General features: G+C 43.8%; 2 protein-coding genes and 1 long non-coding RNA gene across 3 annotated transcripts; 2 read left to right on the forward strand and 1 right to left on the reverse strand.

Moving 5' to 3' along the window:
- Window positions 1–28,449: 28,449 nt before the first annotated feature.
- On the forward strand, window positions 28,450–43,883 carry LOC129382376 (uncharacterized). The gene is made up of 5 exons (XM_055066262.1): window positions 28,450–28,484; window positions 29,632–29,796; window positions 31,690–31,770; window positions 40,679–40,887; window positions 43,166–43,883. Exons 2-5 carry the CDS (start codon window positions 29,763–29,765, stop codon window positions 43,373–43,375), a joined length of 534 nt encoding a protein of 177 aa, XP_054922237.1. The 5' UTR covers window positions 28,450–28,484; window positions 29,632–29,762; the 3' UTR covers window positions 43,376–43,883.
- On the reverse strand, window positions 41,075–60,584 carry LOC140218760 (uncharacterized). Its single transcript, XR_011894938.1, has 3 exons — window positions 60,353–60,584; window positions 59,445–59,573; window positions 41,075–41,320 (listed from the first exon to the last, which is right to left on the reverse strand). It is a non-coding gene; the product is annotated as an uncharacterized lncRNA (long non-coding RNA).
- Window positions 47,018–56,418, forward strand: LOC129382526 (neprilysin-like). Its single transcript, XM_072288586.1, has 5 exons — window positions 47,018–47,240; window positions 49,516–49,646; window positions 50,699–50,915; window positions 54,381–54,479; window positions 56,368–56,418. Exons 2-5 carry the CDS (start codon window positions 49,552–49,554, stop codon window positions 56,416–56,418), a joined length of 462 nt encoding a protein of 153 aa, XP_072144687.1. The 5' UTR covers window positions 47,018–47,240; window positions 49,516–49,551.
- Window positions 60,585–60,948: the final 364 nt, after the last annotated feature.

The following is a 60,948-nucleotide window of genomic DNA, read 5'->3' on the forward strand; positions in this document are numbered from 1 at the left end:
ATTTTGAGAGCGATCTGCGCTGGAGGCAGTGTCTAGGTGCGTCGGTGGCTCCTAGCTTTGTGCGTGCTGTGTTCTCGGCGCTCACTTTGCGTTTAAGCGATAGACAGCATGAATTTCACTTCGCTCACTGCTGCTGCCGCGTTTCTTTACGCCAGGGTTTTGACAGCCAGTTACCGCGGTGATATAGTGAGATGTGTTTATGTTCGCTTGTGCCCGCGGCACACCATCCTTCTTAATTTAGTTAGTATGCCTATGTTTACAACTTGATACGGCCGATAAAGCTACTATCCTTACTTCTTATAACTGTCTACTAATTTGCTATCGCTATTAATAGATGCTTCGTCGTCCAGGCTAAACTACTACCTTTATTTTTCGTCCTGCCCTTGACGAGTTTGAAGACCAAAACCCCTTAGATGACAATTTTAGCACATCGCTGTATCTTGTTCAAGGTGAAAACACCATTTTTATTTGTTTCATTTCCACTTGCACTGTCAACTAACCGGAGTAAGCAGTTTTGAAGAGACTTGTACCGCAAGTTCAACTCCCTTGGGAACACATCGCTGATAGGAGCGTGAGCTTGAAACTTTTTCTGCGTGGCTTGTACGTGTAGTTTCGCGGAACCCGTGATGTCGGTTACTTCGCAGAAAACACGTTGCTTACTGTATCGTAATGAGCAACGTCTGTTAAGATAACCAACGGACGCACGAATGTGGCATAAATCAGGCGCAGCTACTAGAGCTCATCTTTGGCTCAAATTAGCTCAGAATTAGGTCGAATGTAATCTGTACACATGGCGAGCAATACCCTTGAAGCTGGCACTGGCCATTTTCAACAATTTGCCTTAGCAATTTCATCTGAGCGAGAAGATCTAACTTCTCTTTTTCGGCTGAGTTTACCTGCCAATGAATTACTTTACTGTTATTTTGTTCAAACTCCCATTGGGAAGAAAAAGCGGCATAATTTCGCCAAACTGAAGATGATTCCTATGAAACACAAAGCTCACAATTTGCGCATCAAGGATTTCTTTCACTCGCAATATACAGCCTGAGACGCTTCTGCAGAATATTCGCGATGGATAGCCCACAGGCCGGCCACTAGAGCAACTTCTTCATGTGACATCAGTAAAACGACAAAGTTTGCATTATCATTGCCCAATTTGCGTAGCATCTTTCCTAAGGGCAGAAACCTTTCTTGATATTTGGTAATACCGATTTAGAAATACTCGTTTTAATAGAAACGTAGTCATCTTCAGATATAGACAACAATGAGGTAGTAGGCGCCTACAATGAATGTTATATCTTTCGAGAAGACTGGGATGCTAGAAGAGAAAGTGGTCTTTTTTTTTTGGCCGATAAAAAACACACTTCATCATTCATAATTACTACCGCTCACCTGTGTCGAAGTACGATATATGTACGTCTTCACGGCCACAAGACATGAGTCATTCTTTTTCTGATCTTAGCTACATTTGCCAGGGCTGTATTGCACCTACTCGGTGACTTGAATTACTCTGGCATCGACTGGAACAATTCAATTTCCTTTTTTTGTGACTCCAATTATTTCATCAAGCAACCATCGACTTTTTCCTTCTGCAGCCACTTTTACCTGTAGGTGGTCCGACAATTCACATCTTATACTGAACTAGATTCCCAGAAAGGTCGACCTTTTATTCTATTTAGCCAGCACTCATCACATTGTAGACATATATATGTGAGTCATGTGTGCTGCACATGTATATCCAGGCAGTGCACAGTAACATAAGGCTTCGTGGTGGGCGCTGATATGGTAGACTTCCTGAATGATCGTTCTTGTAATTACCATAATCATTACAATGGATAAGTTTTTTATATCAATGTAACGATAGGAATATAATCCACTACACGCATAATGTTTTATAACAAGTACACAGAATCGCGTTAATTAAGACAAGAGCAAATTCTTGCGCAAGGGCCGTTACACCGCTGTGGTAATGTTCAGAAGTACAGGCTAGGGAAACGCGCGTTGCATTTGTTGACAAATAATTTATTTACCCACCGAGTAGGGTAAATAAATTTGTCGCGGCTATGATGTTCGGCTTCGAAGTGCGAGGTCACCGACCATGGCCTCCCAGATTGCACCAAAACACCTTGGCGGTGTGAACTCAGAGGCCACGGGCCGAATGCTAAAACACTTGTGTATTTTCCTTTGTGCCGCCGTCAAGGTTCACCACATCGTGAAAAGTAATTTAGAAAACACCCCTATGGCGTCTCAATGTTACAAGGATTGCTTTTGAGAGTATGCCCAATCGATCGATCGATCGATCGATTGATCACTCACTCAGTCAATCAACCAATCAATCAAAATTTATTTATTCATTGTAGCTACACAGTTGAATTTGAAAGAGACGTAGGGCATCACAATGGCTGTGTGCTGGCAGAGTTATATTTGCTCTAATTCGACGTACAATAACAAAGAATCCCAAAATTCTGTTAATTACAACTGGGAGATTCTTGTAGGGAACCTAACAGTATATCATTTTGAGCTCTCTAGCGTATCACAAAGAACCTTGGCAAAACTATGCTGTGCGTAGAAGGAAACGTCTTGTAGAAATGTAATGATGGGGGTCCTCTGACGCTGTTGCAGGAGTACAAATAAGGTACGTTTTGAAGTGTAACGGTGAAACTAATTAAATGTATCAGACATATCAACGAGAACTTTCAGAGTGAAGTTCAAAGTGTCGCAAATCTGTTGTCAAATTTTCAAAGTTGTAGGTGCGCTGGATGCTCCATAGTTTAATTTCGAATTGGCGTTGGAATCTTTAAAACGAGTCTTCGGGTACGATATAAGTCCTGAAGTTGTTGCTGCAAGTGAACGACTAAACATTTTCCTTCAGTTAATATTGTTATTGCTATTATTATATTTTGTAATAATCACGAAAACCCTGGAGGCACTACAGATCAGGGCAACGTTCGAAACCTAATGGCAGTTCCTGGCCCGAAGATGGCCTAAGGTTAGCAGCGTTGTGCGAATATCGGCTGCGCCATTCTGATAGCGATCCAACGTTGGCCCGGATTACACATGCAGTAAACAATATTGACACGTGTACTTATCTTTATCGGGCGACCACGTTTGGCCGCCTAACAAATGTTATCGCGCAGCGCAGGACGCGCCTGCACGTAAAAGAAGTTTCTGGAATGTTATCGATGGTTCTGTCCACTGTCTTTCACCGCAACTTGTGTAATCTGATTGCATGGATGCGCTACGCGAATAGTGCAGAACTTTGTGGAAGACGCGCGGGTCCCATCGGTTAATCTGGAACATTCGACGACTGATCTATAAAAGCCGACGTGCTTGACCCGCTGATCAGATTTTCGACGATCGCCGACCGTGTTCGCAGCTATCGTTGTGCTATAAGTGTAGCCTGTTTTTGTGGGCACAGGTTCGCCCAATAAAAGTTAGTTTTGTCTTTCACAGTATTACTACTGTGTTCTTCAACGTCACCACCACGTGACATCTGGTGGAGGTGCTTGTGCGTTCATGTACCGAACGCCCCCGCAAAGCCGCGATCCAAGCCCGAAGCCCGAGGACAAAACCAACGTCGCCCAAGACCAGCGTGCTAGCCGCCGACTGCAAGGACTGCCCCCAGAGCACGGACTTCTACCTGAGACGAGCAGGAAGATTGCCACCAAGTCCACCCCAATGGCAGCCCCAGCATCCCCCGTCGTGCTGCAGCAGCCCAGGGAGCCCCCCACGTTCCGCGGTTCAACATTCGAGGACCCGGAAACCTGGCTCGAGACGTACGAGAGGGTCGCTGCATTTAACAGCTGGAACAGCGACGACAAACTGCGACATGTCTTCTTCGCATTGGAAGACGCTGCCAGGACGTGGTTCGAGAACAGAGAAGCCACCTTAACGACCTGGGACCTTTTCCGAAGCGGCTTCCTGCAGACATTCACAAGCGTCGTACGCCGAGAACGAGCCCAAGCACTACTAGAAACCCGAGTGCAGCTGCCTAACGAGACCACCGCGATTTTTACAGAAGAAATGAGCCGCCTATTCCGCCACGCCGACCCGGAAATGTCCGAGGAAAAGAAAGTCCGGCTACTAATGCGTGGTGTAAAGGAGGAACTTTTCGCCGGTATTGTACGAAACCCACCGAAGACCGTCGACGAGTTTCTTCGCGAGGCCACTAGCATCGAGAAGGCACTCGTGATGCGAAACCGGCAATTCGACCGCCACACCAACTCTACAAACTATGCCGGAGTTCAATCACTGGCCTCCTTCACAGCATCGGGTCGATGCTCTTTAAGAGGGGGGTAATGACACGTGTACTTATCTTTATCGGGCGGCCACGTTTCGCCGCCTAACAAATGTTATCGCGCAGCGCAGGACGCGCCTGCATGTAAAAGAAGTTTCTGGAATGTTATCGATGGTTCTGTCTACTGTCTTTCACCGCAACTTGTGTAATCTGATTGCATGTATGCGCTACGCGAATAGTGTAGAACTTTGTGGAAGACGCGCAGGTCCCATCGGTTAATCTGGAACATTCGACGACTGATCTATAAAAGCCGACGTGCTTGACCCGCTGATCAGATTTTCGACGATCGCCGACCGTGTTCGCCGCTATCGTTGTGCTATAAGTGTAGCCTGTTTTTGTGGGCACAGGTTGGCCCAATAAAAGTTAGTTTTGTCTTTCACAGTATTACTACTGTGTTCTTCAACGTCACCACCACGTGACAATATTAGCAGTGCTGTGCAACAAGGCGGGAATTAGTGGTCCGGCATTTCTGTGGACTTGCGAACATTGGCTCTCTTGTGTCAACACTCGCCCATCATAAAGAAATTTTTCTCCTCATTATTTTTACAGATTTTTCGCTACGACTTGTTAAGCTTCAAGAATGTTTTGAACAAAGCCAACACAACCTAAATTCTAGGGTTTCACGTACGAAAACCACGATCTGATTATGAGGCGCGCCTCCGGTATTATTTTTGGCCTCCCAATGCACGGTACATGGGAGTTTTCGCATTCCGACCCCACCGAAATGCGGAAACCATGGCCGGTACTTGATCCCGTGATGCCGTGCTTAGCAGTGCGACTCCACAGCCACTGAGTCACCACGACGGGTGGCGATTGGGGCTGTCTTGCGGATGCGTGCAATATTTCGCGCCACTCGTAAAAAAAACAATCGTACATGCTCTGCATCACTGGATTACGCAATTTACTGCAAAGCACGTGATTAACCAAAGCAATTTCAGTTTTTTTCTACACAGAACCCATAACCTACCCCTTAAGATCGCCAAATGTAAAGTTTCTATGACGTAAAGCTCCTTCAGAACACTGCAATATTTAGCGTGTTCACATAGTGGTTTTGATCACCAAACAAATATTTTTTTTACAAAAGCTGTGTTTAATCGTACCCTAATTTGCCATAGTTTTCTCCTCACGTTTGCTAAACTTGATCTCGGTGGCGTTTTTAGTTAGGTAAGCGCAGCGGGCTAAATTTTGGGCTGCCACCATTTCACCCTTACACTTTCCACTTCTCCTACGCATCACCCATTACCTAGCTCGCCCTAGCTGTCAGCAAATATAAACATACCTACTTTAATTCACCCACGAGCCCGGCCCAATGCTGTATACCACCTGGAAATGGCAAAAGGAGAGAGCAATAATTATCAGCAGTGCTCCTAATCAAAGCACAAGCGTTAAAACTTTGCAGCACAATTTGCCAAAGAAGCCGCGATTTCTACTAAATTAATTTTTTTCTGAGGTATAGTTATCTCGGAACATTAGGAAACGTGGCTAATAATAGCCGCGTAGCGATTGCGAGCACCTCGCTGAGAAAGCTGTATTTCACCCACAGGCATTTCACTTCACGAACAGATTTGCCATTGAGGTGTTCCCATTTTTTTCGGAGTTTGATCTTGGCAGATTATATAGTTATGTTATGGCGGCGGCCACATATTGTATCGATCGTAAAACACCCTCGTAAATCTCCGGAGCACTTGCATACGTAACTCCTTGCAAATGCTGCAATTAACCCATATATATTGAACTTTGCATACACATTAGCCATACCACGCCCCTTATTTTAAGGAAATATAAAACAAGGTGCATGGTACAGTTCACCGAGGACACTGTAGAAACCAACTACAAACGTGTTCTGACATAGGAAAATAAAATAAAACGAGGGTTTACTTATGCTTTGCAACGCTTCGATTTAAAAATTTCGCCATACAATACACCTAACCTTTCGATTCGCTAAATTTAAAGTTGGTGTCTGTGCAGTTACATTAGGACATTGTAAATATAGCCAATAACGGCAGTATGACACTCTGGAAGGCTTAAATAAGTAACTTTCTTCAGTGGTTTTAATAAAGCCATAGAGATAAAACATTTATGGCTGGTCCTGCACGAAGTTCAACGGACTATAAACGCTGGTTTCGCATTGTTCTCCACCAACTACTACATGCCATGTATAATGCATAAAAATTAGGAAAAGACTATTTAGTAATTGCTTTCAAAGCACGCAGTTACCCCAGACGCTTCAAACTTTTAATACACATCCTTCACAAAGTGACCCCTATTTCTTCAATAAGCGAAATGTGTGTCGTTTGTGGTCCTTCCACGAAAAAGAAAAAACATTTTCAAGCGTTTCATATAACGCTACTAATGTGGTCAACAGCAAAGGTTCAGGCATTTTCGCCAATATTTGACGCAGGTATTGCGAAATTTTCCTGCACATTTCTTCTAACGATCCCAAGACTTCCAGAAAATATCGATTTCGTTGGTGATTTGGAAATATTACAAACCGTGAAGACATGGATGTGACGTTTTTGAGTGGCTTCTGGTCGGATTAACCGCTTTGCTGTAAAAATAAATTCCCCTGCGTGTAGCATGTGTGTGTGATTTGTTGCCGCAGCTTGCTGCCGTGTAGCACTGGACATTGAAACACTTTCTGTAATGGCTCAGATTCGGATGTTTTGCTTACTTACTATTTTGTGCCAGAAGCAGTGCGTTTGATTAAGCAAGTGTCCTACAATAGCAACTATTTTGTCGTTTCCGGACGGGATAAAGACGGTGGAAACATCCTCACATAAAGAAAGTCCAGGGAAGGAAGCATCGCTTGCAACGAAAAGAAAAAAAAATGTATCTAAATCTCTATGGTTGAACTCGTCTTATTAAATTGTGAAGAAAGGCTTTCCTTTCGCCCCTGATGGTGTCAATTGACAACGCTACAGAAAACGCCCCGCATATTTAATGAAACCAACAAACTAGAGAAAGGTCAGCTATTGACGTGAAGTCAACAGTCTTGAGGCCACTGCCGGACGTTTAGATCGAATGGTGCAAGACAACGATTGTACAACGAAAAAGACAAACTAAGAAAATCAATACTATCACTAACACCTTTCGTTTCATTTTAAGACATCGGCAGTGCCAAATAACTTGGGAATTAGGCTTCACAATATTATTGTACAATAAATATATGTTGAATAGCAGCTGAAGAAAGAAAGTTGACAGTCGCTTTAGCATACGCAAAAGAGGATGAAGGCGAAAGCCTGCGTGCTCACTAGACATTCATTACACTACTTGACATTTTCATTCGAATGCATTGCTTCCTGCCACTTCTGTTCCCCAAGAAAGGTCATGGGTTCGATTGCCTTAATTAACTGTATCTTAATTATCAGCGAAGGCACCGTTAATTAAAATATATATGAACTTCCCCTCAATTAACGCCAAAGGTCGTGGCTTCTGCTCTTGACCTTCACAATGTTCACCGGAATCCAACTTGGAGATATGGCCGGTTCGTCCATATCTCCAAGTTGGGTCAGGGGTTTGAGTGCCTTAACTTCGCCTTAATTACCACTAAAGGTCATGGGTTTGCATCTCACCAAAGGTCGAGGGATCGACTCCCCCGCAGAGGTAGTGGGTTTCACTCTCGACCTTCACGATGTCAACTGGAATCCAACATGGGGATATGACCAGTTCGACCATATCTCCAAGTGTGTTCGACTCCCACCAAAGTTCTTGGGTTCGACTCCCTATAGATTTTGGTGCCATGAATTTTGGTGCGATAATATGAGCGAAGTAATTTTTGCGACTCACATAATAGCTCATTTTGCAACGTGTGAATTTGACACCGCCAGGGCTCGATGGCTGCTAAATTGAGATTGTGAGTAGTCATTTCTTTCTCTTTCAGATGTTTCCAGAAGCGGTATCTATGAACACAATGGGCATTTTTGTTCTTTTTTGGCATATTAACTCGTTCGGGACTGTTATTTAGCTGAAAAAATGATAAAACTCGAGATGACATTCAGGTGCACGTAGGTTATTCTATAACAAAAAGGTGCGCGTAGACTCTTGTGCCCGATCGGTTGGCTAGATGAAAAAGAAACCAAAGACTACATCAAGTAGCTTGGCCTAAGGATATCAAAAACTCAGCGCGAACTGCGACTCTGAACTGTGATAAGCGTAATATTATTTCGTAGACTTTTATTTCCGTGTTTCAACAATAAAAGAGCCAGCATAACGTTGGACGCTAATAAAATGCTACTTTTCAAGAGCCTGCATTATGAAATATAACAAAGCTGTACGTTTTTCAAAGAATACGTCACGTGTTAATTCTCAATTTTTGAGCCCTGGTAGCGTCATTTGACATCATACCCATAACCTGTATAATTGCAAAATTAAAATTTTGTTTTTTATCACACTTGTGAGAGTTTTTTTCAGGCTAAATCTTCCAGGCTTGGAGTGGCGCCTGACACCGGCAAAAAGGCCGAGAGTCAGTGGGGCCATACTAATCCAGGTACAACCAAATTAGGAAGACCCTCTAGAGAGAGAGAGAGAAATAGAATACAGGAAAGGCAGGGAAGTTAAGACACACGTCCGGTTTACTACCGTGCACTGGCCTCCTTGGTAAAGTATTAGGCCACTCCCTCCCCAATGACTCATTCAACATTTCAGACAGGGGGTAATTGGAGATCGCGCGGAGAGGCATTCGTCCTGCAGTGGACATAAAATAGGCTGATGATGATTATGTCAAGGAAAGATATCTCTGCCTAATGGAAAAGATATTCAGGGCCGGAAGGGATAATTAATGCCGAATAAGAGTTCATGTTGAGTTTGGCGTTTCACCGTCCTCACGCAGTATAGGCTACGTGGCCCTTTTCTTATTGAAAATGGTGCCTTGGAAGCAATTTCTCCTGATAAGGTCAGTTCTTCTTCCCTGCGGAAATCAACAAAATTTGAACCCCGCATATCCTGAAACAACGGCAGAAAAAAATTTCCCGATACCCAAGACGATTGTGATAGTCTGCATATTCGAGCGAAGGACTGCGCGTTGACAGCGGCCACTGCAGCTTCCCCTACAATAAGCTACATTGGCCCTCTTACGCTCCCGATTACATTACACGCAAACACAGCCTGGGATGAATAGTGCGGCAGACAATGTTATCTTAACTGAGTACATCTCTTGCATATTTTCCATCAAGTCCATCCGATCTGGAGAGAGTTCATCGTACGATACTAGCTTACTTTCTGGTTGCTAAAAAACATTTCCAATGCAATAATTATAAAGAAAGCGCCGTATGTGGAAAACATTGCCGCCCCTGCATTCTGTACAGATGGTAAACCAGCAAAGCTGAAATATGCAGCCCCGGTGTTTATCGCTGGGTTAATTCTGATGGCCTATTAAAGTATTTCTCAATTATTGGTTGCGTCTTTGTATTTCTTATTGAGGTTATACGCAAACGTTTGGCTTGGGTTTATCACAGTGTTTATTTGAAATGTCACGCATTGCGCTTCGCATAATCCCGATCATGGAGAGGTGCAATGAGAGGTTCATTGCGTTAATCCAGCGGGCTTATCAAGGTCTTTCTTAAATATCTTACGCATTTGTGTTGCGCAATGTGTTAATCTTAGTGTTTATGACTCTGTTACGCACTGTAATTACCAAGTGACAAACTGGGCCGCACATTTCATTTAATTAAAGGCATCGATGCATTTCTGAACCTCTTGCGAAGTTGGAGAGAGACTGCTGCGCGCGCGCTCTGCTGCGAGACAGAAACGACGTCACTATCAGCGTAGCCAATGGTGCGCCACACCTTTGCTGCAAGATAATTATGTCACCAAGATATTGTCTTAACCCTGTCCCCCTCTGTGTCCCTTCTCCGCAATAATACGTTGGTAAACGTATATATTTGAAACACGTAAGCATTTCTACGCCTACTTAACGAGAAATTTGTCCGTACGTCACGTAAGACGAATGCAATGGCTCGTCGTACCCCCGCAATAGGGTTTCTGTGGTCGGACCATGAGTGTTTCACCTTGGCACATACAGCTTCACTGTGAAATATATATTAAAATGAGTTGTTAACTGGTTTCTAAAATGACTGCATTTCTTTAACTACCTCGCCATAAACTGAGCTACCCTATTCTGATTATACACTCGTAGCTGTGCTCGCCTACATTTTACGTCAACCACACACACTGTGGAACATGAGCACTGATGTCTTCACCTCTTCGTATATTTTGTACATATTTTATTTTGTCTGATCTGCGGGATCGTCTAAAGAAAAATCAAAGAAAAAGCACAACCTTCTGAAACCATCACAGGCACCCCAAAGACTTGCCGTGAATATTACACGCTTCACCATTTCTTGAACGTCGCGAGTGTCGACACCACCTGCTTCGAAAACTCGGATGTGAATGCAAACTAAATAAATCAATAAATAAAGTAAGATCGGGAAAGTTGATTCCAAGATATTTCCGCCCATCAAAACATGTTTATTACAAGTGTATGTACACGGAAAAATGTCGCGGTAAAAACACAGCTGCACGGTCGGGACATCACAAAAGATAATTGACGCTTGAACTTATAGTAGAGCATGATATTTCTTCCTGAAATGGCAGCTAAGCATAGAACGTCATTTGTGAATATCTGCACCAGAAACATCTAGGTTATTTCCAGGCATCAAAAACAGACGCGCAATTATTCGACCTCAGTATGTCTTGTAAGTTTAAGAGCGTATTCTACTGCTCGCTGTTACAAAGAATTTCGTCCTCGTGAACATGCAGAAATTTCAGCAGAAATCAGCAGACGACAGCAATTTCTCTAGCGATGAGTACGTTCACTGCAACAGCAGCAGGCTCTCAAAGCGGGCACCACCCCATCTTCAGAAGCAATGTCTTTGCGAGAAACACAACGATGTGTCCTCGTCAAAAGTATTGTTTGCTGTGGCCACATTAAAAGCTGCATACACGCTATCACCTTCAGGATCTGTGCCCGGCGCGTACCCAGGATTTTTTTTTTTTCGAGGGGGTGATGGGTGGCAACGCCCAAGGTAACGTTTCTATGCAAACGAGGGGCGGGAGTACCTTTACTAGTACAAAGGTTAATAATTCCTGCCACTCGCTATAAAGGCGCGTAAATACGCAAAACAGAAATTAAATAAGGTGTATCACACAAGTACGCCTTTGATATACACCGCTGCTTCACTTGGCAAACCAAGAACCACGTCAAATTGACTCGCGCAGGAAAGAAACGCAGGAAGGACACAGCCAAGAACAAGTAAACAAGCAAAAGCGTAAAATAAAAATTTCTAGCGGTGTTTCTTTTTAATGAACTCGGGGGAATTATAGTGAAATATATACTTCCGGAACAATTACAGTTCCTTTGGGTTCCTCATTTGCTGCTCGACCAAGTGACATGCCAATGCCCATAAGGTTTCATACAACAATTATCTGGGGGAAATTTGGCGGTATTGTCTAAGGGAGCTGCAATGGGAGTGGTTGAGTCAGCATGGGAATTATAGGAAGTGCGTGGATTAGCCTAAACTTCCTTGTTCCGGCTTCATACATCTTCGTGACTTTGTAAATTCGTCATTTTCAACAATGTACCGCGCAGTAAATAATTAAATAAACATTATTAAAACTTTCCGACCGCAGGATTCCAAAACAGTACCTCTATAGCACAGGCGCCCGATATTGAGACCATTACGCCACGGTCCCATGCATCGACAAGGGACATATAACGCCCTTATGAATTTATCGCGGGCACGCCAGTGCCTTGAGACGCTCGGCACGTTTCGAGTTGGCCACTTCGACTAGCTGAACCGCTCCAATTAGTAGCGATCGCTTGTGTTCGCAGCGTTTTCTGCACTTAGAAAAGTATACATTGCTCTGAAATTTAGGATAATGAACTCATACAAAGCGTACTAAACGACTCCGCAAGCCCGAAGATCAGACAAATCTATGTACTTCCCATCATTCCCATGGTGACTCAACAACCGAAGCACCAGAGTTTCCTTTAGTACATTGTACGAAACTCTATGCCATAAGTGACTCGTATTGTTATTTGGGAAGTCGCGTAATGATACGTGGCCGCCAGTCCCGAACAACCGCGTAGAGTGTTGTACGTGGTTCTAGACGTACTGCACCAAGCTGCAGCCTCGGGAGTCTACGACGCTGAGAGCGTACGCGTTTTGATGCGGATACTTGCCGCGTCGGTGTAGCGGGCATTCGGGTCGTGCTTCAAAGTTCGTTTGATGGCGTTGGCTCTAGCCTGTCTTCGACTTTTGTGGTATATGGGATGCATGTTGGGCGGGGCACGTCCAATGCAAATGCACTCTCGAATGTCCGGTGGGATTCGCTCTTGTCCGTGTCTGCGACGTACGCCTCGCTGTAGTTCAGGTGTCGGAGTAATGATCTCCCGATGGGCGTGAGCTTGAGTCTTTCGAGTTAGCTATTCTTGTGCGCTTCGGTGAGCTCTTGCCACGTGTTATGGACACCCATCTTAAGAAGATGTGAAGTAGAGGCCACGGCGGGGAGTCCCAGGGCGACTTTGATTGCCTTTCTTATCATGATGTTCAGCTATTCTATTTCAGCGTTCTTCAAAGCCAGGTAAGGCGTGCCTGATGTGATGTGGCTGGTGGGCAGTGCTTGTATTATTCTTAGCGTGTCTTGCTCTTTGAGCCCGCTTTTTTTACTTGAGATCCTCTTGACGAGGTGTGTGAGTTGCGAAAGGGTGCGTTGTAGTCTCGGTAGGCTGGCAGCTGCCGATCCGTCCTTGTGGATGTGGAGTTCAAGTATTCGCATGGTGTCGACTTTCGGGACTGTTATCCCGTTGAGGGTGACACTGGGGTTGGGCTCTTCGTAGTTGAGTGGCCGGCCTCTCGTTCATGCTTTCAGGACAAGGTGCTCAGACTTCTGTGGGGCGCAGCGGAGGCCGCAGTTTCGGAGATAGCTTTCGATGGTGTCTACGGCTTCTTCTAAGCTACTTTCTTGCCTTCCAGCGTTCGTAGCTCTGGTCCAGAGCGCGATGTCATCAGCATACATCGCGTGACGCAGATCTGGTATGGTCTCGAGGAGGGGGGGTAGCTTGATCACAGCTACATTAAAGAGTAGCGGTGAAATGACCGACCCATGCGGGTTGCCTCTGTTTAGAAGTAGGAAGCTTTCACTGCGAATGTTACAGATTCCGATGTTGCCCTGCGGTCCATCAGAAAGTTTCTGACGTATGCGTAGGTCCTAGTGCCGCAGCCGGTGCCTTCGAGATTGTTGAGGATCGCGTCGTGGCTAACGTTATCAAATGCTGCCTTGACGTCTACTGCCACTATGGAGTATTTGCTTCGATTGTTTATGTGATCTAGAAGGCCTTCTTTTAGCTGTAAGAGTACGTCCTGCGATTAGAGGTGCTGCCAAAACCTGAACATGGTGTCTGGTTGGTGGCCGTTGTCTTCGAGGTACTGGGTAATGCGGTCTTGCACCATACGTTCGAAAAGCTTTCGCGCGCACGAGGTGAGGGAAATCGGGCGTAGGTTCTCCAAGCTAGAGATTTGTGGAGCTTGGGGATCATGTTGATGTCGGGGTGCTTCCATACAGCAGGCAGTTCTCCTTTCTCCCAGCACTCGTTGTAGTAAGGCAGATGAGCCTCGGTGGCCTGCTGCGGTAGGTTGCGTAGGTGTTTGTTAACGATCTGGTCTTTACCAGGGCTAGTATTTCTAGTCAGCTTGGATAGGGGCTACGTGGATTTCGGCCTGCGTAAAGGGTCGGTCGAGTTCTGGATTCGGTTTACCAGAGTATTCTTTGCTGCGTGTTAACGCGGGAGAGGGTGCGTCTCCGCATATTTCATTTGTATTTCTCGCAGGAGGTGTTCTTTTGATGGGGCGTGGTTGTGGATACGACTGTAGAGATGCTGCTTCTGTTTCGTTTTGGTGGGTTATGCGGCCAGGAGGGCGCATAGGAGGTGCCAGGTCCTCTTCATGCTCAGAGTCCCGTGTAGCTTGTCACAGAAAGCGTGCCACTTCTGCCTGACAAGGTGGTCCGCATAGTCTTGAGCCTGCTTGGTAAGGAGAGCGATGCGTGTCTTTAGCTTTCCGTTAAGCGTTTGTCGCTTCCATCTCTTCAGGAGGCCACTTCTGGCCTCCCAGAGATGGAGGAGGTGCGCGTTGACCGCGGGTGTATCGGCATCGAGTTGTATGATCTTGGCGTGACGTTCTTCAGTGTCTAATACATTATGAGCCACTCGTCAATATCAGTTATGCCAGCTCCGGAAGCTAGCTTGTCCCTAAAGGATTTCCATTCGGTTAGCGTACAATTCCGGTGTTGGTCTGTCTACGGGTGTGTGCTACATCTAATTGGAGAATATGGTGATAACTGCCTAAGGTTTCCTGGAGTCGACTTCACTCTGCCCAGGGGACGTCTGCAGTAAAGGTAAAATCGGGATTTGTGTCCCTTGAGACGCTGTTTCCAATTCTCGTGGTCTGGAGAGGATCATTCCAGAGGGCGAGTCTGTGTTGCTGGGCGGCATCGTGCACTCTAGCACCCTTCTTTGTGGTGGTATGATAGCCCCATGCAGTATGCGAGGCGTTGAAGTCTCCCACAATGATGACTTAGTGTCCATTCATGGATTTCCTGATTTCTTATACAAAGTGATCGAAGTCCGGTAGCTGGTCGCGAGGCGGGCAATACACGCTAGCCACGAATAGGATTTTCTGCGTCTTTCGTTCCGGTAAAACCTCGATTAAGGTGTGTTCTGTCTCGGTATTCTCTACGTCGTGTTTTTGTGCCGTGAGAGTTTTCTTCACCAGTATGGCAGTTCGTCGGGTTTGTGCATATGTGGCGTATCCTTGCAGTCGGACCTTCTGCGTGTTGGTTCCCTGCAGTGCTATGACGTCGGGTTGATTCAGCTTGACGAATTCTTCTAGGGTTGGCGTGTCGAGAGCGGTATGATCAACAGTTCCGTTGCCATATGCGTATAGCTGAATGATGGTTCTTTTCCTTGTGGTTAGGGGTCGCCATCGTCGGTGGCTTCGTATTCGCGTCGGCGATCGCGAGTGCGTGATACCGAGCGGGAGTCGCTGTGGCTGTTCGCCCGTGCTTTCTGCCAAGCCGTGGGGCGCGAATTGTCGAGCTGTGCCTTGGTGAAGTAGTTGTTCTTTACATGCGCGATAAAATTGTTGAGTTGTGGCGCGATCCCATCGATTTCGGCGTTCACGTGGCGATCTTCTTTTTGGAGGTAGCGGCTGTTTTTTCGACTGCTGATTGGACAATTTTTTCCATTGTGGCATGAATGTTCTTCATAAAGGCTTCTTGAAATATCAGGCACATTGCGTCTACTGTGGCTTCAACGTCGGCCTTAGTCAACGTCGTTCCCGACTGTCCGTTTATGATTTCGAGCTCCTGGCATTTTTTATGCAGCTTGCCTGTGAATTGGCTTGGAATTGGCTGTGCTGATTCTGCAGTTTGCTCTGCTGGTTCTGCTGTTTGCTTTCTAGGACCCGTATGACTGCGGCTTCCGCCGATGCATCCAAGCTGCTCGTACCACCCGAGTAGCTCGAGCAGCTTACCGCGTCGGCGTAGGTCGTGCGCTTGACTGAGCGGGAGTGAGAGCGGGAACGTGAGCGCGAAGCACTTCGCAGTGTTGGCTTGGAGCTGCTGCGTCTGGGGGAGCTGCTCGCACTGACACTGCTCCAGCTGGCGGCCAAGGTGCCCAGCTCTGGGAACTCTTCGCTGCTGGAGCTCCAGCGGTTGTCCCTTTCTTGTAGTCTGTTAAGGCGCTGTTGCCGTATATTGTAGGGTGGAGGGCTTGGCTTCAGTCTCTTCTTGCACTCTCTACTTTCAGTTTCGCGTGCTTCTCTGCAGAGCTTGCAGGTCGGTTTGCAGTCATGGTCTTGTGGTTGTCCAGTCTTGCCGCATTAGTAGCAAAAATCTGGGATCGGTCTCGGACAGACATCTTGGCGGTGTCCCGTGTTGCCGCAGGTGCGGCAGTACTGCGCGGACATGCGATATGGTCTGCAGCGATATAGTCTGATGTAGTAGGGAACGTGCGGTCCTTCGAAAAAGACGACTGTAGTGGTCGACTGACCCATCATTCGGGCGTGAAGAACGGTGTATCGGGCCGGTGCTCGGATTCCTGCCATAAGCTTCGCGGTTCTTGTTCCTGGTATGAGGCCATTCATGACGCCTCGGGAGACGTCGTCCGGGGTTCGTATGTTGCCTTTGATGGTGTGGTAAGCGCCTTCGAGCTGTATTCTGTTGATGCCGACTGGCATCCTGGCGTCTTCCTTGTCGGACGTGCTTGCGATGATTAAATTTTCGATTCTCTGTACTTGTACGCGTACTTTGTCATTGAAGTCCTGCTGCGATAGTCCACTCGCTCTACCGATGGCGTGCATGACTGCGACGGTATTCTATTTGGCGAGGTTGAGACCTGCTTGCGGGTGGTAGACGATCTTAAATTCGTGAAGTCGCTGGGGCAGCATACTGGGTCTGCGCTGCAGCTGTGAAGGTGCTGGACTGGACGTGTGCTCATCGGTTGGTTTTTTTTCCGGCGTCTTTGAATTCGAGTAGTCCTTGGCTTTCTTGCCTCTTGTGATCCAGGCGCTTTCCGCTTCCATTGTTCGGCCGCTTTGTGCGTCATAGTTCCAGGTGTCTTCCCCGGTGTTTTCTTACGTCCGATCTGTTTCCATTGCCATTACATCATCTTCTTTCTGGTTCTTTGACATTTCGCTTGCAGCAGCTGCCTCTCGGCTAGGGGCTCTTCGCCGTGGCGTGCGCGAGCCCTCGTCTGCGCGGGCTCACGCGGTGCGCGGCGCCCGGCGCGAGGGTGTTTCTGCCGACGAGATTGCGGGAGCTGGTTCTGGCGTTAGGCTTAACCGGGTGGGCGGGCAGTCGTCGGGAATAACGCTTGATATCTTGAGATAAGGCGCACTCACCTGAAAGTGGCTGGTGTCCGCCGATATCTCTCGTCTTGCCGGTTGCACCGGTGCAAAACTCGGGTTCGTCACTGGCCTTGTTCCTGGGTGAGAAGCAAGAGAAGCAGGAGCCCATGTGAAACACGTCTGTACTCCAACCACCTGTCGAGAAGCCAAATAATATTTTCGCGTGTACACTTCCAGGCTTGACAGCAACGCACCGTCTATACAAATCTTCTGTCACAAGGAAAGCCTGCGATTTCTAACGCCCTTACCATGTTTCTTAAATACAAGGCATTCCTGTCCTCATTCCAAGCAATTTGCTGTAGGTAGGTAGGCAGGTAGGTCTCGCCTCGTTTTGCACCTCTGTAATAGAAACAAACGCCTGACTGACTGTTGAATCGCAGCTGTGCCTCCGAGCATAGCCACCCAATGATCGAACCATTAGGCTACAACCGCCTTTACTTTTCTTTGCTGCACTACGGTAGAATGGCAAGCATACTCATCTGGTACTACTCTCGGGCCAAAGCCAACTAGCTCTCTGAGATATTCGGCGCGTGGGTCACGTGCCAAGATGTCGTGGCACCTCGCACATTCAAACGCAGTGTTAGACTTCAGCCGTCTTTGGAATCCGCCCACATTCTCCAGTTCCTTCCTCGTAGCAGCTAATGCTACGTACAAAATTGCGGAACTTTTCATGTCTTCATGATCTGCTCAGGTTCGTTATGTTTTAACAATCCTTCACGGGAGTACAAATGCAATTGTCGCTTTAACAATGGCCATATGTTACAGACGTTAGTCCCATTGTGTAACACTTAGTCGCAAATCACGTCACAATCATATGCAGAACCCAACAAACCACGTGTCTTATAAATTCACGCTTAACACACGCCGCAGGAATCATGCCGTCATTGTCGTCGTCATCTTGCTGCTGTCGTCATACACACAACTACTCGATTCCCACAAACGCGTTGTTTCATCTGGGAATGCTTTGTGGAATCTCAAAGAACGTTGGGTAGCCAGCTTCTTGCAAAATCCTCTATAATGTTTCGCGCGACATCGATTCCCACAGCTCGCGGGACTTTAAAATTGTGTATCTTGATGAAGTCGAGGTGTAGCAGTTCGAAGGGAATGTTTGAGCACGTTGGCACGGCTATCTGATTTTCTCTGGGTTTGAACTTCGCAACATTCTCGTACCTCGCAACATCCGCCGCTATGTTTTGCACCTACGTCTCAGCAAGTTTTCTGTACGTCCTCCAGACGTCATTCTGACCACCCTATTCTTTGCTGTTGTGGTAAAGTTTGAGTATTAATCGCACACTCCTTTCAGGTCAGTGTAAGTAGAAACTCGTTGATACGATCCCGTTACGTACGATTTCCTTATACGAACGTTCGCGATCGAGAACACGAAGAGTGACCCAACAATACAGTTACGCTTCTTTTTAGCAGTTCTTATGTTTGCTGAAGCTACTATATTTTGGCACCACTTTTCAGTACATCGTCAAACTGCAAACATGAGACACGTGTTCCGGCCGCTGATTCTCTGTAAGCAAGAAGTGCGAGACGCGCGCGATGAAGAAGAGTGGCTGCCCATCGGATCGGCTTTCCCCGCAATATTTCCCCACCCGACTCACGAGAAAATGTCGGCGTGCACTCGCTTTCCTATTGTGGTTCCAGCTAATCGCCTCCCGGGTCGTCGCAGGCCGTATCGACAGCTATCGCTACCAACCCCCTTACAGTAAGCATCTTCACCTATCGGTTACATCACATGTGGCATAGTGCCGTTAGAAGCGTAATGCACGCTTTAAGTGGGCGATACGCCAAATGTATCTCCTTTCCCTGCTGCAGATGGCACGAAGTCATGTTTCACTCTGGCGGCATCGTAGGCACGCCGTTGTCCCCCTCCAGATCGATTTCGTTTCGGTTTCCCGTCGCCATCTTAAAACACAACGCAGCAGGAAAACGACAATGTGCGTCTCAGTTCACTCTGAACCCACCAGCTAAATGCGTGTCGGCGATCGTGCCGCAACAATTCGTGCCGATTGGGCATGTAAAAATTTCCTGCCAGAATGCCCCGTTCGAAGAATCCGCTGATCCAGGCCGAATTCGAAGAGCGCAAACGTAGGCTCGGCGACAACGCGCATCTTCGGCCGTTCAGGTCCTACCAAATCGGGACACGTCGGCTTCTCGTGCTGCGTCAACTTGCGCAACGCTTTTTATTACGTAGATGGCAACTGTAGTTCAATCTGTCAATTTCCTGAGTTGACCAAAATTGAGTCTGGCAGTTGAGTCCGTCAAACTCTGAAACCTACAATATGTCTTCGTAAGACGCATGCTTTCGCATTCAGTATTGAGTTGTGTTTGAGCCTCGAGGATCTTCTTTCGCAAACGTTGAAACATTTCAGGGTTCTTCTAGAAGCGGTGTCGTGGCGATTAGCGCGTACACATTTGCCGCATGCATTCTGTTGAAGCCATGCAAACGTAGATTCTGTTGTTTCCAGGTGTGGGGCCATCACTTCTCTGCGGGTGTCTACCACAACAACGTCTCTTTTCACACGCACAAGGTCAATTACTGAGTGCGATTAGATGAATTGTACCTGTTGCTGACATTGTGTCGTCATTCCGAGAAATACTAGTGGCACAACCGTTAACTCTGGCAGCTTCGTTTCTGTAGCTAAAGTAGGCTATACTTTTTGAAAGGGTAGCCAGAAATGTATTTTCTAACTTCTCATACATGATCGCTATAGCTCACTGCTCAAGCGCATTTGCTTGAAAAGCAGAGCGAATACTTTTTTTTTATGTACACCAGGGCGGTTCTTCATGCTCGACGATACGAAGATCAAACCATGTTCTGGAACTGCCGCTCAGGTATTTTCGCATGTTGAGCTCTCCCGATAATATTTGTGCACCAAAGATTTCTTTCGCAAGCCAAGTCGTATTAGTCAACTCATGCTTCACTTCATTCCATTTTACTACCATAATGATCCCTCTGAATGTGAGGGAGGTACTACATAAAATGTCGGTTACAGCAATTACTTAAAACGTTGAATTTAAACGTTGGGTTCGAATAGAAAAAACGAAGGTGTAACAAACTTTGATGCAATCAACGACAGGAAAGAAAATATTTTCATGTAATAAACAGATGTAAATAAGTAATAAGCCCAAAGATGTAAGTAACAAACTTCGAAGTAATCAAAGACAGGAAAGAAAATATTTTCATGTAATAAACAGATGTAAATAAGTAATTAGCCAATTAAAATGTTAAAGTGGAATTTATTATCAGAGGAACGCGTCAACACGATAACATTACATCAAACAGCCAAATGTGAAATCACGGCCTTTGTAAACGCTTCTCGGCATGTATATATAATAATGGCAGTGATGTGATACAGAAGGTTTCTACACTCTGTGGCTGCATGAAAAAAATAAAGCGGACAAAACTAATGCACGAGCACGGTCGGGCGACCTGTAGGGACTGACCTACACATGGGATAAGCGTGAAGGAGCAATAACATAAAGTTCACATGGCAGCGAAGTATAAAAGGTCTTGTAAAATAAGGACGGGCTTTCAGTGCGACGACGGAATGAGATAAGTGATAAATCTGATTGTGCTTTCAGTGAGGAAACGCTGATAAGGTATGATATGGGGGGGGGGGGGGAATGATCTCATGGCGTGATTTTAAACAGATTAGTATTCGTTCGCAAGGTGAGACCGAGGCGGGCACCATATGTTTGATACAGATTTCAGTTTAGTTCTTACCAGTTACGTTACGCGAGTAGCATTACGCGTGATTGCGCATGGTGTGTGCCATACTTTAACGCACCAATGATTTAATTAGCTGACAAAATCACGTCAGCTGCATGCGTACACCAAAGAAAGGTAATTGGATACGATGGCACCAAGCTAGTTCAAAGAGGACGCGTATTCAATTGGTAGGTTAGTAATTGTCATTGGGAAGATAATTGGATTTGAAGTGCGGATAAAATGCAGTACTTTGCGTTCTGCGGGATTACGCTTTATATTTCATTAATCACACCAGTCTGGCACTTGGTTAAGACCCGATCGGAGGGCACATTTGTCTGACATGTGCTGTAATTGACGCAGTCATCGGCAAATATTCAAATGTAAAAAGACAGGTGCTGCAGTGGATCGTTAATATAAATGAGGAAGAAGAGGGGGCCGAGGACGGACCCTCGCGGAACGCCTTCACTTACTAAAAGAAGGTTCGACGACGCATCATTTACTGTAACAGAATGAGAGTAGTCGGTTAGAAACTGTTTATTCTGGCCGAAAATATGCAGGTGCAGTTTAAGAAGTGATTTTAGTATCAATGGCTGGTGCGACATTCTTCCAAAAGCGTTTGCACAATTCGAAGCGATAGCGTTGGTTTCAAGGTGACAGTCGAGGTTCAAATTCAAGTCTTGGGTGAAGGTGGCTAGTTTTGTCTCACAGGAGCGGCCCCTGTGAATCACACGCTGTGAACGACGGGAAAAGTTGTCCGAGTCAAAAAAATTTGCCATCTGAGAATAGATGACGTGTTTCATGATTTTGCTTGAGACGCTCGTTAAAGAGATGGGACAATAGTTTAATGATCAATCTTTTCTGTCTAACTTAAATCCTGGAACAGCCTTTCTCGATTTCCAGTCATCAGGCATACTGGCTATGGGTAGGGATTGCGCGAACGGCAAGGACAAATACTCTGTGGAGCTATATTTAGTGTTTTTTAGCACCTTCATATTAGTCACCTCAGCTACAGACGATGAAATCAAATTCACGTCACACAACATGTTCTAAGGTTAAAGTCAGCGAGGCACGTTGATTTCACGAGTAAAAACTGAATAAATTAATTAAACATATTAGCGAAGTCAATGCCAGAACGTGCTTAGACTTGATCATTAGCTAGTGTAATGAAGTGTGCTTTCTGATAGCTAATTACTTGCCAAAACTTTCTGTGGTTCTCCTTTAACAGTTTCGGTAAATCCCTGTGCAGAAACAAATCCTCGGCAGTGCCTACGGCAGTTAAATAAGCTGCCTTCGTGGCGCGATACTTCTCCCATGCACAAAGAAGTTTCCTTTGTTTGGCGGTACAATAATAACGTTTCTTTCTTGCTTTCCACGCGTTTCGAGTTTTTGGTACACCATGGATTATCTGTGTTAGTACGAATTGTGACTTTAGAGATTAATGGTTGCGCTAGATCAGCCATACTTTGTCTAGAAATCAACTAGTTTATATTAATGAATTGGTTTTGAAAGTTGTACTTAAAAACGGGACAGAAAACTGCAACTTTCGCTTTATTTGCTTCAGAGTTTTTACGTTCATACAATGTTTTAGTTTTCAGATGGGCTTGGCGCAGTGGGATCAAAGTTTAAGGACGCTTCTAGGGCTTTGTGATCACTTAATTTGCCAGGAATGTAAAAGGTAATAGGTTGTCAAGTGTAGCGGTAATATTAGTTAAATTACCTTAGCGTAGTCTTGCACTATATGTGCTGGTCCAGTGACAAGTTGAGTGATGTTGAGGCTTGTGCATACGCCCAATAAGTTTCTTGTTTCAGGGTTTGAATGTAGCGATAGGGAGCTTGTGTCATTCCAGATATATACCTGAGAAACTAAAGTAACCAAGAACAATACTTGAGCTTTAAAATATGTTGAAGTGAGCTAGCTTACGCTGCTGTTAAGCTCTTATGAAAATTCTGGGCTATTATTGTGAGGTCGGTAACAGAAAATGATTACGACAGACTGAGGCGGGGAAGGACGGAGTGGCCAGAAAACTTCCAGGTTAGACGCAACGTTAAAGGCAGACAATGATAACTGTTGCCCTGCAGCGATAAGGATGCCTCCGCCGCGGCGGTTATCGCAGTCATTATGGGGCAGATTAAAATTGGGCAAGTGGGCTATAATTTCAGAATCAGTAATGTTATCTGTCAGCTATGTTTCTATTAGTATCAAAATGATGTGACTGGACGGACGAACGAAAGAAAACGCGTTTTCTGGTTTTGGCAGAAAGCTGTATACGTTAGTGTTGATTACGAATATGAAAACATTATCATAATGGCAAAGCCTTTATCGAAATTCAAAAAGACAGGGACGTACCAACTAGCCCAAGAATCGGCCTTGATGAAAACATTATTCCATCGTGTTATTCAAGGTGTATTGTTTTTTTTTTACGCTTATTGTTCCAGGATTGCTCTTCTTGTTTCACTGTGTGCTATGCTTCATCAGAAATGTGCTTTCAGCCAATAACGAGCATTTTGTACCAAAAGGTGAATAGAACCATTTGCGCTTTAGCGAAGGCAAGCAGGTGCTTTTGGGCAATGCGGACAAAGTGCGAGGAATCAGCCTTCTCACCGTAATTAGTTCTTTTGAACTTGCGGCCTCGCTACAAAATGGATCGGTTTGTTTACAAAATTTAATCTTGATGATCATGGGACGGAAGCACTCAGCAATGTGACGACCAAGGCAGTGAGCGCGATCTATTTATTTCAGTTGTGGACTTACAGGTAAGTATTCATGGCAGTGGTGAACTGCGGCCGTGATTCGCAAGCGTTACTGTAAGAAAACACATTTAATAAATAAGGTTATTTTGTGGTGAAGGGTTTTCTGCGTCCTCTAGGCGTGCCTCCACATATTGAACCACGCGCTTCACTTCAACATTGTCTTGTAGAATAGTGCCCGTTTGAGACTAAAGGGGAATAAGTTGATAGTAATGGTTTCCGAGATCTGTCATCCGTTTGCTAAAATCCGTTAATGCTTTCCCGCCTACATAAAGATGAAGGGCCTACGCAAGTCGCACATCATCGTTTCTTCACGTATCGACTGGTCAAAGTACAAGTCACTCACACAGAAGCGTTGTCGAGAAAATGAAGAAGGTTCTCGTGAAAACCTAGAAGGCATTATAAAAGCTTGCTACTCAGAACGCTGCCTGTAATTTTACACCTTCATCACAGTTTCGCGAATATGAAGCGCAATTCGAGCGGCTCCGAGCAATCCGTCGTCGTACTGAACGGCGATATAGGTGCACAAAATTGAGGGAGGCAAGACTTCGGCAGGAGAAGATTCAGCGTCGAATCAATGCACCCCAATCCCTAAGATGGAAATCTCTATGCGAGTCGCTTGATCCACACAAGTCTCTATCACAAATATGGAGAATTATCTGTGGCCTACGAACATTGCCACAGCAGCGTTGCCCTTTCAAGTGCCTTGCTCTCGACCAAGGTCGTCGCGAAATTAAAGTAGCAGAACACTTCTGCGCGAGGGTTGCCGGTAAGGGGTCCGTGTTCACCACGCTACCCATTAATAACACCGGTCGAGGTTCAAGTAACCAGCGTCGCAGGAACTGGTTGGCAGCGGTGTGATACGCTACCCTGGGTCCCAACATACACGAACGAGATTTTCCCTTCTTCAGCGGCGCCGATGAAAATGGCGTGAAAGATTGCATACCACCATACGAAAGACTGGGTGCACATAGAAAACGCGATGACGCAGCTCAACTCGCGAACGCCGTCATCTATTTTTCTGGAGTGGCCAATCTCTGGTTACGGAATCACAAATGCGACCTATCTACCTGGACAGAATTTTCGACTAGTTTCAAAGAAGTCTTCGGACGGTATGCTGCGCGAAACAACGGTTACGTGGTCGCGCGAAACAAAGGGGTGAAAGCTTCACCAACTGCATTGAAGATAGACTTGGCGTTTGCCGGTGCATTAATCCGGCTATGCACGAAGCTGGAGTGGTAAAGAATGACATCACAGCCGTAGAGGATGACGCCTTCTAAAGTCTCTAGGTGGAAAGCCCTCAAACGATTGACGAGATCGTTATCCTGAGCCAGAGCTGCAATAAGGTCTGCAATTAGGGTAGAGGAAGATGTAGATTGTATAACCGTACAAAACGTAGTTTCAAAAACGACTTGGGGCCTATGTTCCAATATGGTTTTTTTTTTGCTATTCCAATTATTCATCAAGGTGTAAGGACTGTTGCGATTGTCGCGGAGGGGTTCTGCAACTTCTAACACGGAGCAATTATACAGCATATCTCGAAATGGATGTTGAATGATATGCAAGACCCGAGTAGCGCAAGGAGCACATTTGACTTGTAAGTGCTCAGGTGTTTATGTCTAAAACGAAACTTCTTTTTCTGGAGTTGTTCTAGTGCCAACGCGAAAACGACCTTGCGGAATGGTTGCTGGCAGTCTCTCTGCAATAATCTTTTATCTCAACACAACAAGGAAAAGCCAGACAGGTTACTAATTAAAACGTTGCCCATTTGTCAAGGTGGTCGCGGAAAATATCCCGCTAGGCGTTTAGCCATCATGTCAGGGAGCAGACGTTTGCACAGCCATATCTAGACCCATTCTTGGTTCCTTAGAGCCTAAAGAAAGTTATTGCGTCAACTAAGGAATGTTTGGTTTCAAGCATAGCTCGATGAAACTGCTGACTCACTGCGTCTCAGGCTGCTTTAGTAACCACTCCTAATAGTATATTGCATTCTCTTACGGAGTACAGTGTACTACCGTGCCGAAAAGAACACGTAAGTGCAGGCCACATGCGAAACTTCTCTCTGGATGGTGCACAATAGCCGAGGCTCCTAAGAGATGATTGTTGTTCGTGGCGTGACAGCTTTCTACACACCTGTGCCGTACATTGACATCGACATCGACATCATTTTAGCTAGAGCGCCAACAAAGTGAAAACCACGCATCAGAGTGTTCCCTTCAACAGCATATTGCACTACGCATTTCATCTATTTTGTGCAGCATTAATTACTTCACTCTAGAAAATAATATTCATTGACTACCAGTGACATTACATTGTGATATTCTGACTACCACAGTGCTCTTTCTGTGGTAATAGCTTGCTGTATTTTTCGAAATCTACGCATGGGCTGGACGCCGGCATGAATGATACGCTGTTCCACTCAAGGGAACTGCAGGAGAGCATTCAATCGGATCATTAAGAACCGAACTTTGAAATTAGAATCATCAATTAAGCTTCGCTCACTCGCAAAGGAAAGTGCATAATGAAGTTTCATATCTTCTAACGGGTGTGCTACTGACCTGCTGTTTTGGAATGCACAGGGTCGCTTATTTTGTACTGTGTGTTATTAAAGTCACAATAGGTCGTCAATGATTTTATTGCGTATCACAGGCACTAAGGCACAAGAATACGGCAGAAATTCTGCAAGCTTCGCGCACTCTAACCTTTATGAGACAGCACTGACCACAAGGTATGCAGTTCTATGGTTTTCATTCTCTCGCTCGACAGATAAATTTGAAGTACTCCGAAATGACGCTTCTGTACAGCCAAAGTATATTTAGGGGTAGCTGTTAGCCAATACAATACCCGCAATATTATATAATTACCGTTATAGGGGAATAAAGCTAAAATTAATAACTGAAATTAACACTGTGTCTTCTTTGTTGCTCAGGGTATCGTCAAGTGCATTTATTTAAAACTTTACGAATACCCGTTTCTGTCGTTGAAAACTTCACCTTGAAAAATATGAATCCAAAATTACTACTCATCCTGTGCCAACTTACATGCTTCGCAGACACAATGGAAGAAGATGAGGAAAAAGGCGAGTTTCTGAACGTCATAATCTCATAATACTTGCAAAAATCAATAAGCGCTTTGCCAGTTAATAGGACTGAGCAATGTAGTCAGACCTAAATATAGGAAAGGTGATGTACTTAATGAACATTTGCTGTTTCGAACAACTACCACACCAGCCGTCATATTGCATAATTATTGAATATATATTTTATAAATTTTCTGTGAAATGTGCCGTATAGCCCTTTTTCAAGTTAATTTCTAAAAGAGGCGTAAGTTAACTGCGTGATAAATAGCAATTTTAAAGAGGCGAATTAAATAGATACAATCATTATCTTTCAGTGTATTTCTTTACACGACACGTGTGGAAACAGGGAATTTCAGTCGTAAGAGTAGCTCAGTCCAACCTGCCGATCAGAAACACTGAGAAGAGCAACACCTTTGCGATACCCGTCGCCAAAATTTGCTAAAAAATGCATTGGCACGGAAGCTAAAATTGTACAAGAGTTTCAGTGTAGTGCCTATACGTATTGTTCCACACATATTATGGACGCTACTCTCAATATTGCTACTCGAGATTGGATTTCAGCTTCACGGACAAGACGTGATTACTTCTAGGCTCTAGTTCGGTATTTCCAACATGTGTTACAACGTGAACGACTAAAAGTTAATTAGGGAATATTTTTATTCAACTATTTGCACGCTGCGAGTTCTCGTACAACTAATTTCCATGTCTTCGAGTAATCCACCTGAATACGTTGAATCGCGCTATATACTCCATGCGATTTAAAAAAAGAAAAAAAAGATCTCTACGAAGGGAAAAACGCACGGGCTATGTGAACAAGGCCTCTAGAATAAACGTTCTGGCGTGTAGGAATTAGGAACTCCTAATATGCATAAGTGGAATTTGTAATGTCATATGTGCATGCATGAAATGTGTCCGCACATAACTCTAGCTGTTGCCATAAAATTAGTGTAAACGCACTCTTTAAAACAAATAAAGTTTATTTCGTTCTTACCATCGCAATGCGCTCTTGTGTGTAATTCGAGGTGACAGTAACCAGAAAAAGCTCCCGCCCCCTTCGTCTTTGTTCTTTGCGCTGAAGTGATTGGGAATCAATACCAACTACCCAAAGTTATAGTTCTGAATTTCCAATGAAGTTTCTCGTAGCACTATGGCGCGTCCAAACGCGTCCAAACGCGTCCAAACGGTGGCCGGTTTTCGAATATAAAGCGATGAAATGCTGCATGAAATCATTGCGTTAGTCGAAACATGGCAGCCTCTCTAGCATCACCAAATAGAAGTCGAGCTCAGTTTTCTGTCAGACAAAATAACTGTTGGACAATGTTGGTAGGGGTGAACGTTTCGAAATATGTTTCAGAAATTTTAACATTTTTTAACTCTTCGTGCATTTCACAGCAAAATATAAAACTAATTTGTTTTTGTTTTATTATTCCCGCATGAAAAAAAGAAAACATTTTGTTTTCCGTTGGACTAGATTACTCTGGTATCAAAGCATGACAAAGTCCCTCAATTTTTTCAACGATTAAAACTGCTGGGTAAGCGAAGTTTAATCTCAATGGGAAGCAAAGTATCCCCGTACAATATTTATGTACTATATTTTTTTAACAATTTATTCTTCTATTTCACTCAAAGAATATGGACGTTATAATCCTCGACATACCTGTAAAACATAGCCAACCTGATATACCTCTGTCTTTTCTGCAGAATACAACGTTTGTGACACCGACGTATGTAAAGAGCGGGGTGAGAATTGTGTTTTTCCTTCAGCTCTATGCTTTATTAAGGCGTAACCAGGCTTAAAATTCCTATACCATATGACACTGTCTGATACATATCGGTTCTTCCTCTCCGTATTCTGTTAAAATATGCCTGCCCAGCACTATCATTAGTTCGTGGCAGTAAATACGCAGTATGGGCTCACAATGACTGCTAGCTATGGAAAAGTTGCAATCCTGAAGTTAAGTTATAGCAATGCTCTCTGCATTTCAATATATTTCCAGTCCTTGTGACGGGCAACAATAACTCCACATCTCGGTAACCCAAGTAATAAATTTTTTTCTAACTTTACTAATGCTTCTCAAGCCGGCTATGTTGGCTTGAGAAGCAGTCCAAGTTCTTAGTTCATTCTCGATTCAATCCTGACGTGACTGGGCCACTAAAGTTTCTTATCGTCTTAATTTTGCTTCTCAAGCCAGCAAAACGAGCTTACTTGCAGCAGGAATAGTAGCGTTCGATCGCTGCTGCCGCCTTCGTTGCGGCTTGCCATCAGAGCTATGGTGGCAGAGGCGCATATGCTTAGAAAGTAACGAGACTGTACATACAAAGCAGTAACAGGCAGCTATTTTCCTTGAAACTGAAACCCTAAACCCGGCAGAGCGGAATGTTCAGAGCTCCGCTGCTACGTTGAGAACACTCGCAAAGCATAGGGAGCTCGGTTTCAACACCTTGGTTGCTCTTCCAAAACCACCCTATGACAAATCAGAACACACCTGCGACCTGATTGGCTCAACTAGAACCTTACATGCACATGACCATTTCTTATGGTTCGCACATAATTTTTTCGTTAATTCCGGAACGAAACTGCTGAAGGCCAACTTGTAACGAAATTTTGAATAGTGTAAGAAGCGTAGTAGATCTTCTCAAAGAGGCAGCGCAAAGTAAAAAAAACATTTGATGGTTACTAAGAAAGTATAAGTGAAGTGTTTAGGCAAATCTAGTAAGCTAGATAATTCAGCGATTTGCTTTTTTGGACAAACACAAAGAAAAAAAAGAAAGAAAGGAAGCTACTTTCTACGAATTACGAATCAAGAGCACTTTTACACTTTCATTCAGAAAAATATTTTGTTCACCGCTAGAGGATAATCTATATCCCCTTTCATATATACTCCAGCAAATCAAATTAGGGATTCGATAGACACGTCCACTGAACCCTGCGAAGATTTCTACGCCTACGCCTGTGGAGGTTGGAGGAAAAAAAACATCGACAAACTTAACGGACGATCATCTTTCGGTATTATACAGATGCTCAGTGAGAACCTGAGGCAAAGCCTGAAAAGTAAGCTGTCAGTTCACTTTCTTCCTATTTATTGACTAAAAAAAGCACGTTTCTCTTTCTATGACTATGTTCTTAAGCTTGCATACTCTGCCTATGTTATACTTTAATTCGAAAGCCACCTCCTTGAGGCGTGCGATTGGTCATGCCTAAAAATAATATGCTAAGATGTATTCCTTCCCAGAGAGCCGAGAAACCTTTCACATGGACTGAATAAAAACATAATTTATTGTTACAGTTTCAATCAACTGCTCCATGCCTTTGTGGGGATTCGTGCATATTTGTGTGCATGAGTGTTTTTAACAAACTTTATGACGTCTTTGAAGGATCACAACTCAACTCCAGCGAAGCTAGTAGCTGTTTCTTCGGGCAGTTACAATGAGAATTGTAACTGGAAGAATGGAAGAATGAAAAGGAGAGCCCGAAGTGAACAGGCCGCTGCTGCACAGGTCGGAAGGATATGCTTTCCTTGCTTACAACATTATAATACCCGATCTCTATTAGGAATCACATGTTGATAATTAACACTTGTATGTATGTCTATCTTCTTTTTCACGTGTTTGCATCAAACATTTTGCGCTAAACACCAGTTTTTATGCTGTAAGCTGAGAAGACCGTCCCTCAAGACTTTCTAAGATTACTTGCTGATGGGATCGAATGCGTAATCAACTGACGTAAGAGCCTTGGAGGTCTGGTAAGAAAAGTGTTCAAGAAAAAAGAATATTTTCAACGCCTCCAGGGATTCTTCTTTTTGAAGCTGCGGTTGTGTGATTGAACACAAAATCCTACGGGCAAAATTTTCACACGAACATCATAGTATCTGCCACTGCAGGCAGCCAAGGAAATGAATGAGATTATTTTATTGCAAGACTGTACCGTTTAATACAATGCCATACTTTATATGTCTGAGGAAGCCACAGATAAAGGCTGCTTAGTATGTAAAAGCAGCCAAATGTAGAATATTACGCAAAATGAAGGCACAGGACGATATCTGAAGATTACAGAAGGTTAACCTGGTGATCTGTTAGTGTGAGGAAGAAAGCGATGGTCACGTGCGTTTTCTATTATGACCAGGTGATACAGTGGCGCGTTTCTATCTTATATATCTGTCCGTGTCAGTTTGCCAGTACATGATTTGCTCGACAACATTGCACAGTGTATATTACAGCATACCTGAAATATAACTTTCACAATGTTCAGCAAGAACCTGCAAAGTATATACCTTTCGGCTATTAAGAGCGCCAAACAAGGAACTTGTGGCTACGGCTGTCAAGTTATGGTACAAACCTTATGTATATGCACATAGTTTAACAAATGTTCACACTCTCCGCCGTTCCTCGTCCAAGGCTTACTTCTGTAATTTAACGTCTGTATCAGTATACAGTAATATCACCGACAGCGAATGCAGGCGTTTCATACAACTAGCATTGATATTTATCTAAGATCTTAAAAGATTGCGATCGCGAGTGATAGAACGTAATATTTTCAGCAAATTGAAATTTAATCTGGAAGTAACAACTGGACAAAACAGGAAATCCGCCATCCTATAATTTTCCTAGAAATGCACATTTACAGACTTCAAGCTGGGATCACTGCCTTATTTGACCAATACGGCGAGATAAAAAAGTTGAAGAGAAAGAAGACATATACAGCTTTATACCTTGGCAAAAAATAAGCACTTTTTGTCTATGTCTTTAGCGCAGTCAAGTAGTAGTTTATGCAGAAACAAGCTCTACCGGTTCCTTATAGGCTATATCATTGACATTTTCGTAAAATGAAGCTCCCAACAGCTAGCGTCACTGCAAATCCAACTTTTAATTTTTTTTCTTGCATCCGTTTAGCAGTTCGCATATACTTCTATACCGCGGTAAATTTCCGTATTTTGCTTTTGTGCAGGAATAATAGAAAATGTTCCACTTGTAACAGAAAATCAGAGCATCGTGGAAAAGATCGCCATTGCGTTCAATGCCTGCGTAGGTAAGTGATTTTTGACGATTCGAGCAGTCAACACGGTTAATTGCGGGAACAGCACAACGACCAAAAAACCACAAAGCCAGTCCGGTCCCTTCGTTGTGATCATGACAGTGTGGTCTCGATTAATATCGGAGTGACCGCACTTACTGAAGAGAGTGAGCCAACTCCGCGACGAAACTTTCTTTAAAACAAATAAGCGGAAAAGCACGTTGCCGATATATTTATTACGTCTTGCAAAAACAAAAATCAACGGTGCAACCATTTTAAGAACTACGTAAAGCTTACTATTCCATGAATTTCTCACACAATAGGAGGTTCTCAAATGCATGGCCCCTGAGATTTGTTTCCATTCCTCGGATACCCTGAGAGCGCCCTGACTGGCAGATGCGATTTAAGGAAAAAAATATATTGTTTCGTAGGCCGTAAAATGTGCGCCTTTACAAATAATTCTATTTTCCCTTGTGATATCGCTTTATATAGCAATGTAGCAGTGTGAGACATATCTCCAAAGGTGGAAATTATTGTCATCTCTCGGGAACTATACGTTTTGTAGCGCGGAGGCAAGCAAAAATGAGTAGTGCGGTTTTGTAAGCGGACCCGACAACCACCATGTCACAGAGAATAGCCACAATAGCAGCTACGCTGCAGAACAAAACTACTGCACACCGAATTATATTCCCGAAACGACTCTGGACCATATTCGAGTTCCAGACTTACGGATATTGACATGTGTACTTATTTATTCTTTTCTCGAAGACTGCGTTTCACTCGCTAGCAACTTAAAGTTGTCCCTCAGCTCAAGATGTACCTGCATGATTTGGAACGTACTCAAAGGTTATCGTTGATTCTATCTGTTGTGTCTTGTGTCACCTAACCTTGTGTAATCTGATTTTATTCGCGGCAAGCGGGCACCAGCCATTTTCGATGATTTTCGAAAGGCCTTTGATGTAGTCCCGCATGACTTACTTATGCACAAACTCATTTCTTGTCCTCCCCGATTCATTTTACGGTTGGCTTAAAGATTATTTGTATAAACGGCAGCAAATGTAGCTCTGAAAGGTGCGACGTCGAGAACGGTTAATGTTTTATCAGGTGTGCCTCAAGGGTCGGTCCTTGGGCGGTTGCGGTTCCTCATATTTATGAATTATTTAAGTGAAGGCTGTGTTTCAAATATCAGACTGTATGCAGATGATTGCGTTGTTTACCATCCTGTGTCATGTGCCGAACATACGAGTGTGTTGCAGTTCGATCTCGAAAAAAATTGTTCCGGGTGTGCTAAATGGAAAATGGATTTGAACGCAGCAAAGTGTTTTTGTGTTAAATTTACGAACAAAAAGAGAATGGTGCTTCGTTCATACTCTCTAAATAATGTTTTAATGCAATGGGTTAACGAAGCCAAATACCTGGGCGTCACCTTAACTGCGGCGTTAGACTGGACATCCCACATTGACATAAGAAGCGCTAAAGCGTGCCGCCTTTTGCACCTTCTCCAGGAAAACTTCAAGTATGCGCCCAAACTTTATTCGTTTTTCTTTATTAGGACATAAAACATAAAACATACAGTCAAATATTTTATCAACCCGCCAAAGCAATGATGCTTTTGAGCGGGACTGGCCAGTGCTCTGGCCCAAATCACACAGTCTTGTGCTCTAAGAACAGAGAAAACATAGGAAGAGAGAAAGAAAATGTGTACAATAGCAAAAATAAATTTCTTGTATGCGCCACAAAGAGTAACCTGTAGTCCGCGAAAGCACCGACGCTTTTATGCGGACCACTGTGTATTTGCCTTCAACAAGGCACAACACAAGGACATTTTCGAACCCTCCTCCCTTCCATGCCTTCACCCTGTTCCTCCATCGCTCGTCTAATTTCTTGTATTTTGTTCCTGCACGAGCCATAGTTTAAGCAAAGACATATTGTTACGGGGTTATAGCAGCAAAATAAATGTACAGCACAGCCCTCTATTTCATCATATACAGTTGTCAATGTGTTGGAAAAGTAGCAGTTATCAAATACTATTGGAAAGTAAAAAAAAAGAACAAAATACACATAGAAAGAATACAATACTATAGTCTGCTTTATACAATTGCTAGCGAAAGTTCATCAGAAAATTCCTGCCACATGTTTTGCTTCTGCTATTCCCAGTCACTTGTCAGAACCGTGTGACGCACAAAATCTTATTTTCCTGAATGATGATACTTTGGGAACTTTTGTTTTAGTGAAGTAGAACGGTACATAATATAATCGCGTTCTTTTACCGTAGTTCGTGAATGCTTTAGCCGGAACGAATGTTTCAGTGTTGCGCAGATCGCGGGTTTTGACGTTTTTTTTTTGTTTTAAAGGATTAATCAAAATGATGCTTCGTAAGTATCACGAAGAGAAAAAGTTGTTTAACATCAAATATCCTATGTTCTGCCATCAGCTCACTGTTGCCGATGGAATTGCTGTTTGTTCCGTATGCTATATTATTCGTTATTGTTTGTATTATTCTATTTAGCACGTTAAGCCTATATGGCGAAGTAAGTCCGTAGATTGTAATGCCTTATCGTAATATGCTTTCCCCTAGAGCTTTATATGTGAGTTTTCTTAACCGAACGTCACATACTGATCTGATTTTGTACATGACTGCACATACTGCTCGGAGTCTTTTAGCTACATATTGTATGTGGTGAACAAATGAGAAATATTCATCGAAAATAACACCAAGGTACTTTATTTTTGTGGCATACTGCATACTTTGGCAAGAGCATCCAATGCAGTATTCACTATGCAGGTGTAGATGTGCAGTTAGCTGCACTTTTTTGTGCGGGCTGTGAAAGCAGATTAGCTGTGTTTTTGCTTTATTCACAAATATGCAGTTGTTCTCAAACCACGCCATTATTTTATATATATCTTCCTGTAACAAAGTAACGCATTCATTAACATTATCATGGGGTAATAATAAAGCAGTATCATCCGCAAATTGGCATAACTTTGAGTTTAGCGCTAGATGGGCTAAATCGTTCACATACAAATTAAAAAGTAGTGGGGCTAGTACGGATCCTTGTGGGACTCCATGCTTTATGTGTATTAACTCGCTGTCTATATTTTGAATTCGAACGACCTGACAACGATTTTGAAGTAGTCTTTAAAAGCCTCTATGAAAGGCCCGCGGAATCCTATTTGAGCTAATTTTTCAAGGAGTATTTCGTGATCTAACGTGTCGAAAGCTTTCTTGAAATCTAAAAAAAGCCCAATTACTGTCTTATTTTTATTTATTTCACTGTTGACTACGTCTGCAATGTCCTCTAGTAGTGTGATTGTGCTTTTCTTGCAACGAAACCCATACTGTGAATTAGACAATAGATGAAACTTTTCGCAAAAGGAAACGATGTTCTCGTGCATAAGCTTTTCTAGAACACACGACAATGTCGGCAAGATTGCTATAGGTCTGTAGTTTTCGCACTGTTGCCTTTTGCCGTTTTTGTAAATTGGCCTAATCAAAGCTATTTTCATTGCGTTGGGAATCTGACCAGTCCTAAATACTTCAGAGTAAATATATAGCAGCACACTCTTCAAACAAGCAAAGTTGAAAAATATCTCACGAAATCTAATCCCATCATATCCTGGCATTCTAGAAATGGAAAATGACCTTATTGCAACCCAAACGTCGAGAACAGTTACCTCACTCAAATATGCAGAGTTGACGTTTGATTTGATTGTTATGTCACCTGTACCCCTAGGGGAATTTTCCTTAAGTTTCTGAACAGTGTTAGCAAAGCAGTTATTAAATTCGTTTGCTATTTCATCCACTTGTCTTCTGGGGAAATTATTTCTTATGGTTTCGTCTATGTTGCGTTTCGTTTGTGTGCCTGTTAGGGAAATTGCTATGTTCCACGATTTTCTCAAATTAAATTTACACTCGTTCAGCTTATTACTATAGTATTTATTCCTTGCTAGCCTTAGTGAAGCTGTTAGCTTATTTCTTGTTTCCCTAAATTCTTCTCTTAACTGCACGTCTGATTGATTAGCCCTACTTCGGCGCCACAGCTTTTCTTTGATGTAACTTAACTCTTTAATTTCATTCGTAATCCATGGTTTCTCGATTTTCCTTTTTTTCATAGTAATTATGTTTCGACTTTTATCATAAATTGATTTAAATATGCCGGTTAGCTTCTCGTATGCTTGTAAATGATTTAGTGTTAATAAGGTCTCCCAATTATATTCCTTAATTAATCTATCAATCTTCTGGTTATCGAAGATGTGAAACTCCTGTTTAGTTTCCGCACGTGAATTCGTTAAGTCTTCACTAAATATTGTGAGAGCAATGAAATAATGGTCAGCAACTTTTTCTTTTACAATACTTGTTACAGCTTGCATGCTAGAAACACGCGTTAGTATGTGGTCAATACACGATGTCGTAAGTTTGTTCCCTAAGAATTCTTCTCGTGTAATTCCTGTGATGTTATTTTCTAAGCCATAACTTGAAATGAGAGTCAAATAGTCACTGACATAATTTTTAGTAGTAGAAGCGGTATCTATGTTGAGATCACCCACTAGAAATATGTTAACTTTTTTCTCTAGTGTCATTAAGAGATGCTGCAATTCTCCCAAAAATATGCCTATATTTCTGTCTGGTGGCCTGTAGATAGCGCAAATTATGAATGATGTACGTGCACATTCGACTGACAACAGCAGCATCTCTGCTTCTTTGATAGTTATGGTCAGTCTTTCGCATAGCCAATTGTTTCTAACGTATATTATAACACCTCCTCCTCTTCTCTCGTGACGGCATACCAAAAATTGTTCAAAATCTTTTATTTGATATAACGTAGCATTGGTTTCGTCGACATTCACTTCGGTCAGGATAATCACATCTAAGAAGTCTTTATATGGCTCCAAATAAAGCTCTAATAGATCCCAATTTTTGTGTATGCTTCTGACGTTAATATGAATCAGATCAAGACATGCAGTTTTTCCTTCCTCGCAGGTGTATCTCTGCCGGTAATTTACCCAGCCTTTAATTGTGTTAGATTCTGCTTCCATGTCTACGTCATTTTGGATAAACTCGCTTCATTTTCAATTCTGATAACAACGGCTCCTTCTTGTTTTCTTACGAATACTTTACCATTCTTCACCCACGCGAACTTGTACGACTTTTCTTTAGCTGCATTCTTCGCCATCCACAGCAACTTCCTCGCATATGATCTCAGGTTTTCATTAATGAAGATTTTATCAGACTTTAGCTGAAGTGTTTTGGCTAGCCATCCATCTCTAATTGAACTGTTAGAGAACCTAACCAGTATAGGCGGAGTCGCCCCCGTCCGAACTCTAATTCTGTGAATTGCCTCTAGCTGTCCGTCCATTGGCTTAGTCAGACCCGATTTGGCAGCACAATTGTTCAAGATATCTCTCAGGTTTTCATTGTTTGACTGAGGTATTCCGTGGATTTCCATATTACTTCTCCGAGAGTACTCTTCTAAACTTTCAATCGTTAGTTTCATCTGCGCGACCTCATCTGCCAGACTGTCTGATTTCGCACCTAGGTTCACGGTTGTCGTCTGCAGATTTTTAATCTCTTCCTTTTGTGTTTGAATCGCTTTCAGTAGCGTGTCGTACTGCGAATAAATGTGTTCCAGTGAACCCTCCATTCTTACAATTTGCTTTGTATCTTACAAATATTAGGCCGGTGTTAAAATACGCTTGCGCCGCATGGGACCCCTTCACAAAAGCTCTTGAAGCTATGTTCAGAAAAGGGATGCAATATTCGTCACGGGCATCTACGACTACAAAATTAGAGGTTCGCAAATCAGGGAAAATCTAGGGTGGAAGTTGCTGTCCACACGCAGAAAAAAAGCTTTTACGCAACATTAACAGTGGCAGCACAGGAATCGATACGAACATATATTTAAAACCACCTCATTATCAGTCAAAGAGACGCCACAATTCCAAGAAAATAAGGGCCTACCAAAGTTGTATTAATGTATTTAGGTTTTCATTCTTTACCCGAACAATTGCAGAATAGAATTTGCTCCCGGATGAGGTAGTGTCTGCACCCAATGTTCCATCTACCATAGAAAACTCTACATGAATCTGTTTTAGACGATATGTCCAGTGTGCCGTTTTATGCATTGTGCAACAAATTTTATAATCTGATGTTGTTAGTATTGGATGTGTTGGCTTTCTCTACTAATTACGATGATGGTATTATTTAATACCATAGCTGATATGATGCCGTTTTTCTCGAAGTTTAATCTCTGACCTTTATGTTTGAAAATTAACCTCCCTACGATAATGCCCAACTCTGGCGCTGTAGGTATTTGTAATAAATAAATAAATAAATAAATAAATAAATAAATACGCTGGAATCTTCCACGAGTCATGTATAAAAGCCAACGTGCTGGATCCGCAGATCAGACTTTCGACGATCGCCGACTGTGCTCGCCACTATCGTTGTGCTTCGGCTGTCACTTTCTTTCCTGGGCACAGGTTCGCAGAATAAAATGCTACTTTCGCTATTGAAACTTTTGCTATGCTGTGTTCTTCGCTGTCACTATAATGTGGCAACATATACATCTCTTCGAAGGACATGAATAGAGACAAGGTTACGTTGTTTGTAATTAAAATATCACAATATCGATAAATATAATGCGATTTTTTTAATGCAAGGAAGAAATTGTTCGTGATAGGTATCGAGTTAATTGCGGCACTGGAAGAGTACATTTATCTTGGCGAAGTAGAAAGAGGGGCCTAGATTACGATGACAATATCTCCAGGCGAATAAAATTCATTTATAAAACGCATAGAATTGACTCAAATTTATTGCCACAAGCTTACCATTATCATTCGATAGAGAAGTATGTCACCATTTTGGATCAAATCTTTCATTCACGTTAATAAAGTAACTTTAAGCCCAGCTAGAATGCATGCAGCAAGCAAAATAAAAATAAATTATTAAGATTTAGAAATAAATAGACTACACATAAAATGTGAATAGTTATATCCCAGATTGAATATAGGCATGGTATACTATAGCGGCATATGGGAGCCAATAAACGTGAGACGACCTTAAGCTGGTGGAGAATCGGCTAGAGAGACACGATCGGAAATCCATAGGTAAAGAAACGAGTCAACTGATATAGGTCGGGATTGTTGTCATTGTTGTTGTTGTTGCATTGAACAATGCCTTGGACTAAGTAAGTATCCCGAAGAGCATCTCTAGTGCAAGGCGAGGTCTCTCAGGGCACTTACGATAACCGCGTTATAAAAACGCTTCGCCAAATTATAAGGGTATTGTAATCAGTAAAGCGGTGTTCTGCTAAATTCGGGATGCCTTGGATGCATTCATGGGCTAGAATACCTAGTTCTTATTGCACATGTGATACAAAAAAACATTCAATGATGATAGTCAACCACAAACAGGACCACAGCCATCAAAACACAAACACAGATTATTATCAGCCGCTGAACCACTTCCTTTCTTATGAATGCTTATTAACGTATTTTCATCGTATTGTCATTTGAGAAAATCAGATTTATACAATAAAACGATATCTCGCTAACCAAGTGATAGACCAAACGCTATATTCAATCAACCCGGATTATGAATAAAACAGAAGAGCTACATTGGAGGATGCGCAAAAGTAGGTCGCAAGGTCTGAGAGGAGGTCCCAAGGACGCGCATTTGCCAACCTTCTCCCACTACAGCCGGCGACTGCAGCGGCGCTGCCCGGTAAAGACAGGAAGCGCGCCGCCACCGCCTATCTGTGCCTTGAGGGTCAGGTTTAGTGTAAAGGTACGTCATAGAGCACGATCACTTGGTACAAACAAGGTGTCATTACTTAGTACACTTTGGCGGCATCACCAGGGCATCAAAGGATCAACGGGGACACCAAAGCTGCAACCTTGACGGCTCCGCGTGCTTGGGACTCATCGAGGCCAGAGTGTACAGCCGTGTGCGTTCGTGCACAGCATCAGATGTCCTCTATTAGCCAACAACCGATATTATACATACGTGCATAGTTGCAGCTTTGATCCACCCGTTGGCCTTTGGGTGCCCTGGAGATCCCGCGCCGCCTGCTTTGTCATAACAAGTGCTCTCCTGAGGCCGCCTTTTGTTTCTTCTAGTATATTTGCATTGTACGTACTTGCTATCGAGCATAGCGGAGTGGTGCTGCGAGAGCGTATTTCTACACGAAGCCTTGTCGCCAAGGTACGAATTCGAGGCGGCGCTGTGCCTTCCGTACAGTGCTGCTGCAGTCGCCGGCTTTACTGGGAGCAAGTTGCTATAAGAGCAGGCGAAACCTCCAAAGTTTGTACAATAAACAAGTGTAATATCGAACAAATAAGAAACACTACAACGAAAATGTTTAGTTCATATTGTTAGGTATCGGCAGGATGTGGCGCGGTAAAATAACTGCCAAACATTTATTAAGAATGCAGATTTAGGAGAGAAAATATGTACTGCCGAAACATTTTTTCGGGAAATGCACTTTTACTAGCACTTTGCGGGAATATATTTTCTCTTAGCAGCTCGTGACTTTTTGATGCATGCAGGTGGGAGTAACTACCATGCAAACTCCATGTTCCACTATAGCAGATAACAAATTGCTGGGAAGCTCAGTCAGTGAACACGTGTGTGCGCGCGTGCGTGCGTGTGTGCGTGCGTGCGTGTCGAAAGTGTTTATATACACTTGCACATTTTCACATATTTGAAGCGTGTGAATGATAATCATCGACAAACTTAGCTTTATTGACCTGCTAGGATAATAGAAACAGTATCTATGGAAAATTCCCTTAAAGCCAGCAATGCGGAACTACTTACCCTCGAGAACGTTATTGCCTTATGAATGTACCTTAACAGTGTTGGTTCCTTCATTTTAGCATAGTGTTCAATGCAATTATATATGTGAATAAATCATTCCAAATTCAGCTCTTTCGGATGCCAAAGAGCCGCATGTCGATCTCCTCCAAATATTGAAGTCATCTGGACTTGAAGGCTGGCCGATTGCGTCTCAAACCGATGATACAACCTCAGGCATGAAAAATTCCAAGGAAGTGCTACTGAAAACTGGAATACATTCTGTACTCGGCTTCTACATCGGGAGAGGTGTGACAGATCCCGGTTCCTATTATATACAGGTGAGTGAATGGGCTACAACAGCACACTTATATAGGCGCTGGAAATGATGTGCGATGCCGTTGGGCTTATGACAACTCCATGTCCCTCGCCTCTCTGCCTGGACGGGATTGCAGCGGCTCATGAAACACGTTCACTCAGCTCTCATCCAGCCCACGGAGAGAGGTAGGTCAACGGACTTACCCCATTGGCCGACTTTTCGGTGTGATTCGAGGCTCCTGCTTGCGTGCGTTCTGGGTTCGCGCGCGCAAGGTGGGCCTTGGAGAGACCGCATCCATGCGTCGGGAGGTGCATGCACGCTGCTTGCTCTCTGCCGGCAGCAGCCGCTTTGTTAGTTAGGCTCCTCGGCGTCCCGCGCGGCCTCGGCAGGCGTGCGCTCTTCAATGGTCTCGATGTGCTGAGACAGCGCCTTCCGATTGTGCCCTTGTCTATCCCCTGCGTTAAAGCGAGGCTGTTTATGGCTAATGTTCCGTGTATCTTTCGTGTCCGTCAACAAATCTGTGTGAGCGAAAAACTATCATCATCAGCAATGGCTCGTTCGACTGCTCGCGCGTTCGACGGCATCTCCTTCCACAGCTGGCTCCGTTGCCGCTCATCATGTCAGCGTTCCCTGGTGCCCCTCCCTCTGCGAAGGCGCTCACTGTACTGGCCCACTGCCAGTCGGTGCGGCGATATTGGTATCAAATTATTAGCCTCAGTATACCGCGCAATGAAAACACGAATGCATATAACAAATGCATAGCATGAATGAACGCGGATGTATAACAATAAATGTCTGTGCGTACCTTTCGTCCCGATGACCGCCGATCAAGACAACAAATATGTTCGTACCTGTGTTCAAAATTCTGTGGCACCTCTTTGTCGTGCGCTACACAGCTTCGCATGGTCAACCACATTCACAGAGTGGAATGGCTCACGATTTTGCTTCTCTTTCTGTTTTTCTCTCCTGGCAGGCGCTGGCCGAGGCATCGGGGGCCGCTCTACAGGCTAGATTATTTGTGCTTTGTTTTCTCTTTCGCGGCGCACCGTTAGCGGCCACCGGCGACCATTTGACCATGTTGTGTAGCAATTAGAGATTGAGATTCGGCCGTGTTGTTAAACTTACGTTGTGTGTAACCGTGGCTGAATGAGTGTTCCTCGCTCTTTCCCGAGAGCTTCGCCTACAGCACGTGCCCGCGCCAGCGCGGGACTAGCCTTCCACTAGCTTGGTACCGGCCGGTGACGCGCGCGAATCGGTGCGTCGGCCCACGGAGCGGCGGGAGCAGACGCGGCGCCCTGTATGTACAGTCGCGATCAATTTCAAGGTGATCGCTCGAGCGGCGACCGAAACTAGGAGCAGCGCCACGAGGGAAACATCAGATAGCTTCCCTCTCTCTCTCTTTTGCTGTTTGCTGAGCAGCTGTCACTCCCGTCTGGCAACTCGCAGCTTTTCGTCACCCTTCACGGGATGACCTGCGAATTCATTTCGACTGCCTTATCAGCTATTGCACAGAGGCGTCATTGTTAGCCAATGTATGCATGAGGCAGGGACGCACACACATCCCTGCCATGAAAGGGTAACAAGCACAAAAATGTGGCGAGTAAGTCTTGGGGGTGATGGTTGCAGCCTGGACGAGCGTAAAAAGGGAAGAAGGCAGCGCAATTTTTATCTTCGCAGTTCCGAAATCGGCCGCTATGCTGCTTGGAAGGCCCGCCGGTCGCAGCTCGAGCGATCACCTTCAAATTGATCGCGACTGTGCGGAGGCTCCTGGTGCTTGAACCCGCGATGCTCGTGCGGCGCGCGCGGTCGGAGCATGCGCGCCGATAGTGGTGTCAGCCAGACCACGACCTAAACCGAATATCGCGTATACAACTCGCAATATTACCTGCGTCTCGCTTGTTTGTTTGTTTTTTTTCGCCCCCGAAGGTATCGAGCAGGCAGTTACTCATAAGCACATCTTTTTTTTTAGCATAAGCACAAAAATTACAATAAGGAATATTGTTACCTAGCGCAAGCGCACTAGTCCTATTCCTAAAGGTATGGCTTTATACCTTTATTCGGAAGTTCTCATAATGCAGGAAAAGCAATGCATAGAATGCAACAATGGCCAGGTCGCATCATTTGATATTATGGAAGAACTTGTGGGTCATTATACTGTGCGCGAAGCTTTAAGTCGGTAAGTGCCATTATGTATGCATACATGCTATCCGAAGTAATATTTTCGATAATGTGCAAATTATGCCTTCAACCTAATGCTAATACTGCCATTACAGTGTTGTTTAACATCTGTTTGTTTTCAGCTTGATCAAGTTGATTTAAATTTGGTGCAACGAGACGTGCTCCTCCACCCATGCAACGATGAGAACAAGCCCGTAATTGAGGCCTACAAAACGCTAATGGAAAAAACTATGGAGTTCGTGAAACCAGACATCTCAAAAGAAGAGCTTTCCAGGATATCGGAAACACTCCTGAAATTTGAGGAGCAGCTGGCCAGCGTGAGAACTTCGTAGTGGCCACATCATTAACGGAAACTTTTCTTACGATGGCTTATTTAAGCGGGAAAATGACTCCTTGCCCTGAAATATTTAGGGTAGTTTTTACACACCAGCAGAGTAATTCTAAGTTTGAAGTGTTCTACGGAATTTTTGTAAACGGCTATTGAACTAGCCAGCCTGTGTTAGGTAGCACAAGTACGTGTTCATAATATGATATATACACATTTGCGCCAAATTATGCTGATGACATGAAAACGACGTCTTTGTACAAAGACTGACTTACGTAGGTACGGCCTTAAACAATAAACAAGGTCATATGCTCTCATTAAAGCATTTTCTTGCAGGCATTATATACATGTTTTTATATCAAATAATACAAATAGAAATAATCCCAGACCATTCATACAGTAACACAGACAGTACGATTACCGGCTACGAGGGGTTGAAACGTTGAGCAAGACAAGACGGTTGTAAAAGAAGCAAAAGGGACAATACGAAAGGCACCTGAAAAGTTGCACCGACATAACCAAATCAAATGAGAAACGAGAAAAAAGAGAACATCGTTCACTGTGCAACGCTGCCTAAACTTTCGCTGCAATCCCACAGATAAGTGTGCACGCCCAATTCTAGATAGTCAGGTTCATTCGAGACGAATGCATGACGGAGTGCGTCTTATGGCCCAGGCGCACCATATCACTATACTTCTGACTATACTTCTGAAGGCTGACGCACATGCGCACGTCAGCCTTCGAATATCTTTCGCGCGAAACAATTGTCTTACTGCAGCACTATTTGACCAGCGTGCACATGCCTGTGCATGACTTACTAAATGGCACTGTCTTCTCCAGAGGATGCGTAAGGTGTTCTTTGCGTCTTCTTTCTTTTCCGCCCCAGTACCGACTTCTTAACTGATAGTCGTCATTCTCACTCCGTTTGTGTCCGTGTTCGTTCGCATTACTTTACAAACCAGCAATCATGTCCAGTCCCGGAGAATAATGTCGCTGTCTTACCGGAATTACCTTGCTATTATACGGTGAAGAACGCATTCGTCAACATTGATGTAGCAAGCACTTCGCATTGATGTCCTGCTGCCCTTACAAACGCGCATCGCCTCAGTTCTTGTTTTTCTTCAATTTCGCGCCTGCGCCGACATTGCTCGTTCATAAGGATACGAACATTCTGGCGTTGTGATGCTTAACAACCTCCTCGAATTCGAAAAACAAAAAAAAACTGCAGTATATTAAAACCAAGACTATGGATTCCAAGCTAAAATAAGACCTCCAGAACTCAACTGAAGCATTTATTTTTCATAGCCACGCATCGGGTGCCAACGAGAAATGTGTCGTATCGCACGTAGATGGCAGCGGTTTTGTCGTGACGCATTTTTTAAAGTTATGGGTGTGAAGAGAATACGATACTAACCTATTGCTCTTTCTTCAGGTAGCAGGCTAAGATATAAGAGGTACAATATTCACAAGATACAATCACTTTTTGTAAGCTAATACTTCGGAGACCCTTGGCTTAACTCCTGCTTGAGGTTTATTTCCCTATTTGTCACTCCCATTTGAATACTATTTGTAAGAATAAGAAATATGGAAGATTAAATGTTTTGCACACAGCTCTTAGGCGCCCGTTCCTGCGTGCTGCATCGGCGTAACCGAGCGAACGAGCGCAAGGAAGGATGAAGGAGCGAACGCGCAGCGCCGCGGGGAATGAAAGACGGCGAGAGCGAAAGAACGCGAGCAGAAAACCGGAGGAGGAGAGTATGGCGTACGGGAGTTCCGCACGAGACGTGCTCCACGGGGGCGGCCAGGCATGCGGCGAGTGCGTCCAACGCTGGCGTAAGCTTCGGACCCACTGCGCATGCGCTACTTCGCCTGCACCGCCCTCGCTAGAGAATGCGCTGCGCTTGAACGACGCGTTCCCGTGTTCATGCTTTCTTTCTGAATAATTGACAGCTTTAGATTCACGTACAGTCGCGGACAGAATATTATGGACCATGAAATCTAAGAAAAAGCTGGATATCTCCGCAACCTCACAACGCAATCTGGTATTTGCATTTTGGACCTCGACTAGAATATGCTAACAACGTTGTCGTGGGCAGTTTTACTGGTTACTGCTACAGGCTGCTCGGGAATTGAACGTTTGCGGAGATCCCGTGGTCCATTTTATTCTGTCCGCGACTGTACGTATAAGTGGTACGTGCGTGAAGACCTTGCGGGATCAAAACGCGTATGCGCTGAATGTAGGGAGCCCCGTCGCGTCTCACGTACGCACGTGTAATGTGCACCCTTGCGCTGCGTGCCCTACGTACGGGACGCTTTAACGTGACGGGCTCTACGAGCCACCGAGCAGAGAACGCAGCACAGAGGCGCAGTTCGCGAGGCGCTAGAATCGCGGGTAGGTTCCGATTCCGGCTGCAGTGTTGTTCGAATTTGGCTAAAGTAGAGGTCATGCTCAGGGCAGGGGGTACCAGTAGACACGCGAAAGGCACCTACCTATACGTTTTTGAGGCCTACATCCATAGACTGCTGCGTACGCGAAACTATAAGCATCCCCCGCATGCTGCGCGTGGCGTGCGTAGAACTGTCACACTTGCACGCGCAAAGCTTGTGTGTACGTGAAACTAAAGCTCCCTAATCAGCGACGCAACCGGTGGAAATATTTCTTCTGCCGCTGCTGCTGAAGGAGCTGCCCAAGCAGAGCCTCAGTGCCACTGTTAAGGGGACCCTGTCGTTCAGAATCAATCTCTTGGCCAGAATATAACGAAAATTGGAAACGCCTTGACAGCTCCGCTCAAAATGCGCATTAGGGAGTATCGTAATGATCGGTGAATTTGTTTTGGATGCCGATAGTATGTAATGAGTTGAAACGCAATATGTTGTGAGTAACTAACTCCAGCAAATCGATATCAAATCTTCACGCAAAATTTTATCTTATCGCACTTCTGTGCGTACGCTTTTCTGGCAATTAAGTTACTTGTGTCATGCTTCATTTAGTCACTGTAGCGCGTCAGAATGTGAAGGCGCAAAAAAAAGTTTGTGCCTTTAGGGGAGAGTGTTATAGGAGCAAGCCAACTCGATATAATTATTCGCATAGCAGTTAGGGCTATTTTATAAGTGTGTGTTTCTTCTTCCATGTGTTATTTTTCAGAATAATAAATGGCACGTACTTACGTATCTATATTCGCTTTTCCGATGAAATAATGTAATTCTTCCCACCCGACATTTGACGCTATGGCAGTTATCACGTAGCAGAGCTTTTAAAATTATATATGTTTAAAAATAACAATCCTTCATAAAATAATACTACCTCTAATAAATGCGGCTATGATCACATCCATGGCTTGTTCTGAGAAAACAGTCTCCTGATGACCTTCAATAAACTTAGTCTTAGGTAAGAAAACCGAGCATTGGAGCACTCGGAAGAGGTATCTATGCTAATAATAAATCAGCTTGTTTATTTCCCGACCGACATTTCACGCGCAATTAAGTGCTGATCTTTCTGAACAACAGCTCATCTGCAGCTGAAAAGTTGGCAAATGGGGTGATTTTGTTATCCTCAAGCAAAAATATTCACGCGATTCATGCTGAAACAAATTTTACCAAGAGCCTTAACCGTATGTTCATGCAGAGAAGCAGCGATTTATTTCTCTCACTAGTTCTAGCAGGCAGCCGTCCCAACCCTAAATTTATGGCTGAATTGAATTTCCGAGTAATGCGCACCATACCGCTCCCATAAATCGTACTCCATTGATTCTTCCCCGTATTATAAAATTGTTTAAATTTTGCAGCTGACTAGTCCGCCGGAAGACAGGGAGGATTTCGCGGATATTTATCACCACATTACTATCAGTGAACTGCAGAACAAATATCCGGACGTAAGTATTCCTTATCTCTTTCGAACACCCTCGTCGAAAGTACACTTAGCAGCATTAAAGTGTATTACAAAGGCCCTCCAGGAATATTTAGGACACCAGGAGCTCTCCTGCAACATTGGCTTAATAAAGGGAAGATGTTTGCGTGCGTTTCGTTACTTCCTGGCATAAACACACTTCTACGACAATCAATCCCGCAACAATAATGACTGAAGATCATGTCGCCTTCCGACATTATCAGTAGTTTGTGCGTTAGCTTGGAAGCCGCAATAGTAAAAGGAAGCACCGTAAATTAAACTCTGGCATAACTTCAACCACATAATTCAGTGTCATAATGCGGTAATAGCCAACGGAAAATGTTTTTTCGTTGTACTTTTGACTTTCAAGTGACCCGGAATAAAAAAGCCTGGTGTTCTGCCAAACTTGCAGGAGTGACACCGGAGACCACACGAGGAAGCATTGTTTTCCTCACTGCAGGTCGCGTACCTCATGGTCAACATGAGGGTGTGCGCCTTTGTAAGGAAAGCGAAAGCGAGTTATTCAATTTTTTTGTCTTTGAGACAGGAGAAGAAATTGTGGCGCCGTATTTCTGTAAAGAGAAAGTACCGGTTAAAGACAAGAAAAATTGTAGTTTCATTAAAAATAACTGCTCACAGTTGAGCCCACCCCCCCCCCCCCCCCCCGACCCCATCCAACGGATTTATTCGACAAGTTTACCACGTGTGAGACCGGGAATGAAAGTTATCGCTATTTTCAGTTATCATTTCAATACAATTCACATAACTTTCGTGTTGAGAGGAATCATTCCGCGGAATTATAGCTCCAAAGCAACGGGAACACGAATGAAAGAGCTTTCTTCTTTCGGCTACATATAAGAGTTCGGTTCTCACCATAAACTGGTTCTAAAGGCATCTCGAAAGTCAATTGTATATTTGGGGCACATGATCATTCGATCTGCACGCTCATTTATTCCTGAGACCTTTACCTCGATAGAAGCCGTCAGCACCTGGGAGAGCATCGCACATGTTAACGCATGCCATCTTCAAGCTAACAATGCCACGCTAAAGAACGCGTTATAATAGTCATCATCAACGTCTTGCTTCTAGCAACTGCAGTGTTGCACATGATCTTGTGGTACTCGATTCCCGCTTCCATTTTGTAAAAGCGAATCAAAGAACAAAGCGGCTCAATTCACTTGCGAGGGAAAATTATTTTTGCGTAATGAGATATCCACATATAAGAAGGGCACCTCAGGTACAGCTAAGGATGGTCGCGTAACCATTAAGCGATAGTGATGATACCCCTAGGATCAAGTGTACCCGGCGACAGTCACACGAGTGCCTAAAATTCTTTTTTTCCCTGCTTAATGAACTTAGCGCCACCTTGTTATTGTTGCTTGGTTTCACAGTGCTTCTTCTGAAAATAATAATCAAACGTCAAACAAGCAACTCTACTCAATTCGGTGTTTTTACAGAGCAGAGAAACAAAATATGTTTTATTCGGGCCGTCTCACCACCATGATCTTTAAAGAATGTGTATGTGTGTCTGTGTGTGTGCGCATGCACAAGCGTTCGTGCGTGCGTGAATGTGTCTGTGTGTACCAAATTAGCTGCCTTCTGCAGCTCTTTAAGCAGCCCTTAGCTTCGTTAATGCTTTCGATCACACTATGCTTCAATCATACTTTTCTATGCGCGTGCAGTACAGTTAGCTGTATCACCCTAATGTTGTACCAAATGTGTACCGAAGTTGGCCAACGAACAGGTTGCCTGGGAAATAAGCAATAACGATGTAAAACATTTGACTGAGAAATTTTTCTACCTAATTTTCACTCATTGATATATAAAGAGTACTGTTAGCTCTCATGGCGCAACACTTGCAAGCGCAGGTGATCAACGTATGTGGGTGCACAAAACCAGCGTACTCTGTTTATACCTCACATATATGAAATCACTTAAGCTTTATAGTAATCAAAAACGCTCTTATAAACTTCAAAAATAATTTCTGTTTTTTCTTCAGATAATATTTCTTCAGCTAACATTTCTGTTTAACTCTGAAAGTTAAAATTAGTTGCTGAACCGCAACTGCATTCATAGCTGTGCATAGCTGATCCCTGGAAAGGCACCCTCCCAGAGCGATGTTTTAAATGCAAGCTTGTGGAATGCATAGCGTTGGTTCTTATCTTGTATAGCACTGCCATTTCTTTCTTTTCCTTTTCTTTAGAATAGACCCGTTAACTGTGAGATCATGCAGTGATTATTACGCCATTGCTATTCTGCAGTTCCCCCTTCTGGAACTGCTAAACCGCGAGTTCTCCATGGCCGACATCAAGCTGGAGGAAACGGAGCACGTAGATTTTTACGCCATGAGCTACTATAGTAATCTGACAGAGTACCTCAAGGATGTGGGGCCGTAAGTTGCAACTACTTGTACGACTTTGCCGGTAAACCAAAATAATTTTCATTCGAGTGTTTACGATATTCCGTTTTCTCTCGTCAATATACTTATTTACCGATTCCTAAAGAAATTGGCTAACGTTTAAGGACTGCAGTTCAGGCATTTGCATTTTCTTAACGCAAATTACTATGATAGTGGTAAAGATTTCCCGGCTGTTCTAACAGACGGCGTCGCTTTCTTTTATTTGCAACTCGTATTTTCGAGTATGTTAGTACGAAAGAAATCGCGTCTGGCCTCATCCAAGAGATGACTGCTTCATTTCTTTCTAACAAAATTAGACAGTCTACCAGTTAGGCTAATTAGAAAGCTTCCGCGTAAAGTGTCCGGTAATTCTGATAAGGTGGGATCCCGTTGATGCAGCCACCACTCATAAAATAAAAGATTAAATCACTGGAACTACCGCAGGACAGGGTCAGACAAGTTGAAATTGGTGTAAGTGATGCGCTTCGAGTTGCATGCGGCGGAATATTTTGCGTCGATATCGGAAATATATATTAATTAAAGCAAACAACTTTTATCGAAAATAACAAGAATGGTTACTCTACATGTCATCCAAATTCAAAACAATTTTCAATCACAAAGCATTCTAACTCGCTGAAACAATTCTAATGCCACAATGTTTGAAGCATTAGTATAACAAGGCGTTGCAGTCAGAGAACTGGATAACTCAATCTGCACATTCGTTGTCGCTACCGATCACGTGGTTTGTAAACTGAGTAGCTCATCTGCGTAATTTATAATTTAGTTAGTAATTGCTATGAGGCGTGAGAGAACCTGGTTTATGGTAACCTTTTGGTTTGTTACGTTACCTCTATATTTAACACTTTCCAAGCTCTAGGTGTGGCAAAACATGGTAAGCGCTAGAAGAGTAGTAGACGACGTTCTTCAAAAAGTTCCAAAATTTCCCTTCCTCAAAAAAAAAGTGATTTTGGAGAGCAATAAACAAGTGTTTGAATGCTTCCGTTTTACTAAGGCTCCTTCAAAAGGAATCTCTTTTCTTATTTTAGTGACGTACTCTTCAACTACGCCGGCTTCCGCACGGTGATCAGCTTGGGCGAATATGTTTCCAAAGAAATTCGAAGCGCACTGCGTGAAGTGAGAGGAGAAGATCCCACTGAGGATTATGATTGGAAGAAGTGCATACAATTGTTCAGGGAACAAACGCCAAATATTATGGACTATTTGTTCGTGCAAAATATGTTCAGTCTGGAAGGCAAGACAGAGGTATGAATTTATTGGCGTAACAGGGAATACCTTTTTTTTCAAGAACATGGACAGCTTAGCATAGTGATGCTAAACATAAAAGCGGCGCGTGACTTGTCACGCAGCATTTGTGTGTGTGTGTGTTTTACGGGCTCTCTTTCACGCTGGGAAAAACACTTTCATGTGGCATGTATTGAGCAACAGAAAGCTCAATCAGGAATTTTTCAGGATGACCTACAATCTTATCATTTACAATTTTGTACTGAATTAAGATTTGTGGAGTTGAATAATTATAACTAATTATGTGACTGGAATAAATATGAAACGAGATATTCTGACTTCCTCCAAGCGACTGCAGATGTCATTACTTCGGTTCTGTCCGCCTACGTGGCATTTGCATCTTTTTTAAATATTGGCACAAGTTACGCAAGACACATTGTATAAACCCACGATGGACACCACCGCAACAGCACAAGGCTAAAGTTTAAAAAAACGACATGTGGAAGCATAGCAATGATTAACGGTACACTCAAGAACACAACGCTCATTTTTCATGAAGAGAAATTTTTATATAACTAGGTGAAATAAATAAATGGCTAAGACATGCTGCGTTTTTTGTTTGGAGGCAGAATGCATCGTTTACGTATAAGGTTACCTGCATTTTTATCTAAAAAATAAAGATCTATTGCGCTTAACACAGAATTACTTTGCTCGAATTCCGCCAAGAGACTGGGTGCCATGTTCCGCTTCCTATACTGTAACTACAACTAAGCACGAGGTCGCGGTATCAAATCCCAGCCGCTGCCGCCGCATTACGAAGGGGGCGAAATGCAAAAACGCCCGTGTCTCGTGCATTGGGGCCACGTTATGGATCCTCTGTTGGTCGAAATTAATCAGGAGTCCCTCAATACGGCGTACGTACCCATAATGAAATCGTGTTTTTCGTACGCAAAAACCCCACAATTGGTACTACCTGCATAACTATCGGCACTGTTGCTTGTCTAACTTATTAGGGAAAAAATAATTATGCCGGTGTAACGCAAATCTTGGAATTTATGTGAGGCTATTCTTTCGTGAAGCGAATAATCAAGTGCTGCAAATTTGCGTATTCTTATTGAGGCGTCCTTGGCGTCAAGAAAACTGGCGCGTGTACTTCCGCGCAACCGTGCTGTGCAATGCGACATCCACGGCGAACATCTGGAAGAGATTGTTCGTGTTGGCGTGACAGACATGCAAGTCCAATCATGGAGCGATGGTTAGAGCATCACACTACTGTCCTGGTGGACCGAGGTTCGATCCCACCATCGGACACGTAATTCACCTTCGTTCAATATCGTATTAGGGCGTTCCCCTGCGTACTTGCAGTTAGAACTGACAGATTCGATCTCGTTGTAAGCTGGAAGGCGATGTCTTTTGTGGTATATAGTAATCCTTCGGCGTGAAGTGTCCGCCTCTAACGCGTAGATGCTGGTGCCGATCTGACACCGACAGTTCGATGCGCTGCAGCCACTCCGCTCACATGTTTGCCTTGAACGATGCCCCAGCTTGACGTGCTGCCGATCGCTAGATTTGCAGCCCACAGCGTAACAAGGGCGATCCATGGTGCTCGCAAAAAGAAAGCTCGAAAGCAACACTGACCGCGCAGCTCGCACCAACATGGAGAACGCTCTAATACGAGCAGACGACACTTGCTGTGTGCCGGAAGTGCTTAAATGCATGATAAACTGTCGTTGTGCATTCTCTTTCGGTTACTTTTTATAGAAACAAATGAACCAGCATTCCAACTATTACCAACAACGCTTGTTGAGTATTATCTATCGATGACGCGACATGGGTTACGAATTAGATAGCTAGGCCAACTGACTTCAGTAGGACTAACTACGTGAATTGAGAGGAGGTGGCTGAAAACTCAGCCGAGCTGTGCCGCTGCAATCGTTAGCGATGGACATTTTTAATACCTGATACTAATTTACAGGCATTACGCGGAGCGCTTAAATGAGTCACCTAATGACCAGAAGGACCTAACCACTCAGTACGTTTTTACAAGATCGTCAAAATCATCTCAGGATCCCTTTAAGGGCGTTCAATTCAGCCTGCTGTGACAAGCGTCCATGGACTAATGATTAAAGTATAGGACTTCTGTGCGCGAGGTTCTTTGTTCGAATAGGGTCATCGGACAATGTTAGTTATGTTCTTTTTTAGATACACACGCATATATATCCGGTAAATCACGACAGCGGCGAAACTTCGCCTGGAATGTGCAAATATTTGCTTTTCCAATAAAAACTAACAATTGCGTGGACAGTGAGATATGTATACTCATGATGGGGGGACGTTGTTTGACATTAGTCGCGCCCTTCTCACATACCCTGGCTCGCCCTGCGCGAAACGGCGAACATAACGCCCGTGTTCGCCCTAGAGGTACGACCAGAAGCGCATGTAATAAAATTTCTTTTGTGTGTCAGTACGAGAGAACTGTACTATGACGATACGGTAAGAATAAGTTCCAGTTACTTCACTATAGCGCGTTCACTTTAGTATAGATTGAGATAAGTAATGTATTATGAAAACATCAGCACAATTCTTTGTGTTCAGTTGATTTAGGTAGTATTTACTTCGGGGAATATTTTTTTAACGTTTCATAGGCAATAATGTCGTTTTCAGAACGCGGCGCTTCAAACAAGTAACTGAATCTCAGATGGCAGTCAAGAATATATGTACTGTAATGATGGCGCAAACAACGTTATGCGAACCTAACCCCAACGCTCACTATGCCACGCTGGGGGAATCTGTATGGCGGGAGCGACAGGAACATAGAAAGTACATGACAGATATCAAAAGTACGAAGAGTAAGACAAGAACTTCCTTATTTCAAGCGTGCTAGACCCCGCCGAAGGCTTTCCAACACAAAGACCAACATGATCTTTGTAACGAACGAAAAGAAAGGGGGTTAATCGAGGGGCCTGATTATTATGAATAATATAAAAACCAAACAAACAAAGACGCCAACAACAACACCGGCCAAATTACTTTTAATTACTAGGTGAAATAAAGAAATGATAAATTAATGGAAATGAAAGTGGATTAAAAAACAACTTGCCGCAGGTGGGGAACGATCCCACGTCTTCGCACTACGCGTGCAATGCTCTACCAGTTGCACCGCCAAGGTTTGTGAGAGGTTGCGCTAGCTAACACTTCAAGGGTTAGTTCTAGTAGTAAAATATAAATACCCCAGAAAGTGGAGGGGGCAACGGCACCGCGGTAGCTGAATTGGTAGAGCATCACATGCAAAGATGTGGGATCGTTATCCACCTGCGGCAAGTTCTTTCATCGACTTTCATTTCCATTAATTTATCATTTCTTTAATTATATTAGTAAGTACAACTAATTTCCCCGGTGTTGTCTTTGGTGTCTTTGTTTGTTGGCTTCTTATGATATGATCTCTGTAAGTGTCTTTCTTACTTCTCTTTTTACACATATTTGCAGGTGGAGTATATAGCCAAAAAGCTGAAAGATTCCTTCAGTAAAATTGTGCAGAGCAACGTCTGGATGGATGATGAAACTAAAAAAACTGCTCTGGAAAAGGTACGTGTCTTACTTAAAGTAGTCCACGGATCACCACAGCTTTTCCTGTTGATTCAGGGTCCAGTAGCACGTCCGTACTTTCATGTAACAGGCATTGTGTGCTACGTGAAACATATACAGTCAGCGCTAACATAGCATGGCACGCATGCAAGTGCATGTGGTATATACAGTCGGTGCGCAGCTGGAGCGTTCATTGCATTTCCTAAACTCGTTATTCATCCAATAACACAGGACGTGATTGCACGTGAACCACTGAGATCGAGCTATCAGGGCCACTGCTCGGCATTTACGTCCACCACAAAACTCATGCTGGGGTACGAAAAATGCTGCAGCGTGTGATAAGCCGCAAAGATTTTTGTGTAAGAAAATGCAGAACTTTTTACAACGGCACACATCGATTACATGCGTCCGAACAATGCCTATAATAAAGGTTGCGATGCATTGGTGAGCCACATGTTTCCTCACGAGGTATAAAAGCACATGCGGCAACGGTCATTCGCCATTCCAGAGCCCCAGCCATTTCGTCAGGTCACATAGCTGTCCGTGACTACACCAAAGCTATCCACAATACTGATCTTTGTCTTAATGCTCTCTTTATCCGTGCAATATGCAGTCACGTCGTCCGCATACGCTAGCGGCTTTACTCCACTTCACTTTACTCACTTCACTTTACTTCACTGGCTTATACCGAAACCAATCAATAGATTGATTTTCGATAAAACCATTACACGATGTTTGGATTTATATACTGAACAGTAGCTGGTTGAGAGGACATCCCTGGCGTACAGAACGCTTTACTTGCTTTACTTTAATGGGGCCTCCAACTGGCTGATTGACTGTCATTCTCGTAGTGTTGTTACGACACGCCATGGACACCTCCTCAGTTATGGTGGTGTCTAGATGAACATGATTCAGCGCCTTAAACAAAATTCCATGATGTACGAAGTCAACGGGCTTTTCAGGGTCTATTTACAGGAAAGCGACTCCAGCTTTAATGGTGGCGTAACACTCCGACAGGCACCGCATTTTGTGTATGTTCGTGACAAAGGAGCGATTATGTATGCCGCCACTCATGGCCCAACTACGTTTTTTATAGCCTTCTGAAGGCGATAAAAAGCGTTTGGAGGCTGATGACTTTCATTACAAAATTATAATCAAGTTTGTCAGAGGTACTGGCCTGAATGATGAGACTGCTTTAAGTTTCACCATGTCTTCTATTTTTGGTATCGAAACTGTGTATGCTGCACCAAATGAAGAGGCTAAGGCCTTTAAATTATACGCCTCATTAAATACTGCTGCCAGAACTTGTGTTATGCTTACTTGATCAGCTTTATATTGACACGTCTGCTTGCTTATCTGTCTCTGGTGACCGGCTTTCAACGGCAAAAAAATGTATACGTTATTGCTTGGCGCAGGACGCGCCTGCATTTATCCGAAGTTTCTCGAACGTTATCGATGATTCCACCCGTTGTCGGTTGTCACCGAACCTTGTGTGATATGATTGTATGCACGACGCAAATTGTGTAGTACTTTCTGGAAGGCATGCGGACACCAGCGATTACGATGAAACCTTCGACGAGTCACGTATAAAAGCCGACGCGCTTGACCTACGGCTAGGTCAGCTGGCATAGACCCGAGGTAAGCTGGAACTGTGTCACGAGCCCCAATTTCGCTACGGGTGCTTGGTAGGCCAAACTCCGAGAAGAAAAAACAAGGAAAAAAAATGAAGCCTGCTTCCACTGCAGTCGTTTTGTTGATGCGCGAGGGGGAAACGCCATTCCGATTGTCGTCTGCTATGCGTTCGACGAGCACACGACTTTCTCTGCAGGCGCCAACGGACACGAACACCGCTTGCATTTAATTTTTTCAGATTGTTTTCGTCTTTCAGACTTTCTTTTCATCATCCTTCGGCTTCCAATTTCCTTTTCTTCCAACATAGGTGCAACGCGTCTGTGTGAAAACTTGCCTTTTTTTTCTCTTCAAGATGCGCGAGCCCGCGTGCCACGTTACGCGGCTATTTTGTTTCGGCAAAACATAAATAGGCAAAAGAATGTGGGTACTTCAGTGTTTTTATTAGCAACCTATTGCACAGCAAGGTATTCAGTACACAATACAGTAATGTAGAGCTGAGTATCTCACTACTATCATACGTGCGTAAGACAGCTTCCTGCCATTTCTCATAGACAGAACAGTCGTACAGAGGCCATGTTTGTTTGTTGTGTACAACACAACTCTACCAAAGCAACTTGTGCCGCAACAGTTATTTGTGAATAACAAAAAGATTAACAAGAGCACCAGATCTAGATTTTCTTCCTTACCAATAAAACAACTTCCTTTCTTATTCCGTACAAGTATACTTGCTGGTCGAAGAAACATGCAATACATGCTAAATTTTCCTGCATAGCTCTCCTAGTGGTAATGCGCCGGTAAATATTTAGCAAATTATATTGAAAATGTCTATAGTCTTTTTTCATATGTGGTTTTGTTAGAGCCCTAGAGCTTCATTCAGATCTGTAACATCGCGCACAAGGAATCAATGCAAAATTCCTCGCTACCATATTGGAGACGTTGCTTAATATTTGTAATCATCGTATAGGCATAAATGGCACAGTTCCATGTCAATAACAACAAAGAGTGCTAAGTTTTTTTGTTGTTGTTGAGAAATAGTGAATGCGGGAGAAGCATGTGTCAATCGGTGGTTGATCGTCAGTAGAGGTTGGGCAAGGACAGAGTGATGCACAAAGGTATTGTTGAATGCGTAGCTTTGGGACATGGAGAAATGTTTTCTAAAAGCAACGGAAGTCGGCTGCAATCACGGCGTCAGGGTAACCTACTCGGAACAATCTTGTTTTGAATGGTTTTCAATACCTTCCTCTAATAGCCTGAATGTACATTACGCGATTTCTTTAAAAGAGCTTATAGACTCAGTTTTGTGCGGCTAGTTTGAAGCATAGGACAGGTGTTGTTAGAGCTATGTTACGAGTTTTATCATTGGCTGGAGGTCATCCACCATTAGAATTTCGGCGTCGACACAGTAAGGAGGCGAAAGCTTTTCAACTTTTCTAGAACACTCGTTTCTGGCGCATCATGATTTCCTTGCGTATTAAGATTGTTCCTGACTCTGCCGAAAGAGGACCCTCCCCCGTCCTACTTTTTCCAAAATATTGAAACCGCTGAAGTCAAGATTGCTGAGCAACATTAGTACTTGCACAACTTTACTGAAGTAAGCTCAAGATTCTAGTATCCCAAGATCCGTGTATGGTAGCTACGTAATAATCTTTGAAGAAGGGGAGGGGGGGGGGGGGGCAAGTGTGGGAGCAATGACTGTCTGCACAAAGAATACGTTGCACAATGTTTATGAAAATACTGAAATATGCCGAAATATTTTCTAAAGATAGGCTAGTCAGGAGATCGCCCTTAAGAGCTATTGGAAGTACAAAAAGAATAACATATCAGTAGGAACATGTTTGCTAATTCTCAAGCTTTTGTAGCTTTCTTTTTGCAGCGGGTTTTCTCTCCCGCTGTTTTTTAAGATCCAGATTGATGTCATTCATCGGCAGCATAAGCCACACATAGCAGAACTACTGCATCAATTCTGTGCAACATTTCCTAAAGCAAAATATTTCCTATATTTCACTGCTGTCTAGGTTATCTTTCAGTACAGTGAACACACCGCACAACGGCTCCGGAAAAGATTCCTGCGTGTCCTTCCCTTCATCTTACGATAATTGAGCGTCACTTGGCACGGCAAGAGTTGGTAGAACTTTGGGTGCACACGATACATAAACTTCTCCAGTGCTTCCCTCGTGGTAATCTTTCGGCAGCTCTTTAACTTCGCTCACTTGCGATGCCTTTGTGTATCACCTCTCGGTCGGTTGACGATGCCTGGGCTCTGCGGTTAGCATATTTTCTGCTTTTGGCCTCGCTGAGGCAGTGTAGAACTTGTAAAGACAGGTACATCATCAGCACATTTTGTCAGGCTAGTTGGCAAATTTTCGCCAAAGTTGCACGTTGTGTGAAGGAACACTATACACAAGCACGCAGGTCAAGCGTAGCACTTTGTCTATGCTTGAATGTCATGGTCCCCTGTAAAGCGAATTCCATTGGCAACACATGCGCGCCATATAACAACGCTTCACGTTTATGGAAACACGACATGAAAAGCCCGTTCATAATCAAATTTCTAGTGCGCGTGACAAAAAACCGCACTGTTTTCTTACAATAGTACTTTTAATCCATGCAGGTTAGTTCTGATTATATTTGGTTGCGGGATTTCAAGTAGAAATACGCCCACAAAATTTATTAAGTTCCAAATTTTAGTGCTGCTATATATTCATGTAACATGTTAAGCATTGCTGGTTCCTCAGTAGCTGGCTAGTTTTCAGAGCTGGTTTTCTTGATCGATGAATGTTTTGGTTCATCTTGTTAAGGATTAGGGAAATGAACGTCTTATATACTTCGGCTTCATTTTTCTGCAAAATGCCCGTAAGAGCAACGCTAACTTCCTATAGTTAAAAGCTGCTGGGCAACTTAACGTTGGAATTTTTGCTTCGGAATAATTTCTGCTATGAAGCGCCAAACCAAGCTTAGGAAGTTGACGGCATCGCGCGTCAAGAACTGGCTTCGCCGGGTCGTATGCTGTAGCGCCAAGCGGGGCGCGACATTTTACGAATGTGAATTCGCTTATTGACAGCAAAAACTGTTCGGCGGTTCAGTTTAGCCTACAATCGGGAACATCCCGCACCGCAGACGAGCAAGCGATAAGAAGAAGCTTATAAGCACGCGGTTTCTTGGCGCACGCGGAGAAGATTTCGCTGCGTAACCACCCGGCGCCGTAGAACACGACGAAGACAGTGCTTGCCGTGCTCATGACACTTGCGCCGTCGCCTGTCAAGTGGTTTTTGTACGAAAATAATGGACTACACAAGCACAGATTGGCGACTACTAATAACTTACTTTCCTTACCTTCATCGATCAGGGATCGCTTTACCACTCCAACAGTCGACACAGCCGACCATGACAGAGTCGGCGTAGTACCTTCCTCTGGAGTAGTCCGAAACTCCCCATTTAGCGTGATTTCGCCATGTATCACATCTGAAATATGTGCAAAATACAACGTGGTCATGATTAATGAACACTTTAAGGCAAAACCAAGGTTTAGAGCACGAAGAAACGACTAAAATATTATGCCCTTCTAGGCACAGGTTGAAAAGTGAAGCGAACCTATGTCGTCAGATAGGTAATTCGAACGTCTTGTAATTGAGCATGCAAACAGTCACTGCTACGTAATTGATTTTAACTTCTGCCGTGTTCATGGCCAACCTAAGGGAGTAATGTAATAAACTGGTCACCGGAATGCTCCCTAGCGTAACCAGGTTGTACAGAAAACGTTTACATGCCTCAGGCAGATGCGAATTGCAAGTTTTCTATTCATGAAAAAAAAAATGAAGAGCGATCGCTAACATATCCGGATCACACTGCTAACCGGATCACATTGCATTCATCTGCAATCGTGAAAAATTCCGTGATAACCTAAATTCGTTGCGTAATAATGTTGTATAACGATGTTGCAGTTTCCTTTTCTTATCATGCAATTACTTGTGCCCCCCTTACTCAATGCCCTTCAATAGGCCTGTAAGGTAATGTGAATATTTTAAAAATGTACGGAAGCGTAATTTCCACCTGCGCTTCAGCTAGCATGAATCGCCCAAGTAGCTTCAGTTTCTTAAAACACCGCAGAAAAGTGCGCCGAGCCAAACCAAAAAAGATAGTCACTGTAAAACAAGTGCGGAAGATTTTTCGTTTCGTCCTATAGCTTTTTGATAAGCACAGCGCTTGTTTCTTCATAACGACAGCACAAAAAGTGTGCTTACCTCTCGTCCGCTGGAAAACGGAATGTTGCCCTTGTGTTGCTCCCCGAGTTGCCACATTACATAGCCACGCAGCAAGTCTTGTATCCTTTCCCGAGTTTTTCCGACACTGCCGGAACATTCGCAGGCACAGAAAGAAAGTTTTAAACTGCAGAGCATACGAAAAAACGTGCACGTACTACATAGAAAGCGGCAGCAGCAGACTTAGAGATTGGCAGCCGAAGCGATAAGAACGAAATTGCCGCCCCTTGGCGCAACAAATGAAGCGACCAAATAAAGATATAAGACGCCGAAAAAGAAAATAGCCAAGAGCACGTTTTATTTCTACACATTGTTGCATCACTTCATTTTATCGTTATGTAGGTTGGAAAGATAGAGCCACATATGCAAAAGTTATTGAATTTTCTTTTGGCTACCCGTGTCATGGCCGATTTATTGCCGATACCGAAACTAGCCCCACTGTCCTCCACTGCTTGACCCGCTGATCGGATTTCCCACGTTGTAGTGACGGTGAAGAACGATTTAGTGTCGAAACTGTGACTCACAAATTTAACTCATTGTTGGGTGAAGTTATGCCCGGCAAAACAAGTAACACTCAA

The sequence above is a fragment of the Dermacentor andersoni genome, chromosome 6, assembly GCF_023375885.2.
Source record: "Dermacentor andersoni chromosome 6, qqDerAnde1_hic_scaffold, whole genome shotgun sequence".
In the NCBI taxonomy this organism is placed as follows: domain Eukaryota; kingdom Metazoa; phylum Arthropoda; class Arachnida; order Ixodida; family Ixodidae; genus Dermacentor; species Dermacentor andersoni.

What these genes read in the sequence shown, in the direction of transcription:
- LOC129382526 (XM_072288586.1), top strand. Translation starts at nt 49,552, where the DNA reads ATGGCCGACATCAAGCTGGAGGAAACGGAGCACGTAGATTTTTACGCC. An exon ending in TACCTCAAGGATGTGGGGCC is followed by an intron (nt 49,647 to 50,698) that starts GTAAGTTGCAAC and finishes TTCTTATTTTAG; the next exon opens with TGACGTACTCTTCAACTACG. An exon ending in AAAAAACTGCTCTGGAAAAG is followed by an intron (nt 54,480 to 56,367) that starts GTACGTGTCTTA and finishes TTCGTCTTTCAG; the next exon opens with ACTTTCTTTTCATCATCCTT.
- LOC129382376 (XM_055066262.1), top strand. Translation starts at nt 29,763, where the DNA reads ATGCTCAGTGAGAACCTGAGGCAAAGCCTGAAAA. An exon ending in TGCGTTCAATGCCTGCGTAG is followed by an intron (nt 31,771 to 40,678) that starts GTAAGTGATTTT and finishes TTCCAAATTCAG; the next exon opens with CTCTTTCGGATGCCAAAGAG. An exon ending in CCGGTTCCTATTATATACAG is followed by an intron (nt 40,888 to 43,165) that starts GTGAGTGAATGG and finishes GTTTGTTTTCAG; the next exon opens with CTTGATCAAGTTGATTTAAA.